Genomic DNA, 72,089 nt, shown 5'->3' on the forward strand with positions numbered 1-72,089 from the left:
CTCCAATATTTTTCTTCTTCTCCTTTTCCTTTGGTGTCTCTTCAACTTTATCAAGGTCCACCTCATCTTCGAGCATCATCTCATGAGTGAGGAGTGAACCGATAAGTTCTTCAAGAGTTAAGGACGATAGGTCCTTAGACTCGATGATTGCCGTCTTCTTTGATTGCCATGATTTTGGGAGGGAGTAGACTAACTTCCTCACAAGCTTTTCATTTGAGATGATCTCTCCATATGATTTGAGACCATTGACAATCGTTGAAAATCTATCCGTCATAGCTTTGATGTCTTCATTTGGTTTCATCCTGAAATTTTCATAGCTATGCGTTAGAATACTAATTTTTGATTTCTTTACCTCATATGTACCTTCATGTGTGACTTGAAGCTTGTCCCATATTTCTTTGGCGGTTGTACACGATGAAACTCTTCCGTATTCATCTGGTCCAAGAGCACAAAAAATAATATGGATGGCTTTGGAGTTGAGCTGGAACATTCTTGTCTCTCCTTCACTCCACAACCTTGGATGAGTGATAGGCTTGATGTATCCTTCTTCTACAACATTCCATGCTCCCATGTCACTTGCTTGAATGAAGTACATCATTCTATTCTTCCAATTGGCGTAATTAGCTCCATTGAAGAAAGGAGGCTTGTTGACGGGCATTGAATCAAGACCGGAGTCGTAATTTGAAGTGGAGGCCATTGATGACTTGGTAATCGATGTAACTCTTCCCGAATCGACTCAAGAGGCGATTAAACCTTCAAATGAGTGAGGCTCTGATACCAATTGTTGAGTTAATCGATCTACGGAATCGGCCAAGAGGGGGGTGAATTGGCAATTAAAAATTTCATGGAAGCTTTTGCAGAAAATTTAAAGAAATTGCACAGCGATTTACAATGGTTCGACTTTCTCAAACAAAGTCTACGTCCACTACCTTAGCTATCCACACTAAGGATTTTCCAACAAATTCACTAATTTGTTCTTTCTTTTGAGGCCAAAGAGATAACCTTACAAAATCCCTCAAGAGTATACCCCAACTCTTGAGAACACTCTTTTTCCCAAAGAGAAGATTACAAATTTGCAAACTTACAAGAAAACCTCACAAGGTAAGATGTTTGCACAATTCTAGAACAAAGAAAAGAACACTCAAGGATAAATACAATTGAGTACAAAAGTGTTCTTGAAAGCAAATGAATATTGGATGAAAAATAGGCTTGAAATACTCAAACTTGAGGTTTGATGCTTTCTCTTTGATTCTCTCTTGATTCTAGTTGATTGATGTTTCTTGTTTTTGATCAATGGCTTCAGAACTTGTTTAAACACCCCTTGAATCAATTTGAACGTTGGTGATAATTAGTGGAGTCAATAGAGCCGTTTAAGTGTGAAAACAATTAATTTTTCTAGGTGGAGCGTCTCATGCATCGATGCATGATCAAGGATGCATCGGTGCATTCGTGTAAAATTCAAATATTTTGACCGTTGGAACACTTGATGCATCGGTGCACCAAGTGTGCATCGATGCATGAAATGCATTCGATGTTTGAAAAATATCCTGGTGCATCGATGCATGGCTTGTGCATCGATGCATCAAATGCATTCGATGTTTTGAAAATATTCAGAGTGCATCGATGCATGGAGTGTGCATCGGTGCATGGAATGCATTCGATGTTCAATTAATTCATCGATGCATCGATGCATGGACTGATGCATCGGTGCATGCCTTTGAATAATTGATTTAAGGCTTGTTTTTGGTTCAAAATACTTTGTGAAAATTGTTTCAAAAATAGTTTAAGTACAAATCACAATTTTACACATTTAGTAAGGTTTAAAATTGATCTTGAAAAACTTGGAGTAATAATTTGATATTCGGTTAATTGAATCGAAATATAAAATTGTAAAATCATTTGTAAAATCTTAAAATTCATTTAACTTAATTTGTTATATCGAAATATCAAAAATGTTTTAAACATAATTAATATTTTATATTAAACTAGAGGATTCATATTACCTTCCGGCAAGTGGAAAGTCAACCGCAGTCCGATTAATCGGTATAAAAAATAGAAGTATATGCCAAGCCCATGATTGTAGCAGCAACAGACATCCATAGATTTCTGCTGTATTATTATCATTCACGACTAATGACGTCTTGCACATCTCATGATACAAGAACGCCAATATTGCCTACTATTCTCAAAATTTTTTTAAAAAAAAAAAGATACTGAGTGTGAACATAACTACCGGATTTATCAGGCATCAAAATTCCCCCAATCAACTGTAATATATATGCTTGTATTGCATATATAATTTTGTGCTCCGTACTATTTGGTTGAAGCCTGAAATTCATTCTTCAACCATGACAACCTCACACGCCACCCTCTACACTCTGGTGGTACGGGCGCTTTCCCAAGAAACAAGTTGCAAAGTTGTGCCACATTATTAAACTCATGTGACATTACCACTGACATCCCATTAGTTTGGACCCCGAGTTGCAATGCTACATCCTCTAGAGTTATCGTACATTCGCCACACGACAAATGAAACATGTGCATTTCTGGTCTCCAACGTTCAATCAACGCACTGATCAAACCTGGGACCAACTTGTAATCTCGCACAAATGTTACATACCAAAATCCAGCCTCTTGCAAGTTTTCTTCAATATATGGGTGTGGCTTGGGCACTTTATGTAGCCGAAGACGAATGACTCGCCGCTCGTCCTCCTGCAATTAAATAATGCAAAAAATTTATCACAATCATCATAAAATAATATTCAAATATTTATTAATTATAATTCATTAAACAAATATTTTATTCACCATTATTCCCAAATGACTTGAAATATGTTCATTGTCAAGTCTCAGCAGTGGAATTTGGTCAGCCATTGGAATGAATCTGTAAAAAAATTAAACAACAATATTTAAAAAATCATTTAATATAATCTAATGTTAAGTAACTAACTAACAAACTAACTAACTAATTTACAACACAACAAAAAAAATTAATATAATAACTTATAATATAATAAACTTATAAAGTAACAAACTAAACTTTTTAAAATATAACTTAAATGTGAATTTTTCCTTAAACAACTAATAAACTATTCTTTAATATAACTTCAACTAATAAACTATTCTTTAATATAACCTAAACTAATAAACGATTTTTTAATTATAATTTAATACTAAAAACTAATTAACTAAATTTTTTATATAATATAAATTCAACAAATCATATGGCAACTTAACTATTTAACTAACACAAACTAATTACATATTTTTTATATATAACTAACTACTAACAAACTAACTAATTAAGTAAATTTTTACCCTAACCCTAAACTAACAAACTAATACTTTAAAATAATAAACTAATTTAAATTAAATAAAATGAAAACTTACCTCGATGTTTGCTTGCCGGACTCCCTTTCTTCTTCTTCCTCTAATTCCTTTCCTTTCTCTCGACACTCTTCCGCCTTTCTTTCTTATGCTTCCTTAACCCCATATCATACCCCCTATATATTAAAGGGTCGGCTGCCATGCACCAATAATTGAAGAATCACGAGCCGTTGATTCTCGTGGATTGCAGCAATAATTACTGCATGAAGAAACAAATGATGTTGCAATAATGCAGCGAATAAAGGTGCATGCAGCAGCGGGAGCAAACGAACATGCAGTGGGGAGTAGGCGAGCGGAGCAGGCGGAGGACAAGGTCGCCCAACGTGCATGGCGACCTACCATGTCGCCTAGCGTGCATGGCGACCTATAATGTCGCACAGCGTGCATGGCGACCTACCCTCACTCGACTGCCATGGATGCCCTCGCATAGCTCGCTCGGATGGCCTCGGTCCATGGCATGGCGACCTACCCTCACTCGACTGCACTGGATGCCCTCGCATAGCTCGCTCGGATGGCCTCAGTCGGATGCGCTCGAACGTGCATGTCACATGCAAAATCTCTCGTAGCTCATCGGGAAGAAATGACGACCTATTATGTCACCCGGATGGCATGGTGACCTACGGCCAACTGTAGATTTCACCCTATTTGAGCAATTAACCTGAGGAGTGCATTATCTCGTGAATTAATTTATTCGATAACATTATATCCAAAGTTTTGCCCCATAATACTACATGAACAGTTGAGACTGTAACAAAGTATAGTAATTGGCAGCCTCATCTTCAAGCTCCCATAGCCCATCACATAATGCAAAACTATTTCCGCCATTGTGGAAACCTTCATCGAACTCAACGCCAAAAACACTTTGTTTATTCGGAATCCCAAGCTCATCATCAGAAGCTTCGAGCAAATGCCTGATGACTTTCTCCTTATCATCGTACTGGTAAGCCTCGTCTTCTTTCGAGGAAGAAGTCACTGTCGTGTGGTCTTCTATGCTGACCATGCAGTCGCTGTTAGTCATAGCGGCAGGGTTCTTGTGGTCATCGGCTTTTGAGGGCGATTGGTATGGAGGGAAAGAGGCGTCTTTCGAATAGAGCTATTATTGTAAAGAGGTGATAAGAGAAGAAACGTCATGGCTTGGCCCTTCCTCTTCTGTTTCGAGCAAAGATAATACATGATCGTATGATTTATGGCATTTTGTCTCCTCAGCGAGTTCTTCGTTTGAGCTCTGGGTTTCTTCTCTTTGGCGCTTTGAAGGCATCTGCTCTGCCAATACAGCAAAAAGTCGGGAGACAGATGATATTGTGAAGGTAAAAGGAAATGAACGTAAAAGGGAGGATGAGGAGAGAGGGGGAGGGTGGAAAGGGATTATATAGAAAGGAGGCAGAGGAAGGAAATTGGTGTTGCGGTCAAAATCAAACTAAAGAATACTCCCTTTAATAAACCAAATATTATATAACAATACTGACATACGACAGAGATGAAGGATTGCTATTGCTCTGTACCAATTGCTCCTCCTCCATTCTAAACCGTCAGATTGATGTTTTAGAGTTCGCGAGTTTCCTATTAAAGGTTTAAAAAAAATTAAACGTACATGAGAAGAGCTGTGAGTTTAGTACACAGCTTGATATGACATATTAAATAAATGAATAAGGTGAGGCTTTTTTAGGGCGATTTTTCCGATAAATCATCTTTTTTTATGTCAGTACCGTTCAGATTTATTTTTAATCTAACATCTTTGTAGTAAGGCGTACCTCAACAACGCGTTTTACGTTGATTTGGCATCACGTACGGTAAGGTGTGCCCCTGCAACACGCCTTACGCTGATATAGATACATGTTAGCTAAAGCACGGTCCTTGGGGTGTGCTATATGCGTGGGGGTATAGCGCGATACAGGAGCCACACCTTACTGCAATTATGACAAACGTCAGAAAGGCGCCCCCTATAGCGCTCCTTAGCTTTATTACCCACCTACCCCCGCCCGTTTACACCCTATTCCCTCCTTATAAATATCTCCATTCTCAATCACTTTCATCACACCAAATCCTCTCAACTTTTCTCAAATACTCTTATATTCTTTTATAGCACTTTAAGTATATTTTATTATATTTAGTATTTTGTTAGTAATTTATTTAACTATTTAAATATTTAATATTTTATTTAATTAATTTTTTTACAGATATAAAATGGAAGGCGATCTACTTCGGTTGGATGAAAATCATATATCTCGACATTTTGCTGATACGGTAACATTTTAACATTTTAATTTAATTTAAATTATTAGTAATAATTTATTTATTTATTTAATGCATGATTATTAGTTTATAAATTAATTTTTGTAATTATTTATATTTTAGGAGAGCGACCGTATATTATATCCTTTTATTAGAAACCTTAAGTTAGCGATACCTACCCGTCTGGCCGTATTTAGTAGAGGCTGGATTCGATCACATAGGTAGATATAAAGATCATTGTAAGATAGAACCATACCTTATTTCTACCTTAGTGGAGCGGTGGAGGCCGGAGACCCACACATTTCATCTTCCGTGCGGATAGTGCACGATTACGCTTGAGGATGTTTCTATGCACTTGGGGCTTTCGGTGGATGGAGATGTGATATCAGAGATGACGCACGATAACTGGACTACTTTGTGCCGGGATTATCTAGGATGTGTCCCTCAAAATTTTAATGGTGGTCAAATACCGTTAAATTGGTTAGATGTCAATTTTCGGGAGTTGAGCGAGGACATCTCTGATGATGAAGTTAAAATGTATGCACGGGCATGTATATTGCAGCTGATAGGAGGGTTGTTGATGCCAGACAAATCACGCAACCAAGTTCACTGTATGTGGTTATGACATCTTGGCGACTTTCATATGGCCGGATAACTGAGTTGGGTCTCGGCAGTTTTGGCTTTCCTGTATAGGGAGATGTGTCGGGCGACTGATTACAGGAAAAATACTATCGGTAGATGTCTCCTTCTGCTGCAGTCTTGGGCATGGTATCGATTGCCCTTTTTATGTCCCGTTGTGAAGAACCCGTTCGTATTTTCCCTACTATTGAGGTAATTATAAAACTAATTCCGTATATTAATAATTTTATACATTGTATAATAAATCAAATTTTCTTGAATATGTGGTCTACTGGCAGGAAAAATCATCAGGAGTTACCTGATGATTTAGAAAAAATGAGGGTGTTAATCGATAAGAATACTGGCATACATGTATGCATTTTAATGTTTAAAAATTGATTTTGTATTATAGTTATATAATTAGATTATTATTTTTATAAAAACTATATATATTTGTTTTAGTTTGAATGAGTTCCATATTCTCATGATGATGTGAAGATGTGCATCCCACCTGAGTTGTGGGGACCATCAGATGTTTGGATGGCGGTGGTCTCCTTGATCTGTTATGCGATCGTTGAGTGGCACTCCACTGATCGCGTGCTTCGACAATTTGGTTTTGTACAACCAATTCCGGAAGCACCTCGCAATATGGACGAGTGTTGTGGGAGGATCGACATCGATGTCTTCCCCGTAGAGAGTCTTTTTATGATAACCTCTTCACGGGTGCATCTGGTTATTATGAGTGGTTCAACAGTAACGGGAAATCGTTTATGCTTTCCGATGATGCACGAGGGTGGAGCTTTCAGTGACGTCGACAGAGACGTATACTGTCACAACCTCATCGTCTCCCGACTCGTAGACGGAGAGCAGGTGCTTTCAGTTTGTCCTCAGTTGCACCAGCAGGACATTCACAGCAGTCGCCGACTGCAGCGACCTACACCCGTAGCCATATCTGATGCTATCTCTGCCTTTCCCTTACCAGATATCGCCGCTGCCACCGTCTCCTAGTTTTATGACCCCCCACCATAACAGAGTTATATGACCTCTCATGGAAGATATTATGTGTCTATGTTTGTAGATCTGACTTGGGGTTCATATGCTGGTTATTTAACGGGTGCAACCTCATTATCGATGGCCGCAGAACATACACCTCTTGTACAATTTTCTCACTCATCGATGTATGGGTTTTATGATTTTTCCCAGTTTTCGCAGGACGGTGGGATATTTAGTCATACACCTCTATGGTCCTTATTCTATGGATGTGTTACATCGTCATCAGTTCCTCATCAACAAAATGTATTTGCTCATGACGACGATGGCAATGAGGATGATGATGGTGATGATGATGACACTGAAGAGTCATAACCAGTTATACACATAAATCCTCCTTGAGACAGACAACCACCGTCATGCGGAACACATTCGCACTGCAAACATCGATAGATTTTGATATTTTATTATATTTGTATTTAGTTGTTTATTGGAGTATTTGTATTGTATTTTTTATAATTTATCATTTAATACTTACTTTATTTTGTTAATTTGAATGAATTTTTTAATTTATTTTGTTAATATTGTTGGACTTTTTGTTAATATATTTGGTTAATTTTGTTTATTACCATTTAATATCAGTTATTGTAATTTGGTTATTATTTACCATTTAATACTTATTGTAAGTTTGTTATATTTAAAATTATATTCAAATACCAAATTGCTATTAGTTTGATAATATTTAATAATTGTGTTCGATAACTTTCTTAAGTTTGTCACTTATTATCTATTTTATTGTAATCACATATAACACAAACGTCCAATATCATTTTCTTGTATCATTTTTTTAATCTTCATCAGCCGTTATCGAATGACATTAACTTTAAATAAATGCAAATTAAAGTACAAGAATTATTATTTGATAAACAACTATATCAGTTCCTCATCAATTGTTACTTGATGACAACATAACATATTGTCCTAGTGTGTACTGAGTTTCTACAATGCCCACATTTTTTGTCATGTCTATATGTTTCTCGAATATCCATATCACAATGAATTGGAGTGGATTTTGGACGACCACGCTCCCTCAATAAACTTGGATCTGGTACAATCAGAAGCCAATTCTGAACCTCATATGGGTCTTTGTCATTACCTATGGGGGAACTCAAATTTGTATACCTTAAAAACTTCTGATAGTAGGTATACGGGATACACAAAACGATTATAGTCTTGTCGGGTATGCGAGCAAGCTGCTATCACATTAGAGCATGGATACTTGAAGCTTGAAAAAACCCACAGTCACACCATCTATCCCGTAGATTTACTCTTAACGACACAGCTTCAATCCCTTGAAGAGGTCACGATAACTCTGTGACATGAGACAATGTATGTGTTATAGAGAAGCTTGTTACAGACATTCCAATTGATGTATCAATTTTTTTTGTAGATCTGCAACTAATCTAGGGTGATAAACATGACTGTCTTGCATCCAGGTTTGAGCTTGTCCCCCGAGCTTCACAAAAAGTGCCCCCAAACGAAAATATATAGTTTTTACCAAAGCCGCTACAGGTAAGTGACGTGTACCCTTTAAGGTCGAATTGATTGCCTTAGCCAAGTTGGTCGTCATGTGTCCATATCGATATCCACCATCATATGCGTTTGTCCACATTTCTTTATCGATGAGGCTGATGTAATCGTATCCTTCCTCGTTCTTCGCCCGCAAATCTTGAAGTATGAATTCAAATGTTTGAGGAAGTAGTTCATAACTTGATCAAAAAATGTATAACTTACTAACTTTGTTTCTTTACAAAATGAAAATGGCTGAAAGAAAATAAACTATATCAGTTTCACTTACCCATGCGTACAAATAATTGACGCTCATCATTATTCTTGTATCTTCCATGGTAGTTCGCAACAATGTGTCGGATACAATACCTATGTTGGAAAAAGGGTGGTTGCCACATTGGACCCAAAGACTTCATTATTGCTTTGATCTAAGCTCCACGATCTGAAATGACACATATTTTTTCTTTCGTGATAACATGTGAACGTAAGTTTCGGAGGAAAAATGCCCAAGAATTTGTATCTTTTCCTTCAACAAGAGAAAAAACAACTGGAAGAATTTTACGATTACCATATTGGACAACTATCAATGGTAAAACTTGCTTGTATTTTCCATATAAGAAAGTCCTGTCGATCTGGATTACAGGCTTACAGTATTTGACAGCATTAACGCACTGTGGGTAAGTCCAAAAAACCCTGTAGAATTGCATAGATCACGAAGAACTCGATCATTATGGTATGCATGAGAGGTTTTGAAGTCCAAAATTATCCCAGGATTCAACCTTCATATCAACCTAAACCAACTTGGAAGTTCATTGTAAGATGCATCTCATTCGTCATGAAGTTTGACAATGGCATTTTGTTTTGCCAACCAAACTTTTTTATAGGAGACAGTGTACTCATATTGTGATTGTATAGCAGAAATAAACTCTGCAATAGCTATATGAGAGCTTGCTTTTACCATGGGCATGATGGCTTGGTAGATCACTTCAGAGTCTAAGTTGGGATGATCTTGGTTGATCCCTCCAGCAAAACATGTGTGAGGATCGTTGTATATCGTTAGTTCCCATCTATTGTTTTTCCTCTTCCTCTTTGATACGCGAACCATCCAATTGCATCTGTTTTCACATCGGGCACAGTGGCATACATATTTTTTTTGTCGTGGAGCGGTCAACTCTAGATTGAACAAAATTACGGATATTGTAATTTTTTATAACCATCATCGCTTCTTATTTGCTTGAAACTTCATGCCTAAAGATAACTCATCATTATTTATTGATGAGTAATATCCATAGTCACCGAGATGAGGCATATCCGCAAATTCTGGCCCGTACATTGTACCATAATCAATTTCATATATGTGTGCTAGAGGGTCAGTTTGTGCCACATTTGAGGGAACTTCATTTACATTATCAACATCATCGGAGTTGAATTACGGTGATTCTGGGTGAATGAATAGTCCAGTCTCAGGACTATCTACACCATGCTTACGAATTGGTTCTTCTGGTAGAGATGATGGTTCCTACATGCTCTCCACATTTAGGATGAAGAATCTACTGCTTCCATGTCTTCCCCTTGAACTAGAAGGCATATCGACATTGAGATCGAAAAACCTCGCAGTCGAATGCCTCCCCATGGAGCTTGAAGCCATTGTGTCAAATAGAAACTGCACATATTGTTGAGTCGAGGGCATCTCCATATTAAGTTCAAAGAAATTGGCAGATGAATGTCTTCCCCTTGATCTGGACATGATGTTGTCATAGAGATTATTTGTAGACCCACATCGGTACATATCGTAAGGATTTTCTGATGAATGTCTCCCCTTAGAAGTTGATGGGACGGCACTATGTTGCGGATTTCCCATTATGGCATTAAAATCATTACATATTACTATAGTTGGGCTCTCAACTTGATCAGCTAGCCCATAGTGGGAGCTTAATGACAGACCCCGAACGACACACACTTCAATAAACTTTGCATACATCTCTGTAACAGCGTCTGAATAATTATTTTGAGAATCAACCATCATTTCAACATCATCAGCGTTTGATAGTTCGAACGCTGTATAAGTTAATGGCAACAATGATGTTGGAAATCTGTACTAAAGCGACGACATTCTTCTAGTACTTCCAACATGAACCTTCCTTGAAATCTTCGTTATCAGCTCCTCAAGAGTTATGTTTCTCTTGAAGGATATTTTAACATAATGATTTGATACGAAAACAACGCCGATTTCATCTTCCCGAATTTCTCCATCATAATAAACAATAGTTGAAATTCACGTCATTCTTAGAGTTTTAAACTGAGATAATCTTATATCTGCAAAAAATAAACCTGAAACAAGCATAATTAAATAAATAATATATAATTAAAATATAAGGAAATACATTTTTTACATAATAACATAAATAATTTAAATAATATAATTTTATATTATTACCTTATCGGTAAAAATATTTCAATGTATGCTTCGCTTTCCAATTTTACAAACACAAAAATTCATTGAAAACAATTAGTATAATATTTTTTTAAATAATCATATATAATTATAAAAAATATTATAAAAAATTACCTTATAACGAAAGATCGAACAAACTTCTGAATCAATTATAAGAGTATTGTCGGGTGTTATACTGGTTGAGAGGATTGTTGTATTTGTTTTTCGGTTGAGAGGAAGTTGTGAGAGAGTTTACGGGGAGAGGGGTATTTATAGCCGAGAGGAGATAATGTAATTATAAAGGCGCGACCCCTACATCGCGCCTTGCATTATGCATGTGATAATTGGAAGGCGCGGCCCCTGCACCGCGCTATACCCTACGTGGCATAGTGCGCCCCCAGGTGTCGCGCCTTTGCGTGTGTCTATGTCAGCGTAAAGCACGCTTTAGGGGCACATCTTACCCCAAGTGATGCCAGATCAGAGTAAGGCGCACTGCAGGGGGCACATTCTTGCAAATGGTGTTAGATCGGGAAATAAAGTATGATCGGTGCCTGATAGAAAAAAAGAAGAGTGATTTTTAGGAAAATTCACCCTTTTTCAGACAGTGTTGTAAGAGGTTTACTTTTTTTTAATTAATTGATAAAGTAGATATGTGATACATAGGTGACTGTTTTAAGTTGTGTTTCATTAAAATTATTTTTATGGAAAAAATTATTTAGTTATATTTTCTTTTTTTAATTTCTCAATAAAGTAAAATGTAATTTTTATAAGATAAAATTGTCATTTTAATTTTTTTTCTAAAACATATATATTAGATAAATTTCTTCTTCTTCAAATTACGTAAAAAATCAATAATGGACATAAAAATTGAGACGAAAAATTATTTTTTTGTCATTAATACAATTTAATGGGTTAAATTGGAAACATGTTTAGCAAGTATCTTCGACATGAGTCAAGTTAAAGGATATTGTATGTATGTGAGTCTTACATTCAATGAAATGAGTATTTTAAATACCTTAGAAAAACAATATAAAATTTATATTACGTATTCATATTTTAATATAAATATGACTTTTTAACATATTTTATAATTTTGATAAAATTAAAAATGATTTTTTTTAAATAAAAACATAAAATAAAAAAATATTTTCTATAATCAAACGGACCATTGTATTCACCCACCCATCGGCCATTTTAGATTTTCAGGAGATATATGAAAAAGGACGATGGAGACAGGCGCTGCTTGCTTCTTTAAGTTTTAAAGAGCTGCCGATCAAAGGGTTTTGGAAGAAAAGTATACGGGTTGTAAAAGACATATTTCGGCCCATTTTATCTAATTAAGATTTGCACGAGTTTTTTATTGGCAGCATCATTCGAGTTGGTAAGATCGTATCAAAACGCGTGCGTTGCTAAATGTTAGGTACCGCTTGTCGCAGAACAAGACAAAACATTTTGTTTTCCATGTTTCTTTTAATCACACCGGATCAGCGGTACGACACTTTTTCTTTTGAACAGCTTTCATTCGCAGCAAAAATTTCTTTTGTTTTAACATGATAATCTTGAAGGACGATGGTCTCATCATCATGATGCAATCGAAGATGTGAGCCCACATGGTCTAGGTTAAGTTCTTAGGTCAAACTTATCAGCACAACCCAATGGACTTGACTAATTTCGATATAAATAAATAAATATCCAATGCCTGTTACCATTAATCTGGACATTGCCACCAGGGATTCACGACTATTTAATCCATCCTCCTACTTCCCTACACTTCTTACCAAACTAGTTCCCTTCCCTACTATTTTTAAGAGGCTTGTTAGGCTATAGCTTGATGTGAACGTGCATGTATTATAACAGAACTAACTATAGTTAGTTATCATTGGTGCCAAAGTCAGTTAGAGAGGCTGTTAGCTTAAAAGAGTAGCAGTGTTTACTATATAATGATGTAGCAGCCAGTGTAAATGCAAGTATTCAATATATCTCTTTCATATACAGTTTCTTAATATGGTATCTTTCGCCAATTGGTCTTGGGTTATTTAACTATCAGTCTTGTTGCGCGATTCTCTCTTGATATCTCATGGGGCCGTCCACAAATTCAGGCTTCTCTCACAAAAAAAAAATTAGCGTTGTTCTTGATGAGATGAACTGCCTTATGTGGAAGTAGCAAATTCTGCTCACAGTAATGAGTCACCGTCTTGAGCGCCTGTTGACCGGAGCTCTACAATCACCACCGGAGACGATTCTTGATGATACCAATACGATTCGTGTCAATGATGCGTTTGAGGATTTTGTTGCGCAGGATAGTGCGCTTGCGGCTCTTGTCAACCATTAGTCATCATCTTCTTCCTCATTTTGTTGGTGTCGAATCTACAGCTACAGTTTGGAGTGTTGTGCAACAACTCTTTGCGAGCAGATCCACGACGGCTGCTATGAGTTTGCACTGCAAGTTGCAGTCGCTTAGGAAGGGCAATGATAGCATGCGTGTGTATCTCACTCGTGTAAAAGAGGTATGTGACGCACTTGCCTCGTGTGGTAGTGCAGTTTCGCATGTTGGACATGTTGTCAGCATCTTGAAAGGATTTCCCAAGGAGTATCAACCGTTTATGGCAGTTATCACTACGATGAAGGAAACATTGTCCTTGGACAGCCTTTACACCGTTCTTCTAGATGTTGAAGCACAGTTGGTCGGGTTTGATGAGCAATTTGATTACACTCCTATGGCAACCAATGTTGCTGAGAGAGTAGAAGGTCATGATTCCTCTGCTAATGGACAGCATGATTCTAAATCTTCACGCTCATCGTTTACAAACAGGACAGGCGGCCGAGGTCGAGGGCGAACTAAGATTCAATGTCAGTTATGTGGCAAACTCGGTCACTTGGTTGATCGATGCTGGCATCGTTATCATGAAGAGTTTATGTGTGTTACATCTGAGTCTAAAGCTCATAAAGGACAGTCTGCCAATGCACACTACTCTGCTACTGAAACTTCAAACCTGGGATGTGAATGCTGTAAAGGCCATTCTCAGACAGTAGGTAATTTGCAAGCTAATACGGTCTCCAGATCCAGTGATCATTGGGTGGTGGATTCTAGAGCTACGCATCATATCACACCAGATACTGTGAGTGTCTCGAACCCTGTTGAGTTTAGAGGTCCAGGTAAGCTTACTGTTGGGAATGGAGTTTCTGTTGATATTCATAATGTTGGTATTGCGGTTGTTTCTTCTGCTTTTTCAAGAACTCTAATCTTGAGTGAATTGTTGCATGTGCCTCACATAACTAAGAATTTGCTTTCGGTCTCTAAGCGTGCTAGGGATAATAAAGTTTACCTTCTCTTAGTGATCTCAATACATAAGGTTGTGGTGTTGCAGTTCATCTTGTAACTTCAGATCTGACTCAGTCTGAGCTATGGCATCGACGTTTAGGACATCCAGCCAGTTTTGCTTTAAGTAAAATTACCAAAGAACTTGATGTAAAACTTGATATTGATGTTAATAAAACGTGTGTGGCTTGCTTTATGGGCAAAAGTCATAAACTCCCTTTTTCCTCATCTAATACGGAGTACACTGCACCTTTTGAACTGATATTTTTAGACTTGTGGGGACCTCCTCACACTACTTCCAATGGCTTTCGCTATTATGTAACTTTTTTGGATGCTTTTACCAGATTTACCTGTCTTTACCTACTGAAAGATAAAGCGCAAGTTGTTAATGCGTTTCACCTGTTCAAAAAATTGGTAGCAAATCAATTTGGCAGTACAATCAGAGCTTTTCAGTCAAATTGGGGTGGTAAGTACCGAGTGTTTCCTGCGTTGCTTGCCAAATCAAGGATAGTGCATCGGGTGACTTGCCCTCACACGTTTGAGCAGAACGGAGTAGTTGAACGTAAGCATCGTCATGTTGTTGAATTAGGACTTGTTCTGCTAGCCCAAGCATCCATCCCCATGCAGTACTGGTCATATGCATTTGTGACTGCTATTCATTTGATCAATCGTCTTCCTACGGTTGTACTTGGAGGAATGACTCCATATGAGAAGCTATTCCAGAAGAAACCTGAGTATGCCTCACTGAAGGTCTTTGGATGTCAGTGTTTCCCGCACTTAAGACCCTTTCAGAATAAAAAACTGTGCTTTCGATCTCAGTCTTGTACATACCTTGGATTTAGTCCTCAGCACAAGGGCTATCAGTGTCTGGCAAGCAATGGTAGAGTTTATATCTCTAGATATGTTGTGTTTAATGAAAAAGCTTTTCATTTTGCAGATAAAGCTACTGCTTGTCGCCCGCATCATGCACGAAATGCTCGTTCACGTGATATTCCAGTTGTTGAAGATGTGAGGAAGTGGATTAGTGATGCTGCTCCCACCATTGTTCAAGACAATGCGTATAATGAGGTGGGCCATATGGTTGCTGGTCACCAGAATGTGCTCAATACGCGTGATGATAGGCATGGGGCCACGCCATTTGAAATAATGATCGATCATGCACATGGGGTCACGCCGTTTGAAGCAATGGCCGACCATGATAGAGAACGCGGGCCACGCCGATTGGAGCAAGTCTAAACCGTCATGTGCGTGCCACCAGTGCTACCACTTCAACAAATATGAATTATGAAAGCAACAATTTGCTAGGGGCCACGCGTGATAATGCACTTTGTCAAAATAATAATATAAGCGACAATTTACTTGGGGCCACTCCTAAATGCACATGGAGCTAATTGTCAGAGTGATAATATGCTTGGGGCCACGCATAGTAATGCACATGGGACAAATTGTCAAAACAATAATTTATTTGGAGCCACTAGAGATAATGCACATAGTTCACATTATAATGCTGGGGCCGATGCTAGCCATAGTGGCGTGATGGGTGTTGATGGGGCCACACCGTTTGGAGTGATGCGTGAATCACCGTTTGGAGTGATGCGTGAATCACCGTTTGGAGAGATGCGTGTGTAGACATTAATTTTTTATAATAATAATTATAATTATTATTAATATAATATATTATTATTATTATTATTATTTATTATATATATATATATATATATATATATATTACAAATTACATCAGAGGCCCAATCCAGTACATGCCCGATCAACTGGCCCAGACCAAAATGAAACCCTAAACATTGAGGATTTCAACTAGGGTTTCTAAACCCTAGCACTGCCGCAGCCGCCTCGCCAGAAGCCACTGCCTCCACGCCTCTGTTGCCAAGTGCTCCAATCGACCATTGCCGACGGTCAACTGCCAGATGCTCAAACCCGCTACAGCCACGAAGCCGCCGCCTCGCCAGAAGCCTTCAGAAGCCAGCTGCCCCCCACACGTCACGGCTATGGGGTGAGTCACCACATAGCTCGATGACTCACCGAACTTCCCCCTCTGGACCGGTCCGAGCATAGCTCCGTGGTGGCTATAAAAGCCACCGGATCCTGCAAAACGAAAGGAGAGGAAGAACCGGAGAGAACAAAAAAAATAGAGAGGGCAACCTGGAAAACAGAGAAACACGAGAGCAAACAACAACATATACAACAACAACAACCAGCCGAGAAAAAGAGAAAAAAGAGCTTACCTCGCTGGTGAATACCAAACATCGCCGGAGTACCGAAAAACCAAAGGTAGTTTTTTAGATCTACGTAAATCCTGGACCTTTTAAGGGAAACAGAGGGCAGAAACAGTTTTGGGTAGTGTCGATCTATCCTTTGAGGTTTTTTTTTATTTTCCGGCCACCGGAGACGGTGGCCGACGGTGGTAGTCGGCGTCGGAGTACGGCTGCCGAAATTCCCTAAGATGAGGGAATTGAAGAGAGAACCGAGAGAGAAGAGAAACAAGAGAAATGAGGATACTGGCCCTTCGGGCCAGCCGTTTGGGTAAATATATACCCCTTCCCAAACGACGCCGTTTTGGAGATGGGTATATCTGTAATTTTGCTTTTGGCCAAACCCTTTCCGCAGTCATCGTAGTTTGTAACATTCCATTTTAGTCACTAAAACTAACTTCTGAACGTTCTAATTCAGTCTTCGAATTTCATTTTATTATGTTTTAGTCCTTACCAGTATTAAATAATATATTTAAGGTAAATATCACATTTAGTCCCTAATAATTTTAATATTTCTATTTTAATCACCAATTAAATAATTAATGGTTAATTACACTACTAGTATTTATATTTTATGATATTTCTAACTATGTCTCTTAAATATTTATATTTTATAATTTGATCATTAAATTTTATATAATCTTAATTTTAACCATAAGTTTTATTATTTTTACATTTTAAGTTCATATATTTATGAATATGATCCAATAGTTTTTAATATTATTACTTTTAATTTCTTTCATTTTAATTATTATTATTTTATTTTATTATTACTTTTGATATATGTTTAAATTATTATCTTCATGATTATTTTATTATTATTAAGTTATATAAATATATATATAATATTTATTTATTCTATTTGTTTATTAAATAAAAATCCTATTTATAAATTTAATTTTATAAATTACTTGTAAGAAAAATAAACATATTTTGATATGTATTTATTTTTTAATATCTAAGAAAAGAGCTGTCTTAAAATACCTAGAAGTCCTTTTCTGATATTCTTAAATAAATAAATGTCCTATATTTATAAATCATATATTAATATATTTTAATTATTTTTAGATAAATGTTTTATTAACATTTATTTATTTATTAATATTAAGAAATGAGCTGTCTTAAAGAAACTAGAAGCTCTTTTTTGATATTTCTAAGTAAATAAATATCTTATTTATAAAAATAAAGATATATATTAATATATTTTTTTAAAATTATAGTAATAAATTTAAATAAAATAGGATTATAAATTAAAAATATCTTTGAATTTTTAAATTTCTAATAATAGAGACAATTTATAATTAAAAAGTATCAATTTTGGGCTTTGTAGGTGTGCTAATCATTCTCTAAACGTAACCGACCACGAATCCCTTTTTATTATTAAAAAGAACAAATTTCTGGTTAAAACGCAGATCGGTTTATCTTTTAATTGATGTTTTCTTAAAAACTCTTTTAAAGGATGATTTTTAGGTATTCGACCTACCTGACCCAAAAGGCCGATGGCGACTCCCAAATTATTTTAAAAACCATTTATTCATATCACTTTTCCCGCCAAGTAAAAAATTCGTGCCCGACGAAAACCGGTTACGACAGCTTGGCGACTCTGCTGGGGATTTTGTCAAACTTTTAAAATCAATTATAAATTAAAAATTCATATATTTAATTTATAATTCTTTCTTTTCAAATTTTTTATATATACTTATTTTTTATAGTATTTATATATATTATTTTATTTTATTTGCAGGTATTTTCATTATTTATTTTTCTATCAGAGGTTTGAACATTTCTCCTCACACACAACACTTGCATTGCATGACATAAGCTTTCTAATCAAGCTTGTCCTTTTAAGTGGGAGTGAAAGCGACGTCTTCGTGAGAATTTATTCTCCGTGTTAGACCTAGCAAGTAACTTTCGAGGTTCATATGCTCTATGTCTTCGTGAGAATTTATTCTCCGTGTCAGGTATAGAGAAATGTGTCCCCTCGAATTGAACTCGATCCGCTTAAGTCTGTAATGGACTAGGATTGAGGATTGACAGCCCAAGGGGGCATCAACAAGGACAATTCGAGTACCTTTACTCCTAGAACTGAAACTCTGCATATAATAAATCCTAGAAATTCACCTGATCTAAGACAGTACTGAACCTCTGTTCATAGGTGTACACAAAGAAGAAATAAGCTCTAGCTTTTAATTTATTTTATTTCCTTTTCTTTTTCCTGAATAAATGCATGCAAACTAGAAATCATGCAGTTAGGGTAATTTTTCCAAACAAAGCATGGAACTAGAAAGCATGAGGTTAAGATTTATACCTTGATAGATAGACTTTTTTTCCATTAGTTGGTACTAACTATTCTATTTTTCTTATTTTTTCATGCATGTTACATTGCTCTAATCTGTTCATATTGATTTCTTTTGTTTGCATTGCACGATCATGGCATAATCAAAAGGTGTTGACTTGAAAGACTGTTCATCATATTGGAAAGAAATCGTAAATGGACAAAAAGTTTTATGATCAAACAAAATATGATGCGGCCAAGAAAAGACATCCTGAGGGAACTCTGAAGATAGAGAAGAGCTATGCACCCAAAGATCGTATGCCCATTGAAGAGCAAAAGGAGATACGAGAAATAAGAGAGCAGATGTCCAAGATGATGGATAGAATATCTATTTTGGCCAAAAGAGAAGAGATTCTTGCACAGAAAGAGAGAGAGCTCAATGAACTTAACCCTGCAATATCAGATACGCAAGGGACTTCGGATCTTAACCAACTTGAGAAATTACAGACAGTCATCATTCGTATTCACAAATCGTCTGGAGATACCAAAGAAATAATGACCACTGTAAAAGCTTCTAGAGATGAGAAGAAATCATGCAAGTTGAAATTGTCAAAGTTTAGTCTGCTCCCGACGTCTAAAACTCAGGTTCAATCCAAGACAAAAGGTGGTTCTCATCTTATACTATCCCCATATCATATAAAGAGTTGTATGAGAAGTTACTTGAAGCACGAGAAGTGGATCCATATTATATAAAACCTTTCCAACCTCCGTATCTGAATTGGTATAACATCAACGTTTATTGTAAATATCATGCCGGAGCTCAAGGACATATCATTGAAAATTGTCTTGCCTTTAAACGTCGAGTCCAAAGTCTTTTGGATCAGGGAATCTTGCAGTTTATGATAAATGATCAACCTAGTTTGGTAACTGAAGATCCTGCCAGATCAACACCAAATGTATTCAAATGTAAGAGCATCAGGAGGGACGTTCAAAAGGAAGAAGATTTGCTGAGACTCGAAGCCCAAATAAGTCATTTGAATGATCAAAACGATAAATTGAGCACCGAAATGGAAAGCATACATGAAGATTTCCAAAAGGTCAGTCAAGCCTTTCAAAATGCTAGTATAGGGAACACCCCAGAAGAGTGGATAACAGGGGTCACCAAACTGAAGAAGAACTGTAACATACATGAAGGTTTCACGAGTTGCGAAAGAAAGACGCAATGCATCTATCAGTCAATTGAAAAGATGTCAGGTTGAAAATCAAGTGTTGAATAGTGCTATGACCAACATGGAAGCATCATATCAGATCCATCAGCATGAGATTGATACTGAATTAAAAGCCACTATAGACAAGAACAAGACATTGAAGAAATGTTTAGATGATTATGGAGATCTTGTACGATAACTTTTTGAACACAAAGATTCTCTAACAAGAAAAAATGAACAACATTGTTTACAACTTCGAGAATTGACACAAAGGATGAAGGAAAAAGACAATGTCATGAATGAAGCTGCTGCTCAAGCAAACAATGTGGCTCATAAGCTGGTGGACTTAGCTGGCTTCACGAGAGAATTAAAGCAGATGGATAACTCCACACTTGAGTATGAGTGGAAGTTAGTTTGACTTTTAAGTGAAATAGAGAAATTAGGAGTGAAAGCTATTCCCTACATGTAAAAGTTTTGTTTGATGTACCGAAACTTTTGTGTTCAATGAAATCTGTTCTAAGATGATCACTCTTGAGTAAACACCTTTTCATATATGCATTTTCATTTTGCATCTTTGCATTTTTCATTTTTCATTCATACTTTTATGTTTGCCTTTGAATTGCACATTTTGCATTCTTATTTTTTCATTTATGCATTTTTCACATTTTTATTTAAGTACTGTTATGTACTTTAATTATAAAAACCTATAAATAATTCATGAAAGGTTCTGTAACAGTAAAAACCAAGACCATTCATTCATATTACTTTACTATCATCATGAAAACAATGGAGCAATCTTATAAGGGACTACAAGACCAGTGGCCAGAACAATTGACAGGGTTACATCGGGATACAAGGAAAGAAGCGTCAGATTCAGTACCAGATGGATCAGATCAAATTATTCAGTTAATGAAATCTGATAAAGAAGACATAATTGCTAAAAAGTAACCATGCTATCAGATTGAAGAGACAAAAATGGTAAAACCCTCTGGGGCATCCCAATTGAACCCAAAGAATAGCCTTGTTCATTATTCACAGTATGAGGAAAGATTCAAGAAGATGGATGAAACAATCAGAAATATGAAAAGTGTTGATACCTCCCACAAAGAATTAGAAGCAAGAGAGCTCAGTTTTGTTCCACACTTGGTTATTCCCCATGATTTCAAAATGCCAAATTTTGAAAAATATGAAGAAACCAGTTGTCCTTTAATCCATTTGAGAATGTTTTGCATAAAAATGGAAGGATATTTAAGTTCTGATGATATGTTAATTCACTCTTTCCATGATAGCCTTGTTGGCCCAGCAGTAGTCTGGTATAATCAGTTGACCCAAGAACAGATCAAGAAATGGGTAGATCTAGCTGATGCATTTTTGGGACAATATCAGTATGTTAAAGGCTTAGCTCCAACACTTATGGATCTTGAAGAGTAAAGAAGAAAACTAATGAAAGATTTCAAGAATATGCCTTAAGATGGAGAGGAGTGGCAGCACAAGTTCAACCTCCCATATTAGAAGAAGAAATATCACGTATGTTTCGTGATTCCCTTCCATCGCCTTTCTTCGAGTTAATGCAGGCAAATCCGACAAAGGAATTCGAGAATCTTGTGACAAGTGGATATTTAATTGAGAATGTAATTAATAAAGAAAACTCAAAAGTCACATCCAGGAGCCCAACGGATCAAAAAGCAAAAGTTGATCATGTGAATGAGTGTCGCATCCAGAGTCCTCGCAATTGCAAAATAAAACGAGCAAGTAACTGTTCGGATCGACCAAAGAAAGTCATGCGATCAAGAAAAACTTTGGAAGTGTTCCAAACTTCCATTTCAGACTTGTATCCTCATTTGGTTAAAGGTCAATACATCACACCAAGACCAACTAAAGTGACATCAAACCCTTCTGCTCATAGCTATGATCAAGATAGTGTTTGTAATTTCCACCTGGGGGTAAAGGGGCATTCTACAGGCAATTGTAGGCCACTGTTAAAAGAAATTGAGATGCTTGTTGACAAAGGGGTTTTGACACAAGAAATGATCAATAAATGGGGGGCAAATGAAGAAAAGAACCCTAATCCTATTACATACCCAACACCATAGGAATAATGAGGCATGATGCATAAACAAGTGGAAGTTGATATCTACCACTGTAGTACCTTTCTACTTTCAGCATCCTGTTTGAATATGTTTTTTGTTCCTTTCTCCGCCTTTTGTGCAATAAATAAATATGTGTTTCTTTTATGGTTATGAGCAAGGAGTCAAATTTTGATCTTGAGATTATTGAGTATCAAGTAGATTAAATATTCTTTTAATTTTTCAAGAGTTATAGATCTATTGGCAAGTGGTAAAATTATATCTTCAATATCCCATCCAATGCCAATTACTCTACCCTTACCAAAACCAAATCCTGACACTACATTTATCTGAGATTCTGAAGAAATGTCTCTACTTGTTTTTGAGACATCAACTCTAGATGTTTACCTTATCGGATAGAGTTGATTGATGATATTACCTTCCACCATATACATGACTTTAAGAGTCACACATTTATCCTTCCAAACACAAAACCATCATAAACCAAAAGACCTCAAAAGAACCAAACTTTCAATTATCCGTGAATTTTACTTCAAGAAGAGACGAGATGAGGCATCATGGACCAACTTATTGATGATAATTTCGAGTGATTAGGACATACTCAAAGAAGAAGGGGAAAGTGATTGATTGAAATAAATATATCATGCATTAATTACATTTTTCATATAAGTAAAATTAATCTTGAATATTCATCCCCCTGGAGATACCTCTTTTTACAAAGGTTTCTGTGTATGAGATGACGAACGGCATTGTTTCATTTATCCTTTAATATATATATATATATCCTTTGTTGTCCCCACTTGAGCCTAAATGATTTTTCTTCTGATTCAACCCTAACCAATGATCACCCTCCACATTGGGGGGTAAAGTGAAGGATATTTTCCCACAAGAATAAAGATTGTCAATACAGTTTTATTACGAAGACAAGTTTCCATGAAGTCAAGAAAGTTTTGAACTACAAGGTATGTCAAATACAGAGTGCTTGAAGATCAATCCAATTAAGAATAATGGAAAATCTCCAAAATGCAAAAGGAAAAGGAGGTGCTCAAAGCAATTGAAGTATTATACTCATCCAGCAAAGAAAGAAGAAAGAAAAATCCAGCAAAGAAAGGAAAAAGCAAAAAGCAAAAAGAAAAAAAAAAAAGGAAAAAAAAAAAAAAGGAAAAAGGAAAAAAGAAAAAAAAAAGAAAAATTGAATCAAGATGATGACTTATTGAGCCTCAAATTACAAGGTTGATCAAGTACAAACAAGAAGAGCAAGAAATGCTGAAGATAGGAGAAAATGGAAATGAATCCAAAATTTGGCAGTATAGAGGGATCCAGATGATGGGAAAATCCCCAACAAAGCAGATCCAAGTTAAACAAGTCAAGATTGATGACATCAGAATGAATTGATCTTTGGTTTGATTACCCTTAAACACTTATTTGGGCCTTTTTATCCATTTCTTTCGTAACCATAAGCCATGGCCTACGTTACGTACCTGAAAAGTCCATTTTAATCATACATGGAGAATATCTTTAAAATTCATTTCACCTCTCAAGATTGATTTTTATTTGCAAAAATTGGTTTTTAAAATCTTTAATGTATGATATGAAAAATGATAAAAGGGGGGTTCAAGATGTAAATTTTTAAATAACATATTGAAACCAAAGGAAGATTCGAGTTGAAAACCTAAAAAAGTCGGCTCGAATATTGAATGGTGCAACAACGATATAAGAGACGATATTAACCTCTTAATGAAGCACCACGCATCCCAAAGATGTTCCTGAGAGTCAGACACAAGAAGTATCTCTACAAGATGAGCATAACAATCATTTCTTCAAGTTAACCCAAAAAGACATATATGCTAGACTAATTTGAGAGACCTTACTTTACCAAAATCAACCTACACCTCAAATCAATTAATAATTTTGACACTTGCCATAGGACTATGATTTTTGAATAATTTAAAAGTGTAGTTGATTTATTTGATATTCATTAAACTCATTGCTTATGATTTGATTATATTGTGAACCTGAAAGGGTAATACTTTACAAAATTCTTTCATTCTTCGATAAAGAAAGGAGGAAAAACATTTTCAAACAGGACAGTCTCAAATGGAGAAGGTCCTTGAAGCAATTGTTGCTTATTCTACCTCTGTTGTAAAAAAAAGAAGAAAAAAAAACAATGCTAAAATGATAAAGTATTTCACTTTCTTGAAACAAGTGGCCCAAGAAACCAGAAAGTCTGGAGAATTGAACTTGTAACGATCTCCTGTGACATTATTAGCAATTCATCAAGAAAAATTATCATTTATCTCATGCTGAAGGTAATAAGCATCACCAGACAAGTTATTTTCCCCAGCCATTAATCCTTGTTCTCTAGAAGATTACATCACAGAGTTATAAGTCCCATTAAGATATATTATGGGAATGAACAAGTCATTACCTGCACTCTGGTAATACCGTGATGCTGGCTCAAGTCTTGATACATCATTGCTACTTCTTCTATGCCGATCATTTTCTTTGTCAAGATGATATACATTATGTCCTTCAGAAAGATTTCTGAATTTGAATTTAAGGACTTATGGCACAGAATAAGACATTGGAGCAAAATCTACCCTTATAGGCCTTTTATATAGGGTAACATTGGTTACAGGATTTCAAAAGTTGAAGATGACCAGTTTTACTGTCAACTTAACCGTTCCATGATTCGAAAAGAGTGGGATATATTGGAGCAGCAGAAGAGACAGCTGTCGTAGCAGTCATTGCAAGAAAATGCACCAACAAAAATCTTCTAGTTTATCATGATGATATTTATTTCTTCCAGTAAGGTTGTTACGCTGGATGCCACTGACAACAAGGTCGAATTTGACAAATCTACTCATCAATTGCTCCAACCGATCATCATTGAGTTCTTGCACATCTGTTTTCAAAAGTATGCCAAGACAGTAAAAGGCAACTTCTGCATCACTGATCCCAGAAAAAAAAAGACAGGACATTGATATCACCGGAGAACATGTCTCTAGCAGCTCTTCATGTATGGTTTTTAGGGAAACCTAAAAGCATTTCCACCTCATCAGGTTCAAGTGGAACAATTTTATTCCTTCCAACCCATACCAGATTCCATTTTCAGCACTCATCAAGAACATACTTCTGGACACTCGAAGGTGGCTCATTGTCATAAGCTTCAAGAGCCTTACAGATCCTTTCTGTCAATTTGGCACTTCCTGTACATGTTTATAAACAGTTCAACTTTTTTCTTGGATCCCAGGAAGGCCATCCTTTCTTTGTCAATGGAAAAGCATCATGTATGGCACATGGAGGAAGCAGAATAAGAGGAAATCTGTTCTCAATTGACAGATTATGAATATAGCCTATTTTCAGTGTAACATCATGAGAATGCTTCGAATCTACAAATTTTGGCTCTACATCGAATAAGTACTGTGATATTCCAGTCCAAACATTAACTGGAGCAAGTTCCACGTTCTCGTAGTAGAAATAAGGAGACATAATAACATCTTCTGGAAGTGTTCTTTGAGTTATCTGATCTGATTTGGTATGAACCCCAAAACCAATCATTGGATTTGAAAGATGAATTTGCTCATAGTAGAAATAAGGAGACCCAATAGCATCTTCTGGAAATGTTCTTTGAGTTATCTGATCTTGTTCGATAAGAACCCCAGAACCAATCATTGGAATTGAAAGATGAACTGCATGATCATCTTCATTAAGAAGCTTCTTTTCAAGCTTCCTCTGCTTCTTCCTTTTCAAAAAAATCATAGCCAGAGTTTCGTCTTTGCTTGTTATTAGGGTCATTGTATAATGAATTCTTACCTTCTACTGGAAGAAGTACGTCAGCAGCCTTAGCCATTTGATCAGCACATATAAAGTCTGTCAACTCTGCAATTGATGAATCTGGACCACATCTCTCCATGGCTATTGAAGCCTCAGCCTCTGAGGATCCCATTTTTGTCAAGTATAACAGTTTACTCTCCTCATTAGAATCAGAATTCAGGATTTCCTAAATATCAGAAGAACTATCAATATCTATGGAATCATCCTGAAATATTACTTCATAATCAAATGAGTTGTTATCAGAATCAACATGTTGCATGGGTGTGGATTTTTTACAAGCCTGTACCACTGTATATGTAGTCTTGCTATTGCATCAGATTACTGTTTGCATAAATTGGTTTCTCTCCCACAGAAAAGTATATTTCAAGATGGCTTTCACTGGAAAGATGATAAGCCACTGTATCAGCCTGGAACGGATTACCAAGCTATTTTCACCGCTCTGTCTGACTAAATCCCTCCAGATACAGAAAATGGTCACCTCATTCAGAAGACACATATCTCAGACGTTTCTGTCAGAATGATTGAATACTTTTTAAATTTCTGACAACATGAAGAGAAGTTCAGTTACTTGATAACACTACTGTTTAGTGACACCAGAATGAGAGTATTCAAGATAAACAGATTTAGGGCACGAATAAAGCTACAAGTACGTACAATAGTTTATTGTCAAAATTGGACCTTGTGGGGATCATGACATTTCAATCAAACATACGTCGAGAGTAAACCAGAAATAGAAAATTGAGGCATCTCGAAAGCCCAATTCAGAAAATCTAGAGAGACATCTTGAGGGTCCATTTTTAACCAAAAATAGAATATTGGGGCATTTTGAAGGCTCATAACAATATGAATATTTGGGCATTCTTGGAGGCTCATCTCAACAAGAAGTAATGTTAAGCACACTTTTAACATCTGTATCAGCAAATGTTGGGGCATTTTAAATGTTCATTCAGACAGATCCATGTGGGGCATTTTGAAAGACCAAATTAACAAGAAGCAAATGTCGGGGCATGTTGAAAGCCCATTTCAATCATAATTAGGATTGTTGATGCATTTTTGAATATTTGTATTAGCAAATGCTGGGGCATGCTGAAGGCCCACATCATCATGTGTTAAAAATCATTGACTTGAGCAGATATTTCTAATGAGACAGAAAAATATGAAGAATGAAAATGGTGAAACAATAACAGTCAATCTGACTACACATAATTGCTTCGTTCATCAGGCAGTTGCATTAGGGTCTTGTTGTCGAACAAATATCTACTCAGCAAATATGTTTTCAAATACCCAATCTTCTTAACCATGTGTCACATGACATGTTTTCTTTGTTAAGCTACATCATGGTTGCATGAATAAAGATGGTCCCCTTGTAGACTATTCGATCAAGGATTAGTTCCTCGAGATTTTGAACTCTAAATTTGGCTTTTGTGTGTCGGTGATAATTGAAAATATTTCTTTGAGATTCCTGTCAGTTAGTTTCAACCATACTGTTGAGGTTACGAAGCTATTTTTCACATCAGTTTTGTTTACTTGATGACATTGAAGAGAGAAGCTCATGTATATTGCTCTTCCCCGATGTTACTGGGGTTATCATTGCCAGCTAGACTGAACTGAGTTTTCATCTATTTGGTTTATCATGTGCGTTTCATCCCCAGCATCAAGAATTCTACGGATATCTTTCCATACATGGCTCTTATAGTGGGTGTGTTTCTAATTCCTACAATGCTCATTACAGAAGAAAACGTGATCAGTATTACATTTGCCCTTGCCCGAGATGATATCAAGAGTAATTAGTGTCTTCTATTCAATTCGACACCAGCATATCTTATGAATTTGACCAACTTTTTGGTCATACCAACATCACACTTGAATCTACATTGAGTTTTGTTCTCAAATGGTCTTGTGAGTTCATACAAAAACTTTGAACACCATGCAAAGAGATTCAATGATTGAGAAATCTTGGCATAAGCCACAAAAAAAGGATGAATGTGTTGTCAAATGCTTTACGAACATTTGAGCTGAAACCACATGAGATGAAGAATGTGTTGTCAAATGTTTTACGAACCAGTTATTCTGATGTTGAACCAATGTTGTGATCATATGGTTTCCATTTTGATCCAAGATGAAGTTTGTCTTCTTCAACTTCAAGATTATAAGTTGAGATATGATGAAGATTTCTTTCCGCAGAAGGAGAGCTGAAATTTTAACAAACAAGAAACTAAGGTTGAACTACAGGTTGTTGTTAAGTATCTCGACATGATATGGTCCAAGTTGCCTTATTCGAGATTTGATTTAAATATGGGGATATGAAAGGAATTGAGATAAATTCTCCTTATGATGTGTTTCAAGAGTCAAATCAGAACAGACTCTACTCCCCTAATTAATCCCTGCTGAGTCAGGCATATCTACATCTACATTCTTCAAAGATGATAGATTCTCTTTTCAAAGATGATAGATTCTCTTTTCAAAGATGAAAGATTCTTTTTTAAAGATGATAGATTCTCTTTTCAAAGATGAAAGCTTTATGGGATTTCTACACAAGTCCAGACAAAGAAAGTCGGTGTTACCAAAGATAAAATGGGACATCAAGGTCATAGCTCTGACTACGGCAAGAGTTCCAAAAATGAAACATTTCTTCTGAGACTTAAATGAAGTTAAGAAGATGCAAAGATACAAGTTGATCAGATGATTCTACAGAAATACAAGCTTGATAGCATAAGTTTCTACACTGATATCCAGAGGTAACCCTGGCAATAAATGATGAAGTGAAGGAAGACCAAGTTCACCACTTTGAAGTCAAATAAAGATTGCATCAACATTCATGCATTCATAAGAATATCATTTACACAATAGACAATGCATTACATTGATACATCTGAGTGCATTCAAACATGAAGTTTTACAGATCTTCGGAAGAACAAGAAGATTCATGGTAAAAAATACCTTACACGAAGAAGGTATTCAAAACCACAAATACAGGAATCATGCAAACATCTGAAGAAGAGATGGATGCAATCCACAAAAATGAGCATTATCTTGAGATTGGGGCATTTTACCCAATCAACATGTTATTTTGAAAAAATAATGAGAAAACGATTTCCCTAGTTTCTCATTCAATCTTTTCTAAAAATGAAATTGTTGAAAAGTAAGAAAACGATTTTCTTAGTTTTTTTACTTAGTAAACTATTTCCCACATCTGTAAGTCCTGCAGTGCATGATGTTTCCAAAAAGCCTTCGGGAGCTTTTTGATGTTGTTATTTTGAAAAATAATGAGAAAACGATTTCCATAATTTCTCATTTTATCTTTTCTAAAATGAAATTGTTGAAAAGTAAGAAAACGATTTCCTTAGTTTTTTTACTTATTAAACTATTTCCTACATCTGTAAGTCCTACAGTGCATGATGTTTCCAAAAAGCCTTCGGGAGCTTTTTGTTGTTTTCAAGCCTTCGGGTCATTTGTAAGTCCTACAGTGCATGATGTTTCCAAAAAGCCTTCGGGAGCTTTTTGATATTTTCAAGCCTTCGGGTCATCTGTAAGTCCTACAGTGCATGATGTTTCCAAAAAGCCTTCGGGGGCTTTTTGATGTTTTCAAGCCTTCGGGTCATCTATAAGTCCTACAGTGCATGATGTTTCCAAAAAGCCTTCAGGAGCTTTTTGTTGTTTTCAAAGCCTTAGGGTCATCTGTAAGTCCTACAGTGCATGATGTTTCCAAAAAGCCTTCGGGAGCTTTTTGATGTTTTCAAGCCTTCGGGTCATCTGTAAGTCCTACAGTGCATGATGTTTCCAAAAAGCCTTCGGGAACTTTTTGATGTTTTCAAAGCCTTAGGGTCATCTGTAAGTCCTGCAGTGCATGATGTTTCCAAAAAGCCTTCGGGAGCTTTTTGATGTTTTCAAAGCCTTAGGGTCATCTGTAAGTCCTACAGTACATGATGTTTCCAAAAAAGCCTTCGGGAGCTTTTTGATGTTTTCAAAAACCTTCAGGTCATCTGTAAGCCCTTCAGTGCATGATGTTTTCAAACATTTTCATCCTACTCAATAGAGGCCAAATGAAAAAAAATTATTGTCTTTTTCGTCTTTACTCTATTCTTGTTAACACAAGAATGAGCAAAGAGGGGCAGCTGTAGACATTAATTTTTTATAATAATAATTATAATTATTATTAATATAATATATTATTATTATTATTTATTATTAAATATATATATATATATATATATTACAAATTACATCAGAGGCCCAATCCAATACAGGCCCGATCAACCGGCCCAGACCAAAATGAAATCCTAAATATTTAGGGTTTTAACTAGGGTTTTTAAACCCTAGCACTGCCGCAACCGCCTCGCCAGAAGCCACTGCCTCCACGCTCTACTGCCAAGTGCTCCAATCGACCATTGCCGACGGTCAGCTGCCAGATGCTCGAACCCGCTACAGCCACGAAGCTGCCGCCTCGCCAGAAGCCTCCATAAGCCAGCTGCCCCCCACACGTCACGACTATGGGGTGAGTCACCACATAGCTCGGTGACTCACCGAACTTCCCCCTCTGGACCGGTCCGAGCATGGCTCTGTGGTGGCTATAAAAGCCACCGGATCCTGCAAAACGAAAGGAGAGGAAGAACCAGAGAGAACAAAAAAATAGAGAGGGTAACCTGGAAAACAGAGAAACACGAGAGCAAACAACAACATATACAACAACAACAACCAGCCGAGAAAAAGAGAAAAAATAGCTTACCTCGCTGGTGAATACCAAACGTCGCCGGAGTACCGAAAAATCGAAGGTAGTTTTTTAGATCTACGTAAATCCGGGACCTTTTAAGGGAAACAGAGGGCAGAAACAGTTTTGGGTAGTGCCGATCTATCCTTTGAGGTTTTTTTTTTTTCGGCCACCGGATACGATGGCCGGCTGTGGTAGTCGGCGCCGGAGTACGGCTGCCGGAATTCCCTCAGATGAGGGAATTGAAGAGAGAACCGAGAGAGAAGAGAAACGAGAGAAATGAGGATGCTGGCCCTTCGGGCCAGCCGTTTGGGTAAATATATACCCCTTCCCAAACGACGCCATTTTGGGGAGGGGTATATCTATAATTTTGCTTTTGACCAAACCCTTTCCGCAGTCATCGTAGTTTTGTAACATTCCATTTTAGTCACTAAAGCTAACTTCTGAACGTTCTAATTCGGTCTTCAAATTTCATTTTATTATGTTTTAGTCCTTACCAGTATTAAATAATATATTTAAGGTAAATATCACATTTAGTCCCTAATAATTTTAATAATTCTATTTTAATCACCGATTAAATAATTAATGGTTAATTACACTACTAGTATTTATATTTTATGATATTTCTAACCATGTCTCTTAAATATTTATATTTTATAATTTGATCATTAAATTTTATATAATCTTAATTTTAACCATAAGTTTTATTATTTTTACATTTTAAGTTCATATATTTATGAATATGATCCAATAGTTTTTAATATTATTACTTTTAATTTCTTTCATTTTAATTATTATTATTTTATTTTATTATTACTTTTGATATATGTTTAAATTATTATCTTCATGATTATTTTATTATTATTATTAAGTTATATAAATATATATAATATTTATTTATTCTATTTGTTTATTAAATAAAAATCCTATTTATAAATTTAATTTTATAAATTACTTTTAAGAAAAATAAACATATTTTGATATGTATTTATTTTTTAATATCTAAGAAAAGAGCTGTCTTAAAATACCTAGAAGTTCTTTTCTGATATTCTTAAATAAATAAATGTCATATTTTTATAAATCATATATTAATATATTTTAATTATTTTTAGATAAATGTTTTATTAACATTTATTTATTTATTAATATTAATTAAGGAAGGTTCTTAAAGCAACTAGAAGCCCTTTTTTGATATTTCTAAGTAAATAAATATCTTATTTATAAAAATAAAGATATATATTAATATTTTTTTTTAAATTATAGTAATAAATTGAAATAAAATAGGATTATAAATTAAAAATATCTTTGAATTTTTAAATTTCTAATAATAAAGACAATTTATAATTAAAAAGTACCAATTTTGGGCGTTGTAGGGGTGCTAATCCTTCCCTAAACGTAACCGACCACGGATCCCTTTTTATTATTAAAAAGAACAAATTTCTTGTTAAAACGCAGATCAGTTTATCTTTTAATTGATGTTTTCTTAAAAACTCTTTTAAAGGATGATTTTTAGGTATTCGACCTACCTGACCCAAAAGGCCGATGGCGACTCCCAAATTATTTTAAAAACCATTTATTCATATCACTTTTCCCGCCAAGTAAAAAATTCGTGCCCGGACGAAAACCGGTTACGACTTCGTGAATCACCGTTTGGAGTGGAGCATTATAATGTACATGGGGACACACCTTTTGGCATGATGCGCACTCATGATATGGGTGCTATTGATTCAACGGATGTAAATTGTGAAAGTGATAATATAGTTGGTGCAAATAATTTGAATAATGCGAGTACCAGTCCTGTGATTGAAGAATTGGACTTGACCAATAATGTACCGAGTACATCAACTACTTTATCAACTAGAGGGAATCATCACCCAATGAAAACACGCAACAAATGTGGAGTCTTTAAACCTAAAGCATATTCCACTCATTTCGACAATGATACACCTTCCACAATTCAAGAGGCGTTGCAGTCGACTAATTGGAAGGAGGCAGTTCAAGCTGAGGTAGATGCTCTTCAAAGAAACGGCACGTGGAGGTTGGTGAAATTACCATAAGGGCATACTCCAACTGGGTGTAAGTGATTGTTCAAATTGAAACGAAATCCAGATGGCTCCATACATCGCTATAAGGCGCGACTGGTTGCAAAAGGCTACTCACAAGTTCCAGGGTATGATTTCCTTGATACGTTCAACCCAGTTGTTAAGTTTTCTATGCTTAATGTTGTGTTGACACTAGCGATATCAAATGACTGGGAGTTGAGGCACATTGACATTAATAATGTGTTCCTCAATGGAGACCTCACTGAAGATGTGTACATGCAACAGCCACCAGGGTTTGTGCTATTTGCCGAAGATGGATCTGTTCTAGTCTGCAAACTTCAGAAGGCATTATATGGCTTACGCCAGGCACCTAGGAACTGGCATGTTAAGCTCAGGGACAATCTCGTGCAGATTGGTTTTACAGCATCTCGAGCATATTCGTCTCTGTTTGTCTGTAAACGAGTTGCTGGTGACATATATGTATTGGTATATGTTGATGACATAATCATCACTGGACGCTCGTCTTGTGAGATTCAAGAAGTAGTGAAGCTGCTTGAGAAAACTAGTATGACAGGTGCAGCTGCATGTTCTACACCAATGATACTGGCATCGAAATTGTCAAAAGATGTTGGGGAGCTGTTGTCAAACGCGAGTGAATATCGCAGCATAGTTGGATCCTTGCTCTATTTGTGCCATGCACGTCCTGACTTGGCCTACAGTGTTGGAAAGGTGGCACAATTCATGCATGCACCACGAGAAACACATTGGCTTGCAGTCAAGCGTATACTTCGATACTTAGTTGGAACTGTGAATTATGGGTTAATGTTCCAAGCAAGTGAGGCGGAATTGTCTGTGACAGCTATTGCAGATGCAGATTGGGGAGCAAACATAGATGATCGACGATCAATTTCTGGTCATGGTGTGTTTGTTGGGAAATGTCTTGTTGCGTGGTGCTCAAAGAAACAGAAAACGGTGTCTCGGTCCACGACGGAGGCATAATACAAGTGTCTTGCTGATGCAGCTGCTGAAGTTACATGGACTAGCTCTTTGCTTGCAGACCTAGGGGTTCAACAACGGAGGGAGCCAGTGGTTTGGTGTGACAACACAGGAGTAGTGGCTGCAGTTCTTGACATTCATTTCGTTCGAGAGAAGGTTGATGCAGGTCTGTTGAAAATCAACTACATACCAGCTGCACTTCAAATAGCAGATGGTTTTACAAAGCCTCTCTCAAAGTCTGCATTTGAGGAATTTCGTCACAATATATGTGTGATGCCAGGGGTGTAGAGTTGCTTAAGAAGAGAATGAAAAGAGTAGGGAGAATGTTAGGCTATAGCTTGCTATGAACGTGCATGTATTATAACAGAACTAGCTATAGTTAGTTATCATTGGCGCCAAAATTTGTTAGTCAGTTAGAGAGGCTGTTAGCTTAAAAGAGTAGCAGTGTTTACTATATAATGATGTATCAGCCATTGTAAATAGTATTCAATATATCCCTTTCATATACAGTTTCTTAATAAGGCTTGACACACTACGGAGAAGTCCACCAAAACCATAATAAATGTAGCACAACATTGGAAACTCCAAACACACGGGTGCATGGGCAAGGCAAAGTCGAAGCACAACTTTCCTCTTTATTTGAGCAAATCAAATAAAACAAACATATGATTGACGATCACATCCATTGGAAGATTCAAATCAATGCAGTACCTCTTCCATGTCTATAAGAGAGTGCCTAGTAAGATTTTAATGACCACGAGCTTCTCTACTCAAGGACGTGTTTCCAAAATTACGCGTCAAACTACTGCTTTCAATATATTTATAAAAGAGTCTGGGAGAAATCTAGCTTCTGTAGGTAATGTTCTTTTGCATCCCCACCCCAGATAGAAACATAAGCCTAGCTTCTACCTCTGTGATCTATATTGCTTAAGAAATGAGACATAAACAATTCCATTGTGTCTGACATAGTTAAAAGTAAAAGAGAGACATCAACACAATAATTCAATACAAAGGGAAAGTATGGGCAATAAGAACCACTTATGAATTGGCATGTCGAGCAAATGGAGAAACAGGCACCATCCAACCGAACAAAAGAAACTAAAAACAATAAACGATTCCAGTGTGTACATAAGAAAAATTCTGGGAGTATACAGTTCATCAATTTGTAATGATCAATGTAATCAGTACATCGGCCAACATCTAAAGACAACCACCTCCAGAACTTATTTCCTCCCTTGAAGACAATTCCAATAAAATTTAAGGAAGAAGGAACCCATATGACTAGTTCTGTGTTCTTAAAAAAACTTCAGCAAACTCTAATGGCAACCTAAAATGTGTTGGTACTTCAAATTATTAAACATACTCCTGTGCTACATGACGCCAGCCTTTGCAAGTCACTGAAGACACAAATTTAATGGAGGAAATTTTTAATGAGGTTTGAAAATGGAATAAAAACTCAAGACATCCTATCAATAAGATGTTCTATTTAATCTTGAGTTATCTGAAACTCTTCCCCAACATCTCCCAGTCGATAGGGAAAAGATGTAAAAAAGATGGGGAAATTACCATTAGTAAAAATTCTGTTGAAGAAAAAAGCAACCATGCAAACCCTGGTGGCAGTGCAATATCGCTCAACTGCACAAGATGCCACCACAATCCATCTACTAACATCCCATCACAGCACAATTATACACAAAGTTACCCAACTGCTTTCTGGCAAGCAAGTTCCATTCTGGAGGCCCTTCATTGGGAACCCAAGAATTGAGCTCAATAAAACCTTCACCCAAAGCCCTAGGTCCACCAATCACTATAAGGCGATCTCCACATGCTCTGAACGCAAGACCCCAACCGTTCATTGAAACTGCTCTTTCAGGCAATCTTCCAATAGTCAACCATGAGTTTGCTTCCTTATCATACTTCTTAACCTCCATGTCAGCATGATCAGCAGCATACAGTTCCTTATTAACTACTGCAACCAGAGGGGGTGCCACAGCTGCCGCAGGCATCTCTGCCGCAACTCCACTTCTTCCAGGAGACATGTTAGGAATTTCAGTCCACTTTTTTGTCCCTAAATCATACTCCTCGCCACAAGTGAGAGCCCGTGCATCCTTCCCACCAATTCCTCCGATCACATAAAATTTCTTATCCATAAATACCCCGCTACACATCTTCCTTGGCTTATTCATGCTTGGCAAAGTCTCCCATTTCTGAGTCTCAGAATTGTACATTTCTGCAGAGTTTAGAATATTACCCTGAGAATCACAACCACCGGCTAAAATTGCAATCTCTCCAAGACTAGCTGATCCAAACAACCACCTTGGAGAATTCATACTGGTCCCAGAAGTCCATGAATTTGTTAAAATACAATATCTATATATAACCTGAGAAGTTACCTCCTTCCCAAAGACAAGCAACTCAGTTCCCACAGCCAGTGATTCCTTATCTGAAAAAATGAAACATTCATTGTGAGGCATCCTTGGCAAAAGCATCCACTTATGTCTACTAGGATCAAATGCTTCCCATTGAGGGACGTGACAAGAAAAGTAAACCCAATGCTCAACAACACCGTTCTGTCTCCTCAACTTATAGATCTCTCCGCTCCTGATTAAGGAACGAAAACTTCGATTCAACATGGCAATGGAACCATAATCAGACCTCGAGCACTTAATCAGACAACTGATTGAGTTATCTCTCCCAATTGGTTGGATTAATGCATCCATGTCGGATGAAGAATCCCCAGCATGTCTGTGGTGACCATCCTCCGGAGAATCAGAGAAGTCGTAATAATCATTATCTCGCCCAATTGGTTGGGTTAATGCATCCAAGTCAGGTGAAGAATCCCCACCAAGTCTGTGGTGATCATCCTCCTTAGGAGAATCAGAGATGTCATTATTATCACTACCACCATCTTCCTCAGATTGCTCCTCCAGCGACTCTTCCACGGAATCTGACAGGCTATCATTGTCTGATTGGTTATCCAAGTCCGGTTTTCCTAGAGCAATGGGGCAGTGGTGGATAAGTGAAGAATCCATATCCGAGGAAGAACAGGATCTCTTACCATCACCATCGGATTGGTCAGGCGAATCTGGAAAGACAAGGTCATCTGAGTCTTGTGGGGAAGAAGTGTTATTATTATTATCGTCACTGGAGGAATCATCGGAAGAGAGCTTAGACAACTTGGTTTCCGGACAACCATCTGAATCGGTGAATTCTCTTGGGCGCTTTCCATGGTACATGTAAGCCCACTTTCCTCCTCGTTGACAAGAACTGGGAAACACTAAACAGGACTTGCAGCACCAGTTCTCCAACATGACTCTCTTGCCACCCTCCCGACTTCGGACGGGAAAATCCCCAAAACAACAATGGGAATTTTCAAATCACTGTAACATCCACAAGTTCTATTTCACGCTATCAAATTGAACAAATTCTTCCTATTCGAGAAAACAGAGAGAAAAAGAAAAAGAACAGTTTCAGTATAAATTTCAAAACAATAAAACAAAGCAAACAATAATTTAATACAGTAAATTAAAGATCCAAATTCAGGTTTATAAAAAAATATTGTCTATGTACGGTTATGAAAAAAATAAAAAGTCAAAAACAATAATTAACATGCAAATTTTGTTAAAACAAGAAAAAACCGATTCCCGATTAAACAGAGGTGAAGAAATATAAGTACCAGATCCCAGAATTTCATTGAACGCAAACAAGAACAAAATAACAGACGGATTCAAACGAAGAGAAGAAAAAATAGCTAATCAAATCTGTTTATAATTTCATCACATTAATCGGGATATAAACACAAAGCGATAAATAAAATAGAAACATAAAAATGAATAACAACAAAAGCAAAGAAGTGACTGGTTAAGAAAAAGGAATAACAATAATAACGCCAACGTTGCGAGGAACTTACTGATTGGATAAGGAGAAAATTCACAAGGAAAAAATAATTGAAATGAACCTCTTTTTGTCAAAAAAAATAATATTTCACTATCTCACTCTTTTTTTTCACTTGTTCCTTTGATTTGGTGTTGCTGTTCTTCGCGTTATCGAGTTTCTTTATTTATTTTTTTCTCTGCTTCTCTATTGGCTGTTTATTTGTCCTTTGGATTTTGTGTGCAAATAGAGTGAGAGATAGGGAGCTTCGGTTTTGGCTTTGCGAGCAAAATCTAAAATGTCCTCTTTATCTCTCTTAAAACTTGCTTTCTGCCCAAACAAAGTAAATAAACATTTGAATTTTTATTTGACGAAATAAATTTATTTATTTTTCGTTTTGTTTGCTTATGGAGACGAACTATGTAAGAAATATAATGGGTAGGGTGGTGGTGAGGAGGAGGGGCGGAGGTGACGGTGCCTATATAGGGAATGAACATTGAACAACCGGTAACCGGTAAGCGCCGGTAGACACGTGTTGACTAGTGTTATAATGATGTGGAGATGATGGAAAAACACCGTCTCTCTCTCTCTCTCCTTTGTTTTTTGTTGTTGGAATAATCATCAGTTATACTTTTGTTGTGATATTGTTATTCTATATCATCATATCATTTATATGTATTAAAATTCTTTATTTTAAAATTGAATTCTTTTTTTATATATTTAAAGCTCGGGTAATCATTTTGAAGTTTTATGTACGACAATTTTAATATACATTAAGGAAATGTTTTATAGGTTTTGTTATTATTTTTTTAATATTTATATTAAAAAATTATTAGAAACATTATTATTTCTATCAGAAATGTTATTAGACGCTTTATCGAGCTTAGTAATATATATGGTAAAGTGCTACATAAAATATTTTTTTTATCAGATATATTATCAAACCCGATAAAACACCTAATAATAATATTTCCGATAATTTTTATCAATTTTATTAAAAATTAATAACAAAACCAATATCACATCTACTTAATACTTAATACATCACGTGAGAGTTTCACCTAAAGCCCCTTAACAGTCGTAGATCAAAGAACGAGGCTTAGCTGGTCAATTCTCTGCTGCCAGCTTCCGTTAGTGGAGTTTTTATTGCCTGCGGCTGCGCTACGTACAATCATTTTTTGATTGCCTTCGTATATAATCATCACTCATTCCCTAAGCATATCGACAATTTCCATTATTTGTATACTTTTACTATTTTAAACTTTTCCTATTATGTCTACTTTTAAAGTAATTAAATAATAATGATTTTTTATCCAATTCCAAAATTTCGCCTTAACTAATATTTAAATACTTAGTGTAAAAATGTAATATATGTACACATAGATTCGTTCTTCCAATCCATTTGAATTAAATTTTAGCTTATTTATCTGTACGTTATTTATGAAACTGATAAATGCTAAAATTTCAAGAGTATTTGAAAATAATTTAAATATTGACGTTAGATTTTATGCATAGTTAATTTGATACGATGATTAGAGTTTTTTTATTGATGATATTAGTTAAATTTAATTCTTTTATTTATATTCATCTCATTATTATTATTTTGATAGAAAGTTGTTAGTTTTATTAAAAATTGAAAATATTTAAAATTACAATGAATATTTACAAGTATAATTGTATATCTAAAATATAATTATGATATTTTCCTATTATCATTGGGACAAAAACTAGCCACCTATATCACATAAGAACCAAAGAAGGAAAATGTTAAAAAACCCAACCAAAAACTCGAATAAAATAAAGATACGAATAAATTTGACTGCATCAGTAAACGAATCACAAAAAGAGATGAAGCTATTGAAAGACCACCGAAAAATCGCAAATCAGAGTCAAGAAAACTATCTACGAACGCAAAACGCGTATTCAAATCAATCCGAGAGTACAAAGCAAGGAATATCATCATAATAACAAATAAACGTTATCTTGATAGTCACGATGATGTCAAATTCAACAGTGAGAAAAAAGATAAACAAAAACAACGGTAAAAACATGTCATAAAGATAGTTATTTTATTTAAAAAACTTTAAAAAAAATAATCGATGGGTAATAACCAACATTAAAATCAGTGCAACCGCCTGATAAACAAAATTCAAATTACAATTAAATATAATTTATATTTTCATTGTAATGATTGAATGAATCATTTGAAAATAGTGAATAATTTAAGGTTCTTGTGAATTGAAAATTCAAATTTAAATAGATATAAAGTTCTTAACCTTGAGGTCGTGAGATCGAGTCTTACGGGGGCATTTCATAATTCGGAGGTCTTTTACGGAAACTGTTCTCAACCTGGTGTTGGGGTAGCCTACTATCTTACCTCCCCTTACTCATACATATGGAAAAAAGGGACAGTCAAAAAAAATTGGTACGTATGCATTGACGGACGTATAATAACAAATTGAATACAAGTAATACACCAATCTTTTTCTTTTGGTTTAAATTTCAACCGAAAAAAAAAGACAAACATGAAAACAAACGAAACAAGAGTTTGGTCTAATACTAAAACCATACGGGCAGCAGTCAATTACAAGGAAGGCAATAACTTGGATTTTTTGGTCATACTCATAATATTATCCCTTTAGTTATCAATAACAACGCTGCTTATGTTTTTTATTAGTGAAAATGTGCCTTTCTGTCTACCCAAACTACTCCTTGTCCTAATATTGGCCTCCCAACTTTTTGCAAGGGTACCATTGTAGCTTAAGTTGTCAGACCGCCGCGTTTGAGAAGACGCGCCCCCCAACCCGGGGCGGCTGGCTTCACCAGCTCACTATTTGTTGATCGAAATGTCAGAATGAGATTTTTGTGGACATTATATTAAATAGTTAATTTGTTATTCCTTTTATTTTATAAAAATAACAAATATAACATAATCAGTAGTAAATATGATAAGAATGAAATTAATGATTTTTATTTAAAGAAAAAGATGGAATATCAAAATTTAGCTGTAATAGTATCTGAACCAGCTCTTGTAATTATATATCTAATTTCTAAACCGTCAAGGAGGCTGGTTTTTAGTGGTCCCACACCGACTTTTCCTTAAAGAACATATATTTTTTTCAATTACGTCTCTAATATTCACATCGCACGGTCCAAAATCGTGCATAGTATCACGAGATTTTGACCTTTTAAAAACGAAAAAATAAAATTGAGAGTTTCTAAGTCAAGATAATCTACTATTATTTAACTTTAAGTTTTATAGGTTTTTACGTTTATCCCTCCGTCCAATAAATATTTTAATAATTTTGATTTGATATAAATGGAAAGTGTACAAATTTTGTTCATACCAAGTGCGGGCAATGGCATATTATTCGGCAGCAAAGGAAATGACTCACTTGCCCATGGAATTCAAGGGTATCGCTATTTATTGGACCGTTTAACGAAGGTTGGTTTCGGGATTTTGTTCTTTAAAAAAATTATAATACGAGACTTTGGATGGCTGTGTTTTTGCGTTACGACTTGACGGCGTCGTCGAGGAGGACTGAGGGTGACCAACGATAGATCGTGCTGCGCACGTGACTGAAAGCAAAGAGAGGGAATGGGTAAAAGAGAGGGTCAAATTCGAAAATCTCCTATTGCTTGCCCTTTTTTCGAATTTAGTACTTTTAATATATTTTCATCATTTCTCCTTATGTAAACTTTGTTTATTATTTTGAAATTTTTTGTCGAATAATTTGACGTAATTTGTCAACAAAAGAAATGTAAACACATGACATATACACCTTTAATGCTTTTGTATAAAAATATTTATGCAAATATAATTGTATACAACACGAGACCATTTGATTTTTATAAAGGTAAGGTATGGAGTTTCGAAAAATCAAATTTAAGAAACTTGAAGGTTTGAATATAAATCTTTTATCATTTCATTTCTGGTTTAACGTGCATTGAAAATATGTTTTTAAAAAAACTGAAATTTATGTTTAAATTTAGGGATCTTTTACACAATTTGACCACAAAATGAAAATTACGGAGGGCAAAACACGCACACACTTGAAACACGTGCCGGAGGAAAGGTGTTTTGGGGGCAGGAGCGCGACCATTGGAAGGCAAGGACATCGGTATAGGAAAAGGAGCCACGTGTTGGCGCACGTGGATGGTAGCATTTGATTATAAAATAATAATAAAATAAAAGCCGCCAATTATTTTTTCCTATGGTAGCAGAAAATTTTGAAGGAGAAAAAAAACACAACACATGGGAGAATGTCCGTCTGTGCCGGCTTTTGCTTCCATTTTAAAACATTATAAAATGTATTGTAAGAAGATAATGATGTTGGTGACTCATATGTTTACCACTATAATCACTTTAATAATTATAATTACAGGATAAGTTTAAAAATAATCGGGTCTTAAATGGGTTAATACGAGAAAGACAAAAAAAATTCAAGGTGGAATATTTGAATAAAACGTAAAGAACAGGACTTGATAGCAAAAATAAGGAAGTAAAAAGAAGAAGAAGCAAACATGGCCACGTGAAAACATCATTTAATGAAATGAAATAAACACAAATGTGTGGAATACACATAAATAATTATAAATAAAAGTGATCGAGTCTCACGGACGTAAGGACATTTCATAATTCGGAGGTCTCTTACGGAACTGCTCTCAACCTGACGTTGGGAGCAACCTACTATCATACCTCTCCCTTACCCCCGTTACATATGAGAATAAAGATCAACTAATTTTTAATTATAAATAAAAGTACATTTATTTAAAAAAACTTGAAAAGCAAGCAACTCCGCTATGCCCCAAAAAAAAAAAAAAAAGATTCTGGCGTGCACTAAGCTCTTATAATAATCTCTCCGGTCTTCCTTTCATGAACCGAGGCAACCTCTACAGCCTATAACACTGGCCACGTGTTGCTGACTTGTGTAAAGAAGTGTGCTCATGTGAAGCATTATTGGATGGTGAGAAAGGTGTTTAGACGAGTAATTGCAAATCACGAAAAACACCAACAACTTTTCATTCTAGAATACGGTTAGGTGGTGTATTTAAGTTAATTAATATTTTTTTCTAAAAAATAATAATTATTGAAAGGGGAGAAGAAGAAACAATGACAAATGGGGGAATGGGGGTGATTAGTATAGATAATGTAAATGAAAGGCAAATGTCTCTTTCGTACAACTAAGCTACTTTCTTTTTTCAATATTATAAGGCCTTTTTGTTGATGATATTGTAGCCCGGGCGGAGGAATAACTTTATGTTAAAAGTATGAAATTATATTATAATATGAAATATAAGTAAAATTATTAGATTATATAAAAAATCATTTTTTTAAAATGTTGTGATATGTTTTAGTGTGAAAGACAAGTGAAATTAGAGTACTAATAGTATGGTGGGTTTCACATGACATTGATTTCGTATTAGTTTTGGGGTTTATTTGGAAAAAGGCCCCATTCCAACACCTGGTGTAAATCCAACCACTTCCATCAATTAAACGCCCAAGATTCTTCCCTTCATGACTTGGATTTTAGGTTATTCATCTTGATCAAAAGAAATAAAAAATTATAAATGACCAAAATAACGTAATATCTAATATTGCTTGTAAAGTTATATTTTATTAATATTATATTAGATAACAGTCTTATAAAAAATGAACATCTAAACTATTTTTTATTATTATTTGTAATTAGTTAACTTTTTGTCTTGTTCTTATTTCCCACTTTATCTTTATCTATTAGCTTAGTTAATAGTATAAGAATGGGGAAGAAGGCCAAAATAACTTTGGCAATTAGCAAACAACTTAGTTGTGTTGTGACAATCTTTCATTTTTGGAGTTTTAAGATCATCGGAAACTACTCACTATTACTTCCATTATGCTAATATTATGAGATTTGTGTGTGCAAATATTATCTAAATTTGACATTTAAATATACTCAACTTAGAATTTTAATTTTTTTATGGTGCAAGTGTGGTAGTCATACATATTGATTAATTTTAAAGTTTTTATTAAATCAATTTTTTATTACGGATGATGAATTTTTTATTCACAAAGCTCAAACTCGAGATCATGTTTTAAATATGTTGGATTTCATATCATTTAACTCAACAAATATTAATGAATATAGATAAATTTAGAAATCCCATCATAAAATGGATGGTAATGAATAAGAAGAAAAAAGCATGAAAAACTTGAAGAGTTGGATGTTTGTACACAAAGCATAGGAAAAGATTAAGATTTGGTGGATATGACATGTATCGCTTGATTTTGAAGTTGGGGTTTTCATTATAAAGTGAAGGTGAGAAGATATGAAAGTGGGAGGGGACACTCTGATTGGTGAAACTAAGTCAACAGGCACAAAAGGCCATGTGGAGAAGGTCAGCAAAGGTGAGATGTATCACTTGTGCCTTCCCCCCTGTACATTTCATTTCCACGAGAAAAGAGTATCATCCCTAAACTAAAACTACTTTGTTAGGCAAACATCACACCCAAAAATTAGGCATCATGATTTTTACCTGGATAATTACGTCTTCCCAAAAGAAAAAAGCTAAACAAAACCAATTATGGCGGGCAACACATATGGATAAATTGTTGCGGAATACGGTTATCGGATAGAGCAAAATCGTAATTAATAATTTGAGAAAATAAAAAAGAAGATAAAATATACACAAAATTTATGTGGAAACCCCCTAAATAATATAGGTAAAAACCACGGGCAACGGTAGAAGAATTTCACTATGAGAAAATAGGAATTACAACTTCTCTCGATCTACCAAGGAGAAAACAATGATAATTCTCTCTTGATAAAAAGGAGAAAACAACTCTCAAGAAACTCTCTAAATTCTCTCTAGTAATGGAAGAAAGCTAGAATGCTTTGGGATGGTTTTGAAGCTAAATGAGCTAGGGTATTTATAGTTGAAGCTTAAGGACTAATTTATAAATACCCAAACTTACAATGGCTAAAATTGAGGATCTACCATTGTTGAAAAATCAACAATTTATGCAGCCCTTTTGACAATTGCAGCTTCTTTCTTTGACTCCACAATTCGGTGGAGATAAGTGGCAACTTTCGGTGCCACTTGCTCAATTAATTTTCAACAATCTCTCACTTGAAGATTTAATTGGAACAATCATATCTTCACACCATTCTTTCTACCTTGTACCATCATGTTGCTTACGTTTCTGACAGGCCACAAGAGGATCGACAACAAGTAAATTTATCGGTATTGATCGCCTTCGTCATGAAATCTGCTATGTTGTCTTTGATATGGATCTTCTGCATATCTATCGTCCCTTCTTCCATCTTTTCACGAATGAAATGGTACTGAACTCGTATGTGCTTTGTCCTTGAATGAAATGTTGGATTCCTTGCTAGATGCAAGGCGTTTTGATTGTCACAAAACAGATAGACATACTCTTGATTGTGCCCAAGCTCCTCCAATAGCATATTCAACCAAATTATTTTTTTTCTGGCTTGTGTAGCTGCTACATATTCTATCTTTTTTGTGGATGTAGCCACAACTGACTGCAATTTTGAAACCCAGCTTATAGCTCACCAGCAACTTTGAATACATATCCTGTAGTAGATTTACTTTTATCCAAATCCCCTGCATAGTCAGAATCAATATACCCATTGATAAGTAAGTTTGATCCTCTGTAACATAATGCAACATTTGAGGTCCTTTTAATGTATCTCAAAACCCTCTTTACTATATTCCAATGCTCTTTGCATGGATTCGCCATGTACCGACTAACCACTCCCACTGCTTGTGCAATATCTGGTCTTGTGCATATCATAGCGAACATTAAACTTCCCACTGCTTATGCATACGATACTCGAGACATCCCCATCCTCTCTTCTTCACTGCTAGGACTCATATTGGAGGATAATTTGAAGTTAATAGGAAGAGGGGTAGAAATTGGCTTACAATCTTGCATGTTAAATCGTGACAAGATCTTCTTTAAGTAATTCTTTTGTGAAAGCCAAATCTTCCTATTACTTCTGTCTCGGTGAATTTGCATCCCTAGAATCTTGTTTGCTGATCCCAAGTCCTTCATTTCAAATTCCCTAGCCAGTTGTGCCATCAATTCGTCAATATGATCTTTGTTGGGTCATGCAACCAACATGTTATCCACATACAACAACAATATAACAAAATCGTTATCACCAGACCTCTTGAAATAAGCACAAGGGTCTGCATTAAGTCTGTTGTATCTAAGGCACATAATGAATGAATCAAATCTCTTATACCAACACCTCAGCGCCTGCTTTAGATCGTACAGAGATTTGTTCAACCTGCAAACCAAGTTATTCTTTTTTTTTTCTTCAAAACCTTCAGGTTGGAGCATGTAAATCTCTTCTTCAAGATTTCCATGAAGAAAAGCTGTTTTAACATCTAGCTGCTCTAGATGTAAGTTTAATGTAGCACACATTGCCAAAACTACTCGAACTGTTATTAGTAAAACCACAGGAGAAAATATTTCATTAAAATCAATACCTTCTTTTTGAGCATATCCTTTGACCACCAGTCTTGCACGATACCTCTCCACTTGATCGTCACCATTTCGCTTGATTTTGAAGACCCATTTGTTACCAATTGGCTTCATTCCTTGTGGTAGTGGCACAAGGTCCCATGTATTATTTTTATGAAGGGCTTCGATTTCTTCTTGCATCACCATCATCCACAGTGAAGCATCTGAGTTGTTTATTGCCTCTTGGAATGTTGATGGCTCACCGTCCTCTGTTAAAAGGCGGTATGCAATATTACCTTCTATAACATAATCTGAGTACCAATTAGGACGTCTTCTCACACGATCTGATTGACGAGTTGTTGGAGCTTTAGAACTCTCTGGTTCTTGTTCATCATGTGTTGGTTCTGCTTCAGAAGAATCTCCTTGTTCAAGCTCTTTTTCCATATGTATCTGTGTAGTCTCTAACTTTTCAGCGCTATCATTATCTTCTTTTCTTTGTAATTTATCTTTTACAAAGATAACATCCCTGCTGATGATCACTTTGCGGGCAGTGGGATCCCACAAGCGATACCTCTTTACTCCAGCAGCATACCCCAATAATTTGCATTTCCTGGATTTTGGATCTAACTTCAAAATTTCTTGGGAGTTATACATCACATACACTATACTTCCAAATACATGGAGGTTTGAATAATCATATGGTTTACCAGTCCACATCTCCATTGGTGTCTTTAGCTCTATTGCAGTTGATGGAGCTCGATTCACCAAATAACAAGCGGTATTGACTGCTTCTGCCCCGAATGATTTTTCTAGGCTGTATCCCTCAACATTGCTCTTGTTCTTTCTAACAAGGTTCTGTTCATCCGCTCTGCCACTCTATTTTTTTGAGGAGTGTTTGCCACTGTGAACTGTCTTTTGATGTATTCTTTCCTGCAAAAGTCATCAAATTCTTCGCCTGTGTATTCTCCTCCATTATCTGTTCTGAAACACTTGATCTTATTTCCAGAATCAAGTTCCACCCGCACTTTGAAGTTTTTGAAAGTTGAAAACATGTCTGACTTCTTTTTAATATGGTACACCCAACATCTCCTGGAGTAGTCATCAATAAATGAGACAAATATTTTGCTCCGCCTAGGGATGTAATTGGTGCTTGCCATACGTCAAAGTGAACCAATTCTAGAACACTTTTGCCTCTAAAATTTGATGTTTTGAATTTCAACCGGTACTGCTTACTTGTTATGCAATTCTCACACAAAGTAAGTGATACCTTTGTTAAGCCTGGAAGTAGCTTTTGCTCCACAAGAACTTTCATTCCTTGTTCTGACATGCGTCCAAGTTTCTGATGCCATAGCATTGCAGAATCTGAACTACATGAGGCAACAGAGGCTTTTGCTTCTAGCAAAGTCTCTCCCTTCAGCATGTACAAGTTTGCAGCTATCTTTTCGCCTTTTAGCACAACAAGCGCTCCACGGAACACCTTCATGATTCCTTTCCGTGTTTCAATCTTGCTTGTATTATTATCCAACAATCCGTAGGATAATAAATTTTTCTTCAGGCCTTTCACGTACCGCACATCTCGAACAACTTTAATTGTTCCATCATACATCTTCAATTTGATGGTTCCCATGCCAATGATCTCTATGGCATGATCATTGCAACTATACACAGATCCTTCAGAGACATGTTCATAATGATGGAACCATTCTCTTCTTGAGGTTATGTGATATGTTGCTTCCGAATCAATGAGCCATATATCTGCAAATCTTTTTCTGCCTTCCACGGTGGTTGACGCTTCACAACATAGAGCATCTCCATCATCTGAAGTGTTTGCGGTATTGCCTTGTGGGTTGGAGTTTTTATTTAGACTCCAACAATCCTTCTTCAAGTGACCCTTCTTTCCATAGTTGTAGCACTTTAAATTCTTCTTGCTCCTCGACTTCGATCTATCATGTTTGTGACTGCTGCTTTGGTCACGTTCTGTTGATCTCCCTCTCATCGTTGTCAATGCTTTTTCTTGTTGCAGATTTACTTTTCTGTCTTCCTTGTTCTTGCGCTGATTTTCTTCTTGTAGAACAACAGATGCAACGTCATCAAAGACTAGACTGGTGACATTACTGTTTGTCAAGTTGATGATGAGTTGATCATATGAATCATGTAGACTTTGAAGTAGAAGTTCAACACGTTCTTGTTCTCCTATTGTACATCTTAAAGATGTAAGCTGAGAAAATAAAGTGTTCAGCGTGTTTAAGTGCTCTGTCACTGAAGTAGATTCCGGCATCCGGAGAGTGTACAATTTCCTCTTAAGGAAAATTTTATTGTGACACGATGTGGCCTCGTACAATTTGGTGAGATGATCCCATATCTCCTTAGCTTTCTCTTCTCCTCGATGCTTGACAATACTTAATCTGCTAATGCTAGATGAAAGTTTGCCATAGCATTCCCGTCCATTTCGATCCATTTGTTATCATCTGTGAAATCTACCGGTCTTTCACTGATAGTTGCTAGACAATCGTCTTTCCTCAGGATGACCTTCATCTTTAATTTCCACAATGAGAAATTTCTCCCATTGAATTTTTCAATATCAAATTTCGTTGCCATAGCTTCTATTACGGATAGCTCCCACTATTTCACTATTGTGAATAATTCTCTAGAACCTTCAAAGAATGGGTAATACCTTCTTACTTTCTTATGTTGGAGGATCCACCTTTTGGTGGCAACCACAAAGACAATAAACACATATTACACACTCAAATCTGACTCAGATACCAATTGTTGCGGAAGACGGCTATCGGATAGAGCAAAATCGCAACTAATAATTTGAGAAAATAAAAATGAAGATAAAAGAGACAAAATTTACGTGAAAACCCCCTAAATTATATAGGGTAAAAACCACGGGAAACGGTAAAAGAATTTCACTATGAGAAAATAGGAATTACAACTTCTCTCGATCTACCAAGGAAAAACAATGATAATTCTCTCTTGATAAAAGGGAGAAAACAACTCTCAAGAAACTCTCTAAATTCTCTCTAGTAATGGAAGAAAGCTAGAATGCTTTGGGATGATTTTGAAGCTAAAAGAGCTAGGGTATTTATAGTTGAAGCTTAAGAACTAATTTGTAAATACCCTAACTTACAATGGCTAAAATTGAGGTTCTACCATTGTTGAAGAAATCAACAATTTCTGCAGCCCTTTCGACAATTGCAGCTTCTTTCTATGACTCCACAATTCGGTGGAGATAAGTGACAACTTTCGGTGCCACTTGCTCAATCAATTTTCAACATAAATTACATTAACCATCATTAAAACATTAATTTATATTTTGATTTTGATTTAAGTTTTAAAGATAACAAAACAATTATTAATATTACGACAAGTAATAGAATAATCATTCAACTCTTATGTTTCGTCGGGTGACCAACGATAGTCTAATGTGACAAATAATGTAATATTTTTTAATGAATTAACTTCTATCAATTAAATGATGACATTTGGTATTATCTTATTAATGTGAAAAAATATGAAAAGAGTGAGAATCGAATATGAAGGTATCGATATCCAACCAAACAAAGGTAGGAGATTTGATAGAAAAGAGTTAAAATTATTGAGAAAGAAAGAGGATTGGTTGTGATCCTTGGACTCTTAATGATAATAATTGTTTAAAATTATTTTTGAAAAGTTAAAAACATATTTATTTAGAATTTTAGGTAAGTTTGTATCATACTTCTCCGTTCTACCCAATATATATATTTTTTTGAATCAAAGGAAGAGGAAAACTAAATGGAAAAGTTAATCTCCAGCAGCTCCCTCGTGCAGCAAGTAGCCAACTGCTGCAAGAACGGCTGGTTCCAAGCCGCCTTTGTCATTGCATCCGCAACTTTGTTACCTTCTCGGCCAACATGTGTGAACCGAACAAGAAATCCGTGAATTTCGCCTAACCTAAGCAAAAAAAACGACTTAGCCAAAAGAAAATTCTAAATTAAAAATAATCATCTTAAACACGAAAACAAATACGATTGTATTTTGATTTAAATATAATATTATTCCATAAAGGCATCCTTGGTTTTTCAGTTCCGTGGGCTTTCTTTCTAGTCACTCGTAAAATGCCAAAGAGATTAGATGCTTTTCTTCATATTAATGACACATCACATATGGAACATTGGATGAATCTTTCTTTTCAATTCTCAAAGAATTTTTGTTCAACTTGAATTGTGTTGTTTTAGATTTATTTTCACATGATATATAATTTAAATCTTATTTTTTAATGTTAATATATAATAATCAAATGGAATGATATGTTTGGTATTGATAATTTTGCTTCGTGGTTTGCTCTATTTGCAAGGGAAAAGAATATTAATTACATGTTGATATTAGATTTTGTACTGCTTTTTATTTAATTTCATCTAACTTCTATTCAATTTTATAATTTTTACATGTATTGATCCCATGCATCATTCGGGTAATCGAAACTATTTATCCCGAATAATTAAGCAATTATCAGTGAATTTACCCATTATTTTAGTAGATTCACTGGAACCATCATGTGGCGTTTGGTTGGATGGAATCCTTTGGAATGGGTGGGATTTGGAATCCAATTCCACCACTTTCCCATGTTTAGTTCAAGTTTTTCAAGGGAATTGGAATCCCTAATGGAATTCAATTCCATCAAATGAGGAAAAGTGAATTCTATCAACAAAAAAAAAAGAGGGAATTGAAATTTGACCATACTACCCTCATCAATCCTTTGGTAACTTATTTATATATTGAATAAAAATATTTTTTTATTATTTCGGATCGGGTTTCTAATTCATATATTCGGGTCGGGTCGGGTTGGTGAAATTTTATTTTGGTCGGGTCGGATCGAGTTTTTTTAAGTGTGGTATTCGGGTCGGGTCGGGTCGGGTTCGGGTTTAGGGTGAAAAAAACCGGACCGACCCGAAAATATATATAATTCATGTTGGGTCGGATTAAGTCGCTGTTTTTATTAAATAAAAATAATTTTTTATTATTTCGGGTCGGGTTGGATTTCTAATTCATATATTCGGGTCGGGTCGGATGAAACTTTATTTTTTCGGGTCGGGTTGGGTTTTTTAAGTGTGATATTCGAGTCGGATCGGGTTTTTTAAAGTGTGATATTCGGGTCGGGTTTAGGGCGAAAAAAATCAGACCGACACGAAAATAAATATAATTCGGGTCGGGTCAGATTAAGTCACTGTTTTTATTAAATAAAAATATTTTTTATTATTTCGGGTCGGGTCGGGTCAGATTTCTAATTCATATATTCGGGTCGGGTCATGAAACTTTATTTTGTTCGGGTCGGGTCGGGTTTTTTAAGTGTGATGTTCGGGTCGGGTCGGTTTTTTTAAGTGTGATATTCGGGTCAAGTAGGGTCGGGTTCGAGTTTAGGGTGAAAAAAACCAGACCGACCCGAAAAAAAAATATAATTTTACCTTATATATTTAGGAATAATTATAATAATACCACTCTATATATAATTTTTTTCAATTAAGTCAATGTTTTTATTGAATAAAAATATATATTTTTTTATTTTGGGTCATGTCGGGTCGAGTTTCTAATTCATATATTGAATAAAAATAATTTTTGGTATTTTTTGTAATTAATTAACATACTCCGATTGGAAGGTATCGAAATATTGTTCTATCTTTTGGTAACTTATTAACATATTTTGATTGCGATGATTTTAACTTATAATGTTTATTAGCATAATTTTTATAATTTATTGAAATGAATAATCATTTAATAAAATAAAATTTAATATTTTTTAATTTTTTACTACATGTAAGTTGTAAAATAAACTAAAATAAAGAAAAAAAAACAAGAAGGGCAATTCTGTCATTTTACAATACTAAAATCAAATTCATCTGTCATGTCTGCGAACCAAACAAAATATGAATTGGATTCCAATTCCTACATATTCCAATTCCTTCACAGATTCTAATTCCCTCAAAAATATTCCAACGAATCAAACTCCACCTCAGTATTCCGAAAATCTTGATTGCTATGATTCATCAACCACAAGAATAATTGAAAAAAACCAACAATTAGCGAAGAAGAAAAGAGGAAGTTAATGATTAAGATAGTGGGATTATGTTTACGACGTCGGTTGATTAGAAAGATAAGGGTGTGATTGTGTTTTCAACTTTTCTTTTCCCCCAATTCAGTGTGCCCCCCATCCCCTATTCCTAAGTTGAATATCATATCCATTGAAATGATAGGTAGGCTTAATTAATATAACACACGCGGTTAATATTTTATTGAACAAATCTTGACTTTAGATGTTGTTACCCCAAACATAGGAGCCCTTTCCAGGGGTTACTATTCTTACCACTGTTAGTCATGTCTCGTCCACTATACATGTACATGGATCAAAATTAAGACATTAACTTTGTTGTCTGGGGACCAAGAATTTCCCATCGCAAGAATCAGGTTCTGTAAGGAAACTACCCCCGGGACGGGGTTTCTCATTCACTTGCAATGAAAATGGAGTAAATGCTGCCATTAATGGATTCGTCCCCCATAAACTATATGCTTTTCTTTTGATTTTTGTGTGAGAAGAAAAAAATCTTTTGTTCTAAACCACTTTGGGAAGCAATGTCCTGCCATTTGTGTAAGAATAAACAATTGCATGATGAACTGATAATAATATTAAGGGATGGATTCATCCATGAATGTTGTTGTTGGTTCTGCTGCAACTTGTTGGGAAATAAAACGAGTAATTTTCCTATAACTAAATTAGTGAGAATGCGAAATAAAAACGAAAAAATAATATCCGAAATTGATAACAGAGTTCAGCCAATTATACCTACGTCTCCAGACTGTTGCAGATCTTTTACTAAAGAGAGAAAATTTACAGGTTTTTACAAAACACTCACAAGAAAACTCTCTAAACTCTTTAGTAGTGGGAGAAATAAATGATTTGGGATGATTTTGAAGTTAAATGAGTTAGGGTATTTATAGTTGAAGCTTAAGGATTAATCTTGTAAATATCCTAAAGTGCAGGGAATAAATTTGCAATTATCCCATTACTATTTTTCAACAAAAATCTGCCAAACTTTGAACACCAAATTGCAGTAGCCGACTGCCATCTAGAATGCATCAATATTTCAACAAGTGTTGCCATGAAATTATCAACTTTCAACAATCTCCCACTTAAAGACTGATTTTAATGTCTTCACACCTTGATCAATGCAGCAGTATTTCTGGTCTTGTTACTCTAGCAAGCCAATTGAAACTGAACACAACTTCAGTTTTCCGTAGTCACCGTCTTTGTTAACATGTCTGCCGGATTTTGAGCTCCACTAATCTTTTCAAGTTTCAAAATCTCATCTTCCAGAAGAGACTGAATAAAATGATATCTCAATTGTATGTGCTTCGTCCTGGAATGAAAAGACGGATTCTTCGCTAGATGGATAGTACTTTGACTGTCGCAATACAAGACATTGTTTTCTTGTTTCTTGCCTAACTGTTCCAAGAAACTTTGGAGCCAAACCATCTCATTGCTGACTTCCGTAACAGCGACATATTCTGCTTCAGTTGTGGAGAGAGCAACTATATTCTATAGTTGAGAAACCTAACTCACTGCAATACCTCCTAGAGTATAGACATACTCTGTAGTGCTTATTATGATGTCAACATTTCCGTCTAAGTCAACATCTACATAGCCTGTTAGTATCGTATCTTCACCTTTGAAACAAAGTGCTTTGTTTGTGGTACTCCGAAGATATCTGAGGATCCATTTGACTGCTTCTCAGTGTACCTTGTTCGAATTATTCATGTACCTGCTGACAGCTCCCACTGCTTGAGCAATATCTGGTCTAGTACAAACCATGGCATACATCAGACTTCCAATTGATGAGGCATACAACACATTCACCATGTGTGCACGTTTTTCCTCCGTCTTTGGTGACTATTCTTTGGAGAGTCTAAAATGAACACCTAAAGGTGTACTTACTGGTTTAACATCTTGCATGTTGAACTTGGAGAGTACTTTGTTGATGTACTCAGCCCGTGATAACATCAAAGTCCCCGACTTTGTGTCTCTCTTAATCCTCATCCCAAGAATCTACTTTGCAGCGCCCAGATCTTTCATTGCAAACCGCTTCAACAATTTTTGCTTCAAGTTTATAATCTCTTGCATGTCTGAGCCTGCAACGAGCATGCCATCAACGTACAACAATAAAATAATGAAGTTGTTGTCTAAATTCTTGATGTAGCAACAATGATATGCTTGGCATCTGATAAAACCAATGCTATCTATGAAGCTATCAAACTTTTTGTATCACTGTCTAGGAGCTTGTTTTAAATCATACAAGTTATTCTTCAACCTGCATACCAGTTTTTTCATGTCTGCCTCTATGAAGCCTTCTGGCTGCCTCATATAGATTTATCCCTCCAAATCACCATGAAGTAAATATGTCTTCACATCTAAGTGCTCAAGATGTAGATTCTCTGAAGCTACAATTTTCAACACTAGTCTGATTGTAGACAGCTTCACGACTGGAGAGAAAATTTCATTGTAGTCAATACATTCTTTTTGTTGAAAACCTTTGACAACCAATATTGCTTTGTAGCGTTTTCTCCCATCGTGCTCTTCTTTGATCTTATAAACCCACTTGTTATGGAGCACTTTCTTTCCTGGTGGTAATTCAGCTAATTCCCACGTCTCATTTGACATAAACGAGTCAATCTCATCTTTCATGGAAGACTCCCACTTGACTGAATCCTCTACCTGCATTACTTCATCATAGTACTCTGATTCACCATTATCAGTCAGCAACAAGTAGTGCAAAGAAGGCGAATAACGCTGGGTTGGTTTAGGAATTTTGGAGGAGCGTCTTAGTTCTAGTGTGTCTGGTTCTTCTTGATCTGCTTCAGGAATGATCTGAACATCATTTCCAGAAATCTCCTCAAACTTAACAAATTCTATTGTTTCAGCTTCGGTATTAGAGCTACTTGATTCTATGGTTGACTTATCTTTGTACATCACATTCTCATTGAAAATGCTCTGATGATCTTTCGATTTTCGTAGTCCCAAAACCGGTAACCAAACTCATCACCACTATAACCAACAAAGACGCATTTGTTGGACTTAGCATCAAGTTTACTTCTTTCAGTAGAATTTATGTGTACATAAGAAATACAACCAAACACTCTTGAATGTGAAAGGTTTATTTCTTTTATGCTCCAAACTTCCTCTGGTATTCTACAATCCAAGGGAACTGAGGGCCTACGGTTGATCAGGTAAGTTGCAGTATTGGTAGCTTCAGCCCATAGCAATTTGGCCAATCTGGCATGCATCCTCATGCTTCTGGCACGTTCATTCAGAGTTTGTTCATGCAATATACTACGTCATCCTGCTGTAGTGTCATGGGAACTGTAGTCTCCATCTTGATCCCATTATTTTCGCAAAATTCACTCAATCTACTATTTCTGTACTCTCCTCCATTATCAGACCTCAACCGCTTGACTTTCAAACCAGTCTTATTTTCTACCATGGCCTTTCATTTTCTGAAGGTATAAAAGACTTCTGATTTTTTCTTCAGGAAATAAACCCACACATTTCTTGTAGAATCATCGATGAAGGAGATATAATATAGTGAGCTTGTAAGAGATGGAACTGGATATGGTCCCCATACATCAATATGAACCAACTCTAACTTTTAGCCTTAGGTGTCTTGCCAATATTTGTAAAACTGACTTTCATTTGTTTGCCAAAGATACAATCTTCACATAGTCCGACATCTATATTCTTTAGATCCGACATCTTCCCTTTTGACAAAAGTGTCTTCATCCCTTTTCGCTTATATGGCCAAACCTTTGGTGCCATAGGTTTGATTTTCCATCAGCATATGCTACTGCAATGATATTATCTAAATTTGAGGTTACATAAAGAGTATTAGTCTTCTAACCACGAGCAATGACGATTGCTTCTTTTGTAATCTTTCATTCACAGCCTGAAAAGCTAATACTATATCCTACTCCATCAAGTTGTCCTACAAAAATCAAATTTCTTTTGAGGCTAGGAATATGTCTCACTCTTTCATCTTCCAGGTGGTATGGTTTGGCAACTTTAATCGGATGTCTCATTTTCCGACGATCTTCAATATTTCATCATCAGCTAGATGAACCTTCTCAAAATCACCACTGACATAGTTTTCCATAATTTCTTAGCATGGGGTGGAGTGGAAAAATGCCCTTGAATCCAAGATCCGTGATTCAATCGGATTGTTAACGCTTAGAATCATGGTGCCACCTGTCTCCTCTGTCATGTTGGCAGATTCCTGTGCACCAACATATTTTTTTGGTGCTCAGTAATCTCTTTTTCGTTCTTGATTTTCCCTTTCTGGATTTCGATCTTCCACGATTTGAATTTCTTTATGAAGTTCTCCCTCTAGACTCTGTGTGCAAGGATGAGGAGCTTGATGCTTCACCCGATTCTCTCCGTCGAATTTCTTCACTCAATACCAGATCCCGAACATCGTCAAATTTCAATTTACTATTTCCCGATGAGTTGCTGACTGCTGTAACAGTAGCATTCCAACTGTTTGGTAAAGATGATAAGAGAATTAAAGCTCGAACTTCATCATCGAATTCAATTTCCACGGAACTCAACTGGGTTGTGATTGTGTTGAGTTCATTTAGGTGTTGAGCCACTAATGCCCCTTCCGCCATCCGCAAATTGAATAATCGCCTCATCAAGTGAACTTTTTTGAGGCCGATGACTTCTCATACATACTGGAGAGAGCCGCCATAAGACTCGTCGTGGTCTTTTCCTTTGCTATGTTGAAAGCAACATTGCGGGATAACGTTAGTCGGATAACTCCGAGGGATTGTCTACCGAGAAGAGCCCAGTCTTCATTCTTCATGCCCTCTGGTTGCTTTCCTGAGAGAGGTTGATATAAATTTGTTTGGTACAGAAAATCTTTAATCTGCATCTTCCAAAAATCAAAGTCAGCACTATCGAACTTCTCAAATTTCATATTCCCTTCGTCTGCAGCCATCGCTCCTACTCGAATCTGGCTTTTTTGGATCGTTTCTGACAATTCTTGCGAACCACCGTGTATATGAACACCTCCGTCGACAAACTCGTATCGCCGATCAAATTTTACTATTCATGAAATTCACTATTCACATGAATAGTAATATCGCAGAAAAACTGACAAAATTCACCACCAAAAGCTTTTGATACCAGTTATTGAGAAATAAAACGAGTAATTTCCCTATAACCATATTAGTGAGAATGCGAAATAAAAGCGAAAAAATAATACCCGAAATTGATAACGGAGTTCGCCCAATTATGCCTACGTCTCCAGACTGCTGCAGATCTCACAAGAAAATTTTCTAAACTCTTTAGTAGTGGGAGAAAGAAATGATTTGTGATGATTTTGAAGCTAAATGAGTTAGGTATTTATAGTTGAAGCTTAAGGACTAATCTTATAAATAACCTAAAATACATAGACTAAATTTACAATTATCCCATTACTATTTTTCAACAAAAATCTGTCAAACTTTGAACATCAAATTGCAACAGCCGACTGCCATCTAGAATGCATCAATATTTCAACAATTGTTGCCATGCAATTGTCAACTTTCAACACAACTAACTCCACAATCATTTGCTTATCAGTCTCAAATTCTACCTACGTGAGGTGATGATGTACGAGCCTACTTACAATGTGTAAGCTCCGTAACCAGCTTTTAATAGTAACCAAATAAATTTGTTCACAAAACATCATAATTTCTTTGGGTATAACCACCCGTTTCCGATCTATTGATCGACTAATTCGGATCGGATATTACAGAGGCTAGGATGACCATCTGAACCCAGTTTGTTCTATTCACAATCGCCATAATTTGAACCATTGAATTTGCTTAAGCAGACATATTATGTGAGATAATTTCTAATTCAATCTAAAAAGCATTTATTTTTATAACCAAAATTAATGTCTTCATTAAAGATAATGTTGTTATGTTGTTATCTTTATAAGTCTTGAGTTCCAGCAATTACGTTTGTAGGATACTTACAAGACTATTGAGTAGTCATAGCGATTAAAGATGGTGTTGTAACGTTGTTACCTTTTCAATACCTTTTTAGTAGTTTGGATGATAACAAGAAAAATATTATTTTATATAGTAATCTTTTTCGGATTAGTTTAGCATTATTACACGAAAATATTTGTTCATAATATTTTTTAATCATTAATAATGTACAAACATCCTGCAAACACAATTGTTTGAACTTAAGATTTATAAAGATAGTAATTTTATAACATAATCTTTAATCTCTGTGACTACTCAATAGGTACATTTTATATATTATCTTAAAAAGGTATTGAAAGCAATTATGATAGTGAAGAAAATTATAAAATAACGACCCATCATTAGGTGAAGCCTAAGTTATATATATATATATATATATAGTTAGAATTAATGTTGAAATAAGGTCCTAAAACGGTAGTCCAACAGCTAGTATAAGTAGAACGGGCCTCATGGTAAATTATTATTGTTATTCCTTGAGGATTTGAGTTCGAACACCATAGATACTAGATGTGTGAACGATCAATGTCGAAAGGTTGAGAGTTATCTTTAAACATATACTACTATGTATTTACCTCATATTATTTATAAAAAAAATACAGCTAGTATAAGTACGATAACCCTTCGAACTCCAAATCAACACGTCTATTAATAAAAGCATTATGCCTTATGAAACGTTAATGTTATAATAATCATTAATTGTTTAACATGAATCTCGAACTGTACTCATGCACATGGTTTGGAACCAATCTTTCATTCACATCAAAAATATTAAATCCATTTTCTTCATTTATTAAAAACTGGATTTAATATTTTAATGGGAATGAATGATAATTAAAATATTTTATTTTATTATCCTTTAAAATAAAATGTTATTAACAAAAATAAATTTTATAATCTTATTTAATAATATATAATAAAATATGTATTTGATATGTTAAAAATTTTTTTTGCACACCAAAGCATGGTAAAGTGACATTTGTTTTATTAATTCTGGGATAAGTATAAAATAGTATTTGATCAATGATAGTTTCTAACCTTTTGATATTAAAAGCTTATACCTCTAGTATTTAGGCTAAATGCTTCTAAGACTGAGATTTTTGCTTCTTATATGTCTGATGCTCTTTTGGCGCTTGTCCATGATGTTATTGGTTTTAAAGTGTGAAAGTTGTCTGGTAGATATTTGGGGTCCCTTTAGTCACTCGAAAGTTATCTGAAAATGATTGTTCTGGGTTGGTGAAGAGGATCAAGGCCAAACTTGGACTGTGGTCTAATAGATGGCTTAGTTATACTGGCAGGTTGCAGTTGGTGAAGGCTGTACTGTTTAATATAGTTAATTTTTGGTGCAGACAGTTGGTTTTTCCAGCTTCTATGATAAGGAGGTTTGAGCAGTTCCTTTCTAGGTTTTTCTAGAAAGGTGGTGATGTGTATGTTAAGGGTGCTAGAGTGAATTAGGAAGGTATTTGCACCCCTAAGTCTGAGGAAGAACTTGTTAACTTCTAAGAGATCCTTATGGGTTGCTTGGGTGAGAATGCATGTTTTTAAAGGCAGGGACTTTTGGTAGGTAGAGAACAAGCTCTCCTTTAGTTGGGTATTGAGGAAAATTCTAAAGTTGAAAAAGGAGGCTAGGCCTTTGTTTGACAATGCTACAAATTGGGCTAAGATTTCTGCACGATCGTTGTGGAATGAGATTAGGGACAAGAGTACTAAAGTTGGATGACAAGCTCATTTGGTTTTTCATGAATGTCTCAAAACGTTCTCTCATTGAATGGTTGGAAATGCTTGACAGGCTTACAACTGCTAATCATTTGAAGAGGATGTGGTATGATTTGTGGTGAGGTGGGCATGGAAGCTCGGAATCACATATCCATTGAGTATTCCTTTTCTAGGGAGGTCTGGGAGAAGATTCCTAGGTTTTGTCGGCTCTATAGGATTGTGGGAAGCTGAGAGGAAATGGTTGAGTGGACGGTTGCTTATTTAAAGGGTAGATCCCTCATTATCTACATCTTGAAGGTGATTTGGTGTGCTTAAATCTACTATATATGGGAAAAACGAAATTATAGGCAGTTTCGAGGGGTTACTAAGAGTGTTGGGTATATTGCTGATATCATTAAAGAAATTGTTAGGACAAGAGTTCATATGACATCAATTGGCCATGATGTTGTTAATAGTATTCTTTGTATAGCTTGGGGTATTCATTCTCCTTAGAAGAAATGGTTTGTTGTTGTTATTTTTTTTACTGTTATATGTTATTCTTTGTAGCAGTGTGAAGGCTGCTCTTTTAGATAATAAAATAAACAATTTATCAAAAAAATAACTTTTGTTATCGAGAAGACTTAGTTCGTAAAAATAAATCGTAGGCTTTATTTTTTCGAAGGGTAAATGATGAGCCTATTCATAAAGCGTGAGCCTGACACGAACAGTTTCCGCCGACCTTGGCTTTTCCTTTTCTTATCATTAGTTTAATCCATCTAATGTTTCATCGTTTTCATCTTTAACAATTTAGGGGTTGATAACATACAGGCCTTATGTTTGGGGTTAATTAGTGATGGCTTGTATGTGTAATGGGTCTGGAGGGTTAAATGGGTTTGAAATACTATTGAATTTGTAATGAACATTCATTTGGATATTCAATGTTTGGATTTGGTTTCATGGTTAATTTTTTTTTATTTGAATGTGCTTGGGTAATGATAAAAAAATGGATAAACATGAAAGGTCACGAGGCCCAAATAGTCCAAACCCAAACTCTATCATCTTCCAAATTGATCTTCACGTTTCCCATTTGTTCCACCAGTGACTTTTAAATTAATCATCTTCACTTCGCTTTAAATTATTCGGAGAAAATTAGAGTGTGAAAGTAACCAAGCAAATCCTTAATCGATAGGCTAAATCTAATATTTAGTAATCATTAAAATATTTTTTTATATATGATATATTATAGCTAATGATAAAAATAAAAATAGATAAGGGAGTACTTAAATCTAGGTCGATTGAGAATATGATAACATTTAAATTGCTAAAAAAAAATAATATACTATTTATAATTAATTTAAGATTTTAATATTTTTAAATTAAATTTATTTATTTTATATTTATTTATTAATGATTATATATATGAAATTATATTTAAAATTAAATTAAAAATTTATTTAACATATCCGAATTCACAAGTACAATTTAAAATCAAAAGATAAATTTATAATTTGAATCTTAAATATTTTTTCTTATGATTGTAATTTGAATATTAAATTATTTTTTTAATGATTTCGTATATATAATCATTAAAAAATAAATATGAAAAACACTAATTTAGTTAAATCAATTATAAATATTAATATTTTATCTCTTTTGAAAAACCTAGTTTTCTTTCGTTAGTGTGTCACCTATCTTGTTTTTTCGTCTTTGTTGATCGACGTTGACACCAACTTTAATGTTGGTTGTTGACCGTCAGTATTTATTTATTGTCTTTTTCCTTTCTTATATAATATCTCTAATTTTTTTTTCAATAAGTCTATTTGATTTGTTAATTAACTAATTATTATAAAAAATAATCTTTTAATTTTATTTTATTATTAACAAATCACACCACCATAATTCAAATTCTTAACTTTATCTAATACATCATCCAGTTAAACCTGCTTATAATTAATAAAATTCTCCTTTTAAATTATATTGTTAGGGAAATAATGTTTATTGACTCATCACCAGGTGCCATATATCATGACTCCACCTGAAGGAAAAAGGTCCAAAAAAGACTACCCTTCTTTTACGACTAAAGAAAATGAAATTGTGGAAGAATCCGTGTGGGTGCATAAAATAGGCAAGGAGACGACACGTGGCATGTCTTGACCAAAATTATGGGAGAGATTATAGTTTGTCGATAAAATCTGGACGACTTGTCAACAATAGCGGTCCCCTCGTATACCTCATGTTTGTAATTTTTTCCACTCTCTTGCGACTTTCTCACCCCAATTGCAGTGCTAAAACACATTCCATTCCATCCATAGCTATGTTATTTTCAATCTGATTTTATCGCTAATGGTGTGATAATTTTGAGAGTTTTATATATAAGTTGAAGTCTAAATATATAGGTGATATATAATGGTTAAACGCTGTATTATAAATTTATAATCGTACAACACATAATTAAAAACATAATAATAATGTTGAGTACATTGAAGATAGAAAGAATGGCAGTATAGTTGAATAGACAGGAAGTCAGGAAGTAATAGGATAACGTTGGCTTGTGCGTGGTTGGGGTGATTTATCCACCACATGTCCCCTTCTAACTCAACCCACTTGCTTATTTACCCCAAGTCTATGTGGGGACGAAGGACAGTATGGCGTATCTCTCTTCCTTCATTCCTTTTCCCATGGGTTTTTAATGCATTTTTGGGCGAGGGTTGCCCTCTATAAATAAACTCCGTAGCCCATTGCTTTCTTCCATGCAATTTGTCTCTTCTTTTCTTAGGGTTTTCTTTTCTGACAAAACAAACACCCGCATTTGTGTGTTTTCCGACGCAACATAACTGGCTAGGCTAAGATTGTGGTAAAAGCTGTACTTCATTGAACACAATGTCAAGCAGAAGATCGGGTTCCAGGCAATCAGCTGGTGCCTTGAGGATCACTGATGATCAAATTGCCCATCTCGTATCAAACTTGCAATGGCTTATCCCTGAGCTCCGTCAACAGCGCTCCGACAAGGTGCCAAACACTGCCACTCTCTTTTTTATTTTGTGTGGCCTTGCTTCACTTCCGACTTGTAGATAAGTCATATCTATTCTATAGAAACAAGTTGAGATGTGGGTCTCGGGCTGTTCCCTTACAGCATGCATTATGTTTAGCTATCACACTCAAATCTTATCAAAGAAAATTCAACAGAACAAAGGAAACCTCGTAATTATTCTTTAAAAAAACCTTGTTGTTTTTAATAATCTTTTAATTAATCTCCAGGTAAATGCTTCTAAGATGTTGCAAGAGACTTGCGAATATATCAGAAACTTACACAGAGAGGTGGAGGGCTTAAGCGACCGGTTATCCCAGCTGTTAGCTTCGACAGACACCGATAATGAGCAAGCATCCATTCTTAGGAGTTTACTTATGTAATAAATCATCGTTTTCCCACTTTCCTACACCTTTGTCTTTATCACTTTTGTTTTCTGTATTTAGGGTTTGGTGACTACCGTCATCACTACTCGTAAACAGTTACGCTGGGCGAGGGTTAAACAAAGGGAAGTCTCTTCTAAATTTTCATCAAAATTTTAATCTTAATCATTTATTTAAATTTATATATATTTTTAAAACAATATATATATATATATATATATATATGTTTTAAGAGCCATCCTCTTTTTGTTATGAGTTTAAAAAATTCAGCCAACAATCGTATTTAATCCAAAGGTTATAAATAATTAAAGGATTGAATATGTTGATAAATATATTTAATATAATAAAACTTGAAATAAGATTAAAATTCATTATAGAAAAAATAACTATAAAGATAGACTCAATCCGGATAGCAAACAACCTTTGATAGTTGAGTCTTATCCCCATAACACAGTTGAAGGTTAAAGTAGTGGTGGATCTATAATTATTTTTGATGTGGGGGCATACATATATTAATTATTGATTTTTTTCGTATGAGATTGATATAAATAAAATTTTAGAATAGACACATCTAATAAAATAGATAATTAATATAAAAAAATTTAAATTCAAAGATAGACAAGTGTCCACCTTGACTATGTTTTGCATCCGCCCCGTGAGAGGATGCAACTTGTGTTTGCAATAAATTCATGTTTTTTATCACGTCTAATAAGCCTAACATAAATATTATTTTTACCATTTCAAACCAAAATCCAATATTTGAAGTGATGTTTTCATTATTATTATTATTATTCGTTATATGATTTTTCATTTAAAATGTTTGTCTTAACAAAAATGGTATCTAAGGAGAAACGTTTGTTTTTGTTTTATACCGACTTTACCAAACATGGTCACGTGATTTGAGGATTATAATTCGATACTACAATAATAGTATTTTAACTATTCAAATAGATTAATCCATTCTTATTTATAGTAATTTTTTTTAAAATATAAATAAGAAAAACTTAATTAATTTCATTATATGTCAAATAGAGTAATCTGTACAATTAGCCACTAAACTTAGGTTTTATTTAATTTTATAACTAAACTTTAAAAACAATGCGCTGGTACTACAGTTCTAATACTGAAATGAAAGTATAAAAACATGTATTTAGTCTATCTCATTGTTTTCTTTAATAAAATTAGGGTTCTAATATATATATTCAACCAACACTAAACATCGATCGTCCTGCATATTCTTTCAATCGATAAGAGTTGTCCATTGTCTTATGTAACTATCTTAGGTATCTATAAATTCGTCTCATTATTGTTTTCAATTTTGATTTTCTCATTATTAGGGGTGATTATTAGGGGTGAGTAAAACTCGACTCGACTCGAAAAATCCTTTTTTTTTCAATTTCAATCTATTCGAGTTCACTCAAATTATCAATTCAATTTTCGAGTTCGAGTTAAGTTAAAATTTTGAAATTTCGAGTTACTCAAAAAACCTAAAATTTGAATAGGTGTTTTGATAGTTTTACGATTTAGTCTCTGATTTTATTATTCCTTTAATTCCTCCTTAATTTTAAGTCCATTTTTATCAAATTTGAACTATATGCTCCTAAAATATCATAGAATGCATATGTACTTTTAATTCATCTTTTTGATAACAATTTTTTTTTATTTTTCAATTTAGTCCCTCAATTTTTCATAATTTCCTTATTGTTTTGATTCATCCTTTATTTATATCCGTTTTTACTAAATTTGAATCACATGCTCATATACCACAATAAAAATACATATGTAACTTCAATTCTCACTTTTTACTAAAAATGTACTCTCTCTTTATTATTTAGTCCCTTAACTTTGCATTTTACTCAATTTGGTCTTTTGACTACAATTGTTTGCAAATTTTTCCTTCATATAAATTTATTGACTCTTTTATACTCTCATCAATATTTTACCCTCAAAATACTTTCTTTAAAATATAATATTATGAATATATTTTATAATTTTAGATTCTATTTGATATATTAAATAACATTATATTGTGAAAATAATATATCTATATATATATTTCACATGGATAGAGAGTAAAAAAAAATTGGAACAAATCCTCGTCATAATACTATAAATAATTATAATAAAATTAGTATAGAAACTCGAATAAATCGACTCAAATTTCTTAAACTCGACTCGACTCAAAACAATTTCAAGTTAATTTCGAGTTGTAACATATGACTCGTCAACTCGAATAACTCGAATTTTATTCGACTTGACTTAACTTGATTGAATGCTCACCCCTACTCATAACCCCTTTAAAATTCACGAAATTAAACACTAAAAATTATTATTCATGGAGTTTGTAGGCTTTATCAAAGTTGAAAGATTTGAGGTGTTTTGTTCTAAAATTTGAATGATAATATATTTTTTCAAGAAGACGAACAATCGAACTCGAAAATAGCCTCAATGAACGATCATTGAAAAAGATTAGATCATTAGAACATCTAATGTCTAGATTGATTTTTTGTTGATTTTGAGAAAAAAAATAATTTGAGAAAGAAATAATAGTGAAGTATGATTTTTTTACCAATTTTATCGCAAATGATAATTGGTGATTAGTTAGTTTTAAATGGCACAACAACAACAACAAAAAATGATTGATTTTCTATAAAAAAATGAAAAATAAATAATAATATCATCACATTATTAACGATTTAACGGGAATGTATTCATGTAGGCATCGTAGGGTCAATTATTGGAACTTTTTTTGATCGGCAAGAAATTTTTTTATTAGATCAAAATCAACTGCCAACTTGATTATATGCCTCGTTAAAAACTTCACTAATCCTAGGTGGAGGAAAAAAGTACATATAACCAAGTTCAAAAAAACCAAACAAACATAAATACTCTCAGGCTAAACAAAAAACTCAACAACACAACACAACACAGGGAGGCAAACAACTAAACAATTTCAAATCACAAAACTAATACAACAGCAAAGAATATGCTAACCGAGCAAACAACGACAACCACAAACTCTTCTTAACCAGCAACCAGCCCCGCTTGCAAAGCAAATAAGAGAATCCATCAATCTTCACACACCCGATCCTATCATCACCACGCTTTAAAGTCTGTAGACCTTAGTAATCCATTCGGCACTGACTAGCCCGCTACATTATTTTCAGCAATTAAAACCCCCAACAAACTCAACTTGCTTTAAGAATATTAACTCAATCATGTATAGCCGATTTGGATAGCAAAACAAGGAAAAAATATAGTAGGTTTAGGCAAATAAATCTTAACAAGTTTGGAAAAGTATATCCCGTAATCTCAACTCATAACCTAAAACCTAAAATCACAACTCAGTCCCATCTCCGTCTCTCACTCTCTCACCCATCTCCGACGAAATCCGTCCCCATCTCTGGCGAAATCCGTCTATCTCCATCTCTCAGAGCCACCCTCACAATCAGAAATGGAAAATCAACCAAATCAACCACCGAGGGTTAGTTTTTTAATTATTTTCTTTTTGAAATTTTTGCATTATTATTAGGTTTTTCATATTGAAATTGATGATAAGTTTACTGGTAATTTCAATAATAGATTAACCATTTCACTTAGATTGCTTATTAAATCAACCGAGAATCGTAACGCGAAATGAAAATCGCAACGACAAAATCGCAACGCGATTTTATTCTCTCGTTGCGATAGTCAAATTCGCGTTGCGATTGTCATTTTCGTGTTGCGATTTTCATTTTCAGAAACTATTCTTCTTTTGCAAATTGAAACTTGAATGAATTGCATTACTTCAACCAAAAAACAAAAACAAATAAGAAATTCACAGTGTTGCAAATTTAAGTTTGAAGAATAAACTACTACTCTTTATGTTTATTATTATTTTTGGTATATCTTCACAGTGTAGTTTTTGGTATATCTAACTTAGTATGTTTTTTGTTTTTGTAGAAATTTTATTCGGCTCAATTGACCTTAAGAAATAAAGTCAGCCTGGCCAAAACAATTACGTCGAAGCTTTCACCTGCACAAAGAAAAATGTTTGAGGATACTTGCTTCGGGCCATGGCTGAAAGTACAACATCCCGGTGGAGATACGATGTTGACACACCTGTTTCTTTAAACCATGACTAGCGATCTACCAGATATTATACAACGTCGTGATGAAGAGATATGGTTTGATTTTCCACTGGCGTATACGTGTTTTGGGCGGGAGGAGTTTTGCTTAATCACCGGTCTATGCTTCGGACACGATGATGTAGGTCGGTACACTAGACACATTACCCGCCCATCATGGTTATCCCGGGTTTTTCCTAAGTTGGAGAGGCCGAATCTATACGTGGAAGACATGACGAGATTATTGAATAAGAAAGATGGTTTTACTCGGATGGATGACGTCGATGTTGTCCAAGTATGCCTTCTAATACTTTTGCATGCCGGATTTTTAGGCAGAGAGGCCAGACAACCTATTCCGAATGATCTAATCAAATTGGTAGAAGACCTAAATGCGTGGAACCTGTTTCCGTGGGGCTCATATTTATGGAAAGCTACATGGAATAAGTTATCGTCTGCCTTGGATGATCGAAAAAGTTTGCATGGCGATGGTTCCAAATACACTTTTACAGGCTTTATTTGGGCCTTTAAGGTAAGAATTTTTATATAATGTTTCCAAAATTATAAGTAATTATTTAATAATTACTAATGTTTGTTATTATATTGTTTGTAGATTTGGATATTTGAGGCCTTTCCCGCCATGAAGACATATGTAATAAAAACTTCAAATGATATTCCCAGGGCTATTTCCTGGAAGAGGAAACGGACCTTGCAATGGGAAGATTTACTACGGTATACGACAATAAATAATGTAAGTTAACATAAATACTACCATATGTTTATAAACAAGTTATTACTAGTATACGTTTAACTTTGTTTGAGCTTTTATATTGTTAGGAGGCCAACACTCCATTACAGAGGCTGACACCCACGGAAGCTGAGCTTGCCATTGATTGGTGGCAAGCTAGTAAGCGTTTTTTTGATGGCACGAATGATGAGCAGCCTCAACTTCGGGAGCCATCACCTCACCCAGAGCTATCACCTCACCCAGAGCCATCACCTGATCGACCCGACTATACACCTCCACAACGACAGTCATCACCTATTCTGTCACATCATCGAGCCTCTTCTCTACCATCACCGCAAGATAGGCGACCGGCAAAGTTGCCACAACGTTTATCTCCCTATTCTCCACCTCCACCTCCACGGGATGAGTTAGGGGAGTTACGTGTTGAGGTCAATGCCTTGCGTGAGGAGGTCGGTACTTTACGCAAAGACGATGGTGCATGGCGTGTTGAGGTGTCTACTTTACGCAGTGAGGTAGCCGCTCTACGTGAGATGGTAGCATCGTTGCAGAATGAGGTTCATACTCTACGCAACGAGGTAAGTTTAAGATTTTTCATATTTAACTTGATGATAAATTTATTCGTAATTTCACTTAGATTAACCATTTCACTTAGATTGCTTAATAAATTCATTCGGTTGCTGCCAATACTGCTAAACTATTTTTGTTAGTATTTGTTTTTGGTTTTGTTTTTGTCTTTTGGTTAAAGTAATGCAATCAATTCAAGTTTCAATTTGCAGAAGAAGAATAGTTTACTTTCGCAACACGAAAATGACTATCGCAATGCGGAAATGGCTATCGCAATGCGAAATGAAAATCGCAATGACAAAATCGTAATGCGAAATGAAAATCGCAACGCCAAAATCGCAACGCGAAATGAAAATCGCAATGCGATTTGTGTTTCGCGTTGCGATTTTGTCGTTGCGATTTTCATTTCGCATTGCGATTTTGTCGTTGCGATTTTTATTTCGCATTGTGATTTTGTCGTTGCGATTTTCATTTCGCATCGCGATAGCCATTTCCGCGTTGCGATAGCCATTTCCGCGTTGTGATAGTCATTTTCGCGTTGCGAAAGTAAGTTTCGTGTTGCGAAAGTAAACTATTCTTCTTCTGGAATGTTTATATATGTTGTCCTTTTAAATGTTTATATAAGTTCTTACTTCTGGAATGTTATCTGATGCATTTTGTGAACTATGATAGAATAATGACTTGGGTGAATACAATGCAAGTTTGAAACATATTTGTCTTTGTTTAATATCATGTCTGTTTATTTACTGATTTATGTATTAATTTTTTTAGCGGCCCGATAAGGTGGATGCTTTACGTCGGGTTTTCCTTGCACGACGGAGTTCACGCATCAGACGGCGTGCACGTGCTATTATGTCTCCGTTCACCCCAATGGTGCGAAGACTCCTCAAGAAGAAGCCCGACTCACCTGTCATCCCTCAAGAGTCCCCTCCAATCGTTCAAGAGGCCCCTATCATCCCTCAAGAGTCCCCCCACCGTTCAAGAGGCCACTGTCATCGTTGAAGAGGTCCCTCCCACCATTCCAGAGCCCGATTCACATGGGGTAATATATCGAATTATTGAGAAACCACCACCGTTGCCGGACATGATGGATACGAGTTGGCTCTCGTATGAGTTACCGGCTAGTACCCTTCCGGTATCTGAAGTGGAGAGGAGACAACTACCGGAAACAATTCTGGATAATACCCTTTGGGCTAAGACCGCAATTGATTTTTATCTACATGAGCGGAGCCAAGGGTGTTACACTGACATAAGCAAACTCAACGATGAGATGTATTTTTTGCTTAATCGGTCTTGGTGGGGTGTGTTATTAGGGGTTAAAGACAGTGGCTATTTCGATGGGGAGGTAAGTCTTATATTTGTCTTATATATGATTTTGATTAATTTTTTTAAAAATTAATGTAATTCACTAATATATGTCTTTTTTTGTAAAACAGCATATCGATGCGTGGGTGTCACGTCTTCTAATAATAAGGAAGCTTAGGGAAAATAAAAAAAATTCGCGATATACAATAATGCCGGCGGCTTTTCACGCAGTTCACTTGAAGAATCAACGAGATGAATCATTTTCATTGGGCAATGGATAAGCTAAACTTTATCCTGCATGGTGGGAGGTCGATAAGGTTAGTGTTTATTTTTAAAATTTTTTAAAGGTGTTCATAAATAAGTGCGCAAATAAATGAATTATTACTTATGATTGCAGGTGTTTATCCCTATTTTGAAACGTCGTCATTGGCTTCTCGTCCAACTTCAGCTCCCATCCCTGAAGATAATAGTATATGACAGCATGATAAATTACATATCACTGTCTGATTTGAGAGATATTATCAAGGGATGGAGCTCTCATTTGGCTAAATTCTTGGATGGGATTAATTATTGGACTCATTCTGGACACAAGAAGCCAAAGAAGTTCAATGTCACAGTTGTCAGAGACGAGACCGCGCCACAACAATCACCGGGAGCCAGAGGGGATTGTGGTCCTCTCGTATGCATGTGCTTGGCGCGTTTGACGACGGGAAGCACAGAGTTTCTACCTCCCACCGATAGAGATAGAGCTGCAGTAGGCTTGTGGTTTCGGCATTATATGGCTAGAGCGATATATTCGAGACGCTGCCTACATGCATCCGCGTTATGAAAGTATTCATTGTTAATTGGTAAGTCAAATGCAAGTTTTGTTAACATATATACTCCTTTTGGTTTGAAAATGTTTGGTTAAGTACCTAGAATTCAATAATTTGTTGTTTGTAGGTTTTAGATGTGTAGGAAGTCTTGTTTGAGCAAATGTTTGGTTTCTGCAGGTTAATCCTTAAGTGAGAACTGAACAGATCATAGCAATGTTCAAACTCAAGTTACTAATACATGCCTAACTGAAAATGTTAAAAGTGCACACATAAAATACACATAATACAACGTTTGCATTTAAAAATCACCTAAGTTAACAATCCCAAAAGGTGAAGCCGGTTGTGATTAGGATTTTGAAGATGATTGCGATTTTCAGAATCTCATTGCGAAAGTCAGAATCTCATTGAGAAAGTCAGAATCGCGTTGCGAAAGTCAGTATCGCGTTGCGAAAGTCAGTATCGCGTTGCGATTTTGTATTATCGCGTTGCGATAGTCAGTATCGCATTGCGATTTTCCAAATTCGCATTGCGATTTACTTATTCGCATTGCGAATTGGGAAAATCGCAACGCTATACTTACTTTCGTAACGCGATACTGACTTTCGCAACGCGATTCTGACTTTCGCAACGCGATTCTGACTTTCGCAACGAGATTCTGACTATCGCAATGAGATAATACAGAATCGCAATGCGATTTTCAAAGTTCGCAACAGGTTTTAGTTTCGCAGCACAAATTTTTTGTGTATATATCTACGCAACAGCAACAACTCATAACCTAAATCCCTAAATCGCAACTCATTCCATCTCCATCTATCACTCTCTCCGGCGACATCCGTTCCTATATCCGTTCCTACATCCTTCCCCATCCGGCAACAGGTCTTAGTTTCGCAGCTCGTTTGTTTAGTAAATTAATTTACAACCATGAAATCATCTAATGTTGATCATGTTTGGATAGATTTGTGTTTTGGAGGGTCATGGGAGAATGTTCATGGTGTTTTACAATATATGCCTTTACCCATGAATCTTCAACTAAAACTGTCATTAAAAAAGTTAACTTATGAAACTCTAATGTTACG

General features: G+C 35.4%; 3 protein-coding genes across 6 annotated transcripts; 1 reads left to right on the forward strand and 2 right to left on the reverse strand.

Annotated features, from left to right (window-relative positions):
• Positions 1-4,114: 4,114 nt before the first annotated feature.
• LOC120130600 lies at positions 4,115-4,907 on the reverse strand. The gene is made up of 3 exons (XM_039147815.1): positions 4,850-4,907; positions 4,559-4,650; positions 4,115-4,480 (listed from the first exon to the last, which is right to left on the reverse strand). Exons 1-3 carry the CDS (start codon positions 4,905-4,907, stop codon positions 4,115-4,117), a joined length of 516 nt encoding a protein of 171 aa, XP_039003746.1.
• A 30,714-nt stretch (positions 4,908-35,621) lies between these two features.
• LOC120131213 (F-box/kelch-repeat protein At1g26930-like) lies at positions 35,622-51,753 on the reverse strand. Of its 4 annotated transcripts, XM_039148277.1 has the most exons (3): positions 37,883-38,111; positions 36,875-37,352; positions 35,622-36,766 (listed from the first exon to the last, which is right to left on the reverse strand). In XM_039148277.1, the coding sequence occupies exons 2-3, from the start codon at positions 37,281-37,283 to the stop codon at positions 35,637-35,639; spliced, it is 1,539 nt and encodes a 512-aa protein (XP_039004208.1). In that variant the 5' UTR covers positions 37,284-37,352; positions 37,883-38,111; the 3' UTR covers positions 35,622-35,636. The 4 variants fall into 4 exon arrangements, with proteins under 4 accessions (XP_039004208.1, XP_039004203.1, XP_039004194.1 ...); XM_039148272.1 differs by lacking the exon at positions 37,883-38,111 and adding an exon at positions 51,743-51,753 and having other exon boundaries at positions 35,622-37,380; XM_039148263.1 differs by having other exon boundaries at positions 35,622-37,352.
• An 11,194-nt stretch (positions 51,754-62,947) lies between these two features.
• Positions 62,948-63,499, forward strand: LOC120130738 (transcription factor PRE6-like). The gene is made up of 2 exons (XM_039147904.1): positions 62,948-63,076; positions 63,326-63,499. Exons 1-2 carry the CDS (start codon positions 62,948-62,950, stop codon positions 63,476-63,478), a joined length of 282 nt encoding a protein of 93 aa, XP_039003835.1. The 3' UTR covers positions 63,479-63,499.
• The last annotated feature ends 8,590 nt before the right edge of the window (positions 63,500-72,089 follow it).

This window comes from Hibiscus syriacus, unplaced genomic scaffold (genome assembly GCF_006381635.1).
Source record: "Hibiscus syriacus cultivar Baekdansim isolate YM2019G1 unplaced genomic scaffold, ASM638163v2 tig00001674_pilon, whole genome shotgun sequence".
NCBI lineage: Eukaryota > Viridiplantae > Streptophyta > Magnoliopsida > Malvales > Malvaceae > Hibiscus > Hibiscus syriacus.

Bases quoted from the DNA above. Each gene is read 5' to 3' on its own strand.
- LOC120130600 (XM_039147815.1), bottom strand. From the start codon at position 4,907: ATGGAGGAGGAGCAATTGGTACAGAGCAATAGCAATCCTTCATCTCTG. The intron at 4,651-4,849 runs GTATTGTTATAT...CTGTATTGGCAG, and splicing joins TTCATCTCTGTCGTATGTCA to AGCAGATGCCTTCAAAGCGC. The intron at 4,481-4,558 runs GTATTATCTTTG...TTACAATAATAG, and splicing joins GCCATAAATCATACGATCAT to CTCTATTCGAAAGACGCCTC.
- LOC120131213 (XM_039148272.1), bottom strand. From the start codon at position 37,283: ATGTTGGAGAACTGGTGCTGCAAGTCCTGTTTAGTGTTTCCCAGTTCT.
- LOC120130738 (XM_039147904.1), top strand. From the start codon at position 62,948: ATGTCAAGCAGAAGATCGGGTTCCAGGCAATCAGCTGGTGCCTTGAGG. The intron at 63,077-63,325 runs GTGCCAAACACT...ATTAATCTCCAG, and splicing joins GTCAACAGCGCTCCGACAAG to GTAAATGCTTCTAAGATGTT.